The sequence below is a fragment of the Ptychodera flava genome, chromosome 17 (assembly GCF_041260155.1).
Source record: "Ptychodera flava strain L36383 chromosome 17, AS_Pfla_20210202, whole genome shotgun sequence".
Taxonomy (NCBI): Eukaryota; Metazoa; Hemichordata; class Enteropneusta; family Ptychoderidae; genus Ptychodera; species Ptychodera flava.
In genome coordinates, this window is record NC_091944.1 from 15,760,871 (window position 1) to 15,832,959 (window position 72,089).

The window sequence follows — 72,089 nt, forward strand, 5'->3', positions numbered from 1 at the left end:
TGCCAATCGTTAATATTTTGAAATGAGAATGAAAACATGTCACAGTAACGGAGTTAATATTAAAATTTGAATTGGGACAAAATTTGTCACGTGACCACTTATGTCGGGGCCCCCTCCCCTTGGAAATTTACGATGATGCTGGCTGCCCGTTATCAAGTATTTTTGACTCGATCAACCAAAAATATTTCCCCCTTCGAGTGGGTCGGTTTACATAACGAGTAAGTTTGTATTTTCGAAGAAGGCTTGAAAAAGGAAAATACTCAGCATTGGATGAAATAATTATCGTTGCATATGTCTAGCCCTAACTACGCTATTACCATGCAAAAAGTGAAACGCTACTTTGCTCCACGATGACCAAAGCAAATATTGCATCTGCAGTTGGTTTGCTGAGTGTTATATAACATTTACAAAGTTTGTTGCCCTGCCGGACGATGAACTCGTGATCGTTAGGGGCGTTCAGTTATTACGGCCAAACCTCACTGCGCATCAGTCAAAATAAGTGAACCCCTACCCATTGCACCAAAAATTTGATGACCCCCTTTTAAGATGACAAAAATTTCATGACCCCCCCCCCCCCCCATTGCTTGAGTAAAGCTGCACACACATACACCTCTGGGGGCGATAGAATCCCCCAAAAAGATTCTCAGATTTTTTCAAATGACCGTCCTTACAAACTTACAAGGTGTTAATGTTCAAATTTCCCCTTCTGACTATGTCCATCCATTATACATGGGAGTCTATGAGGAACTATGAATGATTTTTTTCAAATACAAAAATAGGTAAATCTGTGAATTTATGTACTCTCGATTATTAATATTAATGATTTGATTAGACTAGGGAGGTAACAAATGGATATGTTAGCCAGAAATTGGATTTTGGAATTTCACCGAAATGTTGATTCACCATACATGGTAGTCTATGCGGAAACCATGAATAATTTCTTTCCAATACAAAACTAGCCAAATCTGTCACGGTGTATTTATGGACGTTTGATAATTCATTTTAAAGTACTTAGTTAGAGTAGGAAAGGTTGATATATGTGCAAGAAATTGGATTTTGGAATTTCACCAAAATGTTGATTCACTATACATTGGAGTCTATGAGAAAACTATGAATAATTTTTTTACAATGCTACACTAAATTAATTTGTGCTTTTATAGGTGTTTGATAATTGATGCAATGTACTTGATTCAAATAGGGTATTTGAAAGTTCAGATTTCGACAACAATTATGATATTGGAATTTCACCTAAAAGTATAATTTCACTTTTCATGGTACTAGTAGTCTACAGGTAACTGTTAAATAATTTCCCTGACAAAACTTGCTATATCTCTAATATTTAAGTAATAGGAATTGTTCATTTCCCTCAGTGAGCTCAATTTACAATAAGACCAGCCTCAGAGTTGCCAAGGCAAGATGTTCATGTGACAGATAATTATACTTTTGTTCAGATTTTTACAGTTAAATGACTTCAGAGAATGAAATCATGCAGCGAATCATTTTCATCTCTCAGAATATTTCTGAACACTGAAACTGCTTTTTGACGAGATGGATACTTATGAAAATTAAGTGACTCCCCTCTGAGCTGTTTGAAAAATGCATGATCCCCTCCTTTGCAGTTTTCAAATTTAAGGTGACCCCCCTGGATTTTGCCGGCCCACGCCAGCCGTAATAACTGAACGCTTCCTTATCATCTCCAATAATTGGCGAATCTAAATGCCATATCGGATCTAAATCACCGCACGTATTTGAAAAAGGTGACAGCGTTTATCGCAAACACACGGAACTCGCCGGCGGACAGTCGGATTGCAATTCGATTCAAAACATGCCCGTGTCCGGTACATAACTTGAGACGACAAGAATAAATAGTATCTTTCCCAAAATCGATGCTTCGGTTATATTCTGCTTGCCGTTAACAGATACTGAACAGTACCTGACTTCCGTTGTATCTGGCCACAGTCACCTGTGGTCGGTCTATTCCGCTCGGCGTCTATGCCCCCACAGACATGTGTACATAAGCTTATGCCTGAGAAGTAGTAGCCTAGAATCCTATTCGTCCGCTTGCCTCCGTACCTCCGACCCACTCCCGTACGGAGGCAAGCGGACGAATATGATTCTAGGCTAGAGAAGTAGAGCATATGTACACACGTCTATGGGGGCATAGACGCCGAGCGGAATAGACCGACCACAGATGACTGTGATCTCACAGTTCTTTCAGTTACAGTTCCTCCTCTTTGAAGGACGGACTGTTTTAGAACTGTCCTTGAGCGGGCCAGCATACATCTCCAGGTGCCGCCAACTGATAAATTTCATCAATTTCGCAAAATCATCACAAAACATGTTTTGAAGGCTAATATACCAATTTTACGTGTTTTTGACCTTCACCTAAAATTTGGAGGGGAAAGTAGAGCTGTTCCACTGCTTGAAAACGCAACAATACAGATAAATTCACACTAATGAGTTACCTGTATTATAGAATAATACACGTGAATTCACATGAATCCACATGAATACAGGCTTGCTGAATACAAGCAATGGATTATTGACTGTATTCGTCTGTATATGCACTCTTCAGCTAAAATACAGGCAATAATCCATGCAAATACAGTAAGTATTATTGGGTTTTCATGCAGTGTTCGTAACTGCCCTCCCACTGGCATACACGGAAATTGTGCCCTCCCACTGAAGTTTGATGCCCACTGCCCTACAGTATCTACAGTCTGCCCGCTCCCCCACTCCCACAACCATTCAAGCTCCCCACTGCCCTCTCCCCACTACTGAAATTCCCCTTTGCCCTCTAGATACCCACTAGGCAACCCAAATCAACACAAAACCGTGCGAGCAGCTAGCAGTATACCTTGGAACATTGGTCCCTCTTCCTCAACTTCAATCAACTACGGTTTCCCCTCCCTCTACGTATGTTCAGGTACCCACTGTCCAAAATTTTCTCCCCGCCCACAGTAAATATCGATTTTTTCTCCCCGCCCGCTGATTAGTTTTAAAATTTGCCCGCCCGCTGAAAAACTGCGCACGAACACCTTTTGCACGAACAGCTTGGTTGGCGGCACCTGCATCTCCCATCGCCATCAACCACAGTAACAGCCGGGTAGAGCTTTCACTCGCAGTGTTACATATATTTGAGCAGCTTTGTGCTAGCGTTCCATCCCAAACACAATGGGTCCCCACGTAGGAATGAAATGCAATCCTTGCAATTTCTTGGCCTGTGAAAGGTCCATGTGAGATGGAAATGCATCTGAAATTCCTGATTAAACTGAGTCGTCGTAAAAAGGAGTTCAGCATTTTACTTCTAATTTTGGCATAATATGCGAATGATTTTCATAGCTAATTAATTTCAAAAAACATACGTCATGTTTTCAAGGGAAACATGTGTTAACCACTGATTAGGCTGCATTCATAAGCGTCTCTGGAGGGTTAGCTGCGGCGGCAGCGGGAGAATCCCACAAAAGTTCTCTAATGTCTCTCCTAACAAACCCAAAACGCGTTCAAATGCCCTATTCAGACTTCTATGATTTTGCCTGGTTTTGGAATGGACATATTCATCACTCTTTGGGAACAGAACAAGAAACTGCAGTGGATACACAAAACAAAATAATCAATAAATCAGCCAAAAAGTTGCGGCTGTTAATGGAGTTAGGTCACTCTTGGGTCACGTAATGGCTTATTCTCACCCATACTGAAAGCCTATCAGATTGTGACGTATACTGTTCCCCGGTGCCATATGGAAATAGGGTCTTACGTCTCACAGGTTGTTTTCTGTGCGGTTATCAACAGCGTTCCATTTCGCCTTACTGCTTTAAGCTCAAACTTTAGGTTTCCTGTCTCGGCTAGAAAATGCTGCAAAAGTTGTGGATGAGCTGTTTCATAAATCCTGCAATATTGTGTATTGGTACAAGTGTCTGACCGTAATCTCTGCAATGCTCTATGAAACATAAAACAAAGAGAGTGGAGCAGTTCCGTGTGATCTTGGTTGATGCCTTTGGGTGTGAGAAAGTACCTGGACCTGTATGTTTGTGTATGTGTTCCTAACAATAAAACAGAACTGAAAATGTGTTTTTTCCATAGGATTTATTTTTCGTGACTTGTTATTTACGTGACAACTACACACATATTTCATATCAATCAGACACAGTTTCATTTCGAGTGCACCCCTTCATCACCAAAATTTCTTGAAATGCCCCCAATATACCCTTGGTATTTTCAAATCCTCCCATCAATTCCCCTCCCCCAAGTGTTTGTGAATGCTGCCTTAGAGACGGTAAAGCTTCGCATTTGTGGCCTAAAATACTCACGACATCTGCTGGAGTTTGTATCCAGCTTAAATAGCTTGCAAAACATTATTTTGAGTTTGTATCCAGCTTAAATAGCTTGCAAAACATTATTTTGAGCTGGTCACCTTTCGCTTACAATACACCCATGCTTTCGCAGCATTAGTTCAAAACACGGTCCTTTGGAGGACCGTGGACAAAAGCTATCTCAAGCTCACTGAAGCTAGTATGAGCGCAATCCAAGATCGGGTAGCCATAATAGTTTCGCGATTACATAACCAGCTCAACTATTTAGACGTTCTAGCATTCACGTCGTTTACATGCTGTGATGACAGTCGTGCGCATGAGACCCGTATGTGCCACCAGCGACTTCGCTACTTTCGACTAGCTAACCATTCGCTCTTTCTGTTGCGCGAGCGTTCATCAGAGAGCGATGGCGACGACGAAGTCCAGCTTTGTCCGTGTGTACCTGACCGCCGCCGAGAAGGGGGACATCCATTCTCTGGAAACGGCACTCAACAATGCCACAGAATTCGATGACATCAACGTGAGAGACGCCAAGGGAAGAACGGCTCTTGAATTGGCCATAGAAAATGGACGATTAGGTAACGTATGTCTGAGACGACAATCACAAGGGTAGCCGCAGCCGTAGCGCAGCCGTTGATTGTAAGCTCTTTCTCTGCGCAAAGTATTCGTGCAGAGTCATCTAGAAAGGGAATTCGTATGGTTTTCGGGACGATGATTTGTAGAAAGAAAGCGAAAAGTAAGCGAAGGCCACAGAAAGTTGTTAGACAAGTGGTTTTTTTCAGTAGTTGAAAGAAGTCGAAATAAATAGCCTATCACATGATAGTTTATAACATAGTTTATAATTTAAACTTTTTGCAGTATAGGATGTCGTATCTGATGCCATCGATCGTTAAGCTCAGGCCCCACCCCTGCCTCTCCACCTTTGCCCTTCAGACGAAACGTCTTTTTTGCAAAATTGTGGACACTAAAAATTGTACAGTTAAGGCTTGATACCCCTATCCTATCTAACGAATGGATTCAACGTTTCACATGTGTCAGCTTCAATGACTGAAGATCTGGTACATCAATACCCTGGACAGCTAACTTCACAAACTGTTTTAACTGCATGCTACAGGAATTTGGATTCTCTCCGTTTTGTGTTTGAATGTGGGGAGAGGTATTACATCAGTTTTAGGTGTCGAATAATATCCTATTGTTAATTTAACTGTTGCTTTTATATTGAGAGAAAAAAGTGACATTATAGATCAACAAACAGAAACATGGCGGTTAGGTAATCGAGCAAACACAATCGGAAGCTTCGCTCCGAAGGAGTTTAAAGAATGTATACTCTGTCGACATATCTATCTTCAATGGTTGTCGGCTATACCACAAACGTTGTGGAGGGACCGTGTTTGTGGAGGGACCCGGGCCGTGCATCACATAAATATTACACAGAACCAGGTCGACACATTGCAGAGACCATAGACATGAGCACCAGTTGCCTGTAACACGTCCCTTTAAAGTCCTGTTCTCAGAGGTGTTTTTGCATCGAAGTTGTGAAGTAACGCTCATCTCCCGAAAAAGGAAAATTTCTAAAATATTATGACCAGGAAAAGGCATTTAAAATAAGATACTGACATGTTTGGTCCCAATAATTAGTACAAAGTACGATATATGTGATAAATTTGCTGCAGTCACCGAGCAATGAGAGAGGTAATTTTGGCTTCCAAGCCAGGGTATACCGTCAGAAATGCGTATCTCCATGATTATCTGTGTGACAAGTTTCAACTTGGGAAAACAGTCATTTTGATAGTGCCGTCACCGTTGATCGGTCAAGAGTAATTCAAATATTCTCTCATTGGAAAACAAATCATTTATATAATTTTCTCTCATTGGGCATCAAATATATGAAATTTACATTATCTGCATCTATTAAACAATGATTAAATAAAAGTGCCATTCTTCTTGTGCTTATATAACCCTAATCATTTCAAGGTCCCTCTGACTTGGACATTAGGTGTCAATGACGGGAACGCAATCAACGTCCCTGGCAACGAAGTTTACTCAAGGGGAAGGAAGATTCGTATCGTTCAATGACCTTTCTGCAGACTTTGGAATCACAAAATAATACTCAAGGCAAGGGGAAATTTTAGTCAGTAACAACGCGTATGATGCCTTAGCGTGTTCTCCGTGTTAATTATTTTTCAGACGTCATTCAGGTGCTCCTACAACATGGAGTTGAACTTGGGGATTCAATGTTGCAGGCCGTCGACACCAAATTCTTCAAGGCGGTGCAGATTCTCCTTGAGTTACCTCAGGTGCGTTCCTACTCATATCTTTGCCAAAGCAAGACCTGCAGTAATACCTGAGGCGCAAGCGTCACCATGGGTCTTGAAACTTTGTGCAAATTTTGTACATTTAGTATTCGGATCTTTCCGACTTTAACAGTTGTACCTTTGATATGTTGGAATACCAGCGAGAACGTTCACAGAAGTTCAATAGCCTGAACTTCTTATAAGATCCGATAGTGACCGAAAGCTCAGAGCAGGGCGTTACATTTTAATCGTGCGGGTGACAGAAACTTTACAAATTAAACTTTCATCTATATTTAGATCTTAAAAATTGCATTTGAAATTATGTGATCAAAACTCAGTTTGATTCTCCGTATCACAAGTGACAAGTGCTTTTACCATGGGCCATAGACAGAAAGGGGGGGGGGCTCTACTATCTGTGCTTGGGCGAATGAACGATGAAGCAGCCCAGCAATTACCTAATACCTCTACAGCACAGATAGTGGCAGATCAACTTTGGTTAGGGGAGAACCATCTTATTTGTGGGGAGAATGGATGAAGTTGGTATGGCAGCAATTCCACATCATTGATAGCCGAGACTCTAGACCTCGCTTGCATCCGGAGGCACGGAGGCAAGCGAGGTCTAGGGTCGAGGCAACATCATCGAAATCAAACGGTCAAAGCCAGTCCACAGACAAACAGTAATCGATGAATAGGCACACTGAATCACAACTCATTTCTTTTCGAAAGTGATACTCCCCTAAAGCTTCAGACAAATAATGTATGTCTCGAGGTTGTCTTTGTTTGGCTTTGAGAGACCGTTAGAATTTGCAAGTTACTGCATGGTTGAAGCGAGTCCCCTTCGGCAATTGTGCTGAAATGCATTCCAATTTTTGCTTGTAAGTAAGAAACGCAGAAAGATGATCTTCAAAAAAAGACTGAACTCCAGTCTCATCATGACTTCTGAAATAGTGTATTCTGATAGCAAGAAAATCAAGAACAACAGCCCTGATAAGTTTTAGTCGATAGTCTACCTCAATCACAGTCCCTCCACGTGTGTGTGGAGGGGCTGTGCCTCAATCATGAATGCTCGTACACGTGCCTCTTTTGCTTCACGTCTACTTACGGATTTTCACGCATCGACAATCAATCCGGGGCCGTGAAGTTGACCGTATTCTTTATCCCGTTCATTCAAGAATTAAGTGGGTCGCAGTTTTTCGAATTGTCATTTTATTTTCAACACGTTTATTAATGGGAATTTTCTGACCATACATGAAAATCACAGGGCTGAGACGACGAAACAGCGTACAAGCCCTGAGGCAGTAGACGACTGGTTTCAGACTGGCATTAGTGATATGCAAATTTGTTAAGTAGTCTCTGCTTGGTCTGTTTGTGCGAAAATAAGCCTTGCAATCAGAAGGAGTCTGTTTATGGTGTTATTTGTCCTGGCGGAATGCTCTACATGTAATGAAGACCAATTCACATAACACCGGGACAATAGACGGTTGCAATACCGCTCAACCATCGCTCAAGGACATCGTCTCTGACCAAGGTACTCTCGGGCGGTAATTGTTTAACAGTCCTAGCCACCTTTTTGTGAAGGGCGTCCACCAGTGCCAAAATTAGTCGCCGATATAAAAATAAACGCTCTGCGACTTCTTTGAAGTTGATAAAGTAACACATGCTGACACGAACTGAATAATGACAATAATGAGCTTGATTTTCTGGCGAGCAAAAGAACAATAGATGATTGAAATGTGCAAATGTTGAAAGTGACACCAGGTTGCTCAGATGGTCATTGATTACTGTGATGGATGGATGGTTGCTGCGCAATTAAATGAGCTTGTCTGCTATTACCACAATTACTGAGCAACTCTTTTTTCTCTCTACATCATCTGCGCAGCTCTATGTATTTTTGTATTTCCATATTTAATTATTAATTTATCTATGATTTACATCGATAGACAGTAAATAATTTTGTGTCATAGTTATAGACTATTAGAGGTTCTAATCATGATAATTTCCTCAAGCGTCTATACAATACCTCAAGAATACATCTGTAGACAAACTAAATCGTGTTCGAAATGAAAGCACCCTGTAAATTATGACTCTAAGAATCCCCTGCGTACTGTAAGCAGCGAATCCACGCTTATACATATAATGGCATAATCAATGTGAACAAAGTACTTTTTGTCAATTTTTTACTCCATAACACAAAACAAAAGGATCTTAGCGAGTATCATTGACGCCACAAGAAAACATAGACTATGTCTGTCTGTGTGTCAGTCTCTCTGTATGTATGTATGTATGTATGTATGTATGTATGTATGTATGTATGTATGTATGTATGTATGTATGTATGTATGTATGTATGTATGTATGTATGTTTGTGTATGAGCATACTCTGTATTGTGTATACACAATGAAATGAATCACAAGTACACTTATATATATCGTTCTACGTGTTCCTATGTAGTAAGTCAACATGCATTCATTTGTCATGTTTCCTTTCATCTGAATCGAAGGCTGATGACCTGGTGAACTCCCATGCATCCGAAAACAACGATGATTTTCACCCGGACATCACTCCAATCATATTGGCAGCCCATCAGAATGACTATGACACCATAAAGGTTAGCAAAGTTGTACTTGAACTTTTCAATTAAAAGTAATCCTACAAATTGAGCTTATTTGAGCTTGTCAGACCGAAACATGACAAGAGCCAACAAGAAATGCGGCAGAATTTCTTATCGCAATCCCATCTAAGTTATTATAAAAAAAGTTCATGAAACAGACCCTGTTTGCAGGGACAATGTCAGCTTCAAGAAACGATATAGTATTTGTTTACTTATTCAAGAGGCCTCGATTCGATTATAGCTATAAACCACAAAATAATACATACTTTGGAAAAAGGCCCTCTCATATCGCGGAAGGATGTACCCATATGTTGTTATACTTCGCCAAGTAAGAAGTGACAGATTTCTAACACCAATTGTACTCAGTGCCAATGAACGACCGAACAAATAATTTGACACGGGTTACAATGTAAACAATACTACACCGTGTAGCATCGATTTATTTATCTTATGTTTAACGTATTACATATTAAGCATGTGGTTGTTGACTCGGATGTACACTTGGTTCAAGCCTGCGATTGAAGTCGTCGGTCCTCGACTAAGTTCTATTCTGAAAATCTCTGGGTTGGGCACACAGAGAAGTTATCCTCCAATCCGGGAAAAAAACAAGCTTGCAATTGACTACGCCACTGCCCAGAATCTGCTGGAATCGTTCTCAATGAACTTGTAGTAATTTTGCACTCAAAAAAGTCTGATAATCTACTCAAAAATGAAGAGGTCAGAGATTTTATCCTTATTTTTACAAATTTAAGATTATGAAAGAAAATCAAATGTGTGGTGTTCAACAATGCATAGCCATCATGCACTGTATAACAAAATACATGGATTGCATGTGCATTGGAATTTTGACAAGGCAAGTCTGATCCTTTACTTTCTTTGAGTTGTGCACACTTTCATGCAACAAGGACAGACGAAAGCGGATTATCGTTCATCCACCAATTTAGACTAAATCAATAGTCCGTATTATGATTCATCCAGACTCATACAGATGACAGCATTTCCTCACATTTACCCCTACACGTTCAAATGACTAATTGTACTTCAAGTTCATCGTTTCTCATTAAACTTTTACGTCGACAGCTACTGATGGAGAAAGGTGCCCCAGAAATCAAATTATCGGATTTCCATACTGAGAAACACACGGTTCAGCGTTCGGTTGGTACCCTGAATATCTACAAGGCGCTAGCCAGTGAGGCGTACATCTCCTATTCTGAACTTGAGAAGAGGCAACGTCCTGATCCGTTTGGAAGAGCATTTGAGGTGAGGCGTTTATCTACTTAGGTATCCGATAAATATTCCTTGCAATTTTTCACACAAGCATTTTTAAGGTTCATGAAATTTCACGCATGCCTTTAGGTCACCTATTTGCGCCTCTATTAGAAGCCAAGATATGGCCGATATAGTGCTTCGTCCATAAATATAAAATCATAATACATGGGAGTCTACTGGGCAAACGTTAAACATTTTCTCCTTCAAAACAAGGTATAAATGTACTTTAACATATGTTTGATAATTGACATAAATGTACTTAACTAGAATAGGGTGGTTTAGTACAAATGTGTACAAGAAATTTGATTTTGGAATTTCACCAAAATGTGGATCCACTGTTATATTTTTTCCAATGTAAAACAAGTAATAGCTGTGCATTTATAGACGGTGGATAATGGACATAAATGTACTTAATTAGAATAGGGTGGTTACAAGTGCTTATGTGTAAAGTTTGATTTCAGAATTTCACCAAAAATGTGGATGCACTGTACATAGGAGTCTTTGAGAAAACCATGAACATTTTTCCCAATGTAAAACTTCCAATATCTGTGTACTTATAGACATTGGATACATGACACAAAAGTACTTGATTGGAATAGAGTGGTTACAAGTGCATTAATATTTACTAGTCTACAAGAAATTTGACTTTGGAATTTCACCCGTACAAATTTCACTCTCCATTGGAGTCTATGAGAAAACTACAAATATCATTTACTACTCTAAACTAACTAAATCTGTGCTTTTGTGAATGTTGGGCAAGTGAGGCGAATTTACTTGGTCAGGATAGGGTGTTTAAAAGTGCGGATGTGAACAACAAGTATGATATGGGAATTTCACCCAAAATATCAATTCACCTCATGGTAGTCTAGGGATAAACTCTAGAACGTTTTCCCCGATAAAACTTGCAATATATTGCAATGTTGTTCTATAGTGACTTAATGGCTGTAATAAGTTTCTTGACAAACAATAATAGCGCTCTCTGTACAGTTACAAGCCAAACTATAGATGAAGGTAAACATTACAGCTTTGTCCCTTTTGATTTTGAATAACCAATGGTACTGCAAGTAGTTGATGGCCTTATTTATTATGAAATGTTATCTTTTTTCATCGAATTACTTGAAAAAAAACTTACATAAAAGTGATTATTTGTAAAGGTTGAAAAGTATTAGCTGAAAGTTTAAAGGTCAAATGAGAAAGTATATGTCAATTAAGATATTATTAATAAGGACTATGACACGCAAGGGGGGGTCACTGTGTTTATGCATGAAAATTGGGGAGGGTCACTTGTTTTCTCGCAAACACTTTTGAAGGGTCACCATTTTTCTAGGCGGCCAATTTCAAAAACACCACCCCTCTGTTATTTCTGTCAAGTCCCTTATCATTATTTTTTCTTGGGAAAATCAAGTAGGTCCTCTTCTATTCCCCAAAGTATGATTGGCCTTACAAAGACAATACACCGTTTACAATACATGATGTCATTTTAACAGACGAATTCTAGAACCAACAAACACTGAGTGGGTTGTAACAGAAGACAATGCACACAAAGCCAGCTGTATTTACAGATTGAACTCTTCGCATTTGAACATGATTTTGAGAGTGGTACCACAAAGAAAACATAAATAGTGCGGAATACGTCAAAAGTTACAGCTAATAGAACTTCAAACTGAAGCACGCCTACCACATCCATTTTGAAGTCGCCGCATTTTTCACAGAATTTGAGTAAACGTACGATGCCGCCTTCTACCATGCAACAATAAACATTCATGTATGACACCCCTGTAATAATCTTGATGGCAGTGGCCAAATGTTGTGTCACGATCGATGTTTGCACGATGCAACAATTGGTCTTGGAACAAAATATGAACTATTTGCAGACTCAAGTTGATCCAATAATATTTTTATTTTTTTATTTTTTTATTTTATTTAATCTCGAACCAACAGGTTACCCCAATAACAGGTTTGTTTGAAAATAAAAATATAATACAAAAACGAAAAATATATAACAGTTACAACGTAAACAAACAGACAGGAGAATTCACATTAAAATAAACCAGCAACACAGCGAAAGATACACAGAAATACATCCAGATAAAAGTAATTATTCAGAAGAAAGGATCTTACATAATGTATACATATATAATATCAACGCCAGTGTTTTATTTGTATTTGCCAGCTATTAACATAGTGAATGTAAATAGGAGCCTGCAAAGTATGGGTCCGCCAGGGATGATATAGAGATACCAACCCAAGCTTCTCCATTTTCAATAACTTTTTTGAACTTTTTTTATATTTCTCTGTCTTAAATCTCTTTTACAGCTTTCGGTCGAGCTGAGGGAACTAAGCTCAACTGAGTACGAATTCCGTCAAGCCTACTCCGAACTTGCCGAACAATGTGAACAGTTCGCCGCTGATCTGCTGGGGCAGACTCGCGACGCAGATGAGCTCAGGGCCGTTCTGAACCACAACTCGAATCCAAGTGTTGCTGTCAGTGATAGGTCAAATTTACCAGCCAAAGTTCTCGACGCTGTCAAAAGGAACAGAAACAGGTAATTGTATCCAAACTTTTCAAATTTGCCAGTTTAGTTCAATCCTCTCACTTTTATCTATTCACGTGATTATCCTGCTATACGTTTTTCACTCCCGATCACCAATCGTTACCTTTGCTCATTGTAGATGTGCATGACATGCATGTCTTATTCGATATATTTAATGTATTTATCTACGCATGTTTTCATGTATGTATTTAAAAATAATCTATTTACATGTCGTTAGACATGAGTGTGTGTCCAGTGCATGAAAATAAGTTTCGTACACTCGCCATCATCACTGTTATGAAGTGTTTACGGAAAGTCGGACCACGCATTTTACTTTTCCATTAGGTTCGCAATTAATTATGTAGAATCATAATAATTATGACAAAAGAATCTCATACACACAGAGACACACATATGATGTATTCGTATAACATGTATATAATTATGTATATTTCATGAATATGTGCACACACAGAGAAACGGACACACAGACATATACACAGACAGACCGGCAGACAGAGACAGACAGACAGACAGACAGACAGACAGACAGACAGACAGACAGACAGACACACACATATATATATGCACACACACACACACATATATATATATATATATATATATATATATATATGTGCACTCAAGTAGCCCTACTGGCTGTAAGTACACAAACTGTCTTTTCAGTTTGAACACTTAGGTTACGTGTTATTATTTTGCACAGTTTGTAGCACATCCGTACTGTCAGCAGGAACTCATTGAACGATGGTACAGAGGTTTACCTGATTGGCGAGACCAAGGCTCCATCCGTAATTTCTTGCTTTCGACGCTGATCATGGTCTTCTATCCCATCCTCTGCCTTCTATACATAGTCTTGCCGGTTGGTAAATTTCGTCGATTTATGAGAGTACCGTAAGTATAGATATAATATACCACTTACTTTTCCAATTTGTCACTATTACTGAACAATTTCCAAATTAATTTCTTTTCCAAATTTATTGATACTCATTCCATGAATATACGCATTGTCATCGTTTCTCACGAAGCGTTACGCTACCAATGTTGCTAAAGGGAAAGTTCGAGAAATAGTAGACTGAAAGATCCGTCGCACGAGGACTCTCCCTACGCTAAGAGGGGGAGCGTAGAGAGCGCCCTCGAGCGACGGATCTTCCAGTCCAGACAAAATAGTGCACGTGGAAACGGCCAATGGTATCTCTGTACAGTATTTACATTTGCCTCAGTGAAACTTTCAACCATTCTCTTTCAAAATCAAGAATAAAATCAGGAATCACCATGGAAATGTTTGTACAATGGAAATAATTACCTTAAATTTACCAATAGAAATTCAAGATGGCTGCCATCGATTTAAAAAAAAGCCGAAATATTAAACTCTTGAATTATTAATCATCAGAATAAAATATCACGAGCAAGTCCTTTTGGGGTGAAATATTGAACTTTTTCAGTTTTCCCAATTTCATACCAGCATGTTTCGCTTCAAAGTGATAGACCAAATGGTATTGTAAAAGTTTCTAAGTCCGAATATCTGTCGTCTACGCGCATTCTATACTACCTTAATACGAAAAGTATCTCATAGGATAATACTTGGAATGTGAACATGTAATATTTATTTATTTATTTTATTGACACTTTCAGTAGGTGACTGAGTTACTTTACGACAATTTTAAATTTCATCGAGGTTCACACAGGAAAATGTTAAAAACTACATCTCGTTACAACAAACAAACAGACCTTAAAGAGGCACTCCCTCTTGATAACATTTTTAAAACACATTTTTTAATGCCAACGGTCGATATTTGACGTGGCGACTGCGCGCGGATCGCGAGATATCGATAAAAACATGTCATTTCCCGAGCGTATTTTTCACATTCCGAAGTTTTACGATCGTTTCTGGTTATGACCCGAAATCCCCCGAAAGTGTGTTGTTGTGCTGATTGACGATATTCTAAGGAGTCCAAAAACGTTCGAATGACGCAATTAATTTACCTCCTACTGCGATGACTTAATATACATCATTATCAATGCCCTTACGTCTGGTAATTCTTTTTAAACTTCTCCTTAGTTTTGTCATTTTCATTGTTCTCAATCAGTTGTATTAAATTTTTAAATAATACCACATAGATATCAGTTTTTACGTGTAAAATATTAGTTGCCTCTGATGACTACATTTTGTCGTCTGCCACACAGTTACGCGTGGTTCGATACATAGTGGCCGCCGCGTGGTATGCGCGCATACCACGAGGCGGCCACTATGCACACTATGTATCAACCGCACCTATCTGTGCTAGTCACCTATGCGAATTCTGGTGGAATCAGCAAACTTTGTTTTTCGTTTTTTTGCCGAGTCAGTAGGACTCGGCTTTCTCCCACGGGACATGACCGCTCACCGACGCGAGTGGTACTACTGTGGCGTACAGCAGCGTCAGCGTATGGACTCGTACTCCATAGCTTAGTTGACACTGGCCCCAGTGCCGAACGTTCTATGTTCGGAAGCTGAATTCAGGTGGGCCACCGGAATTCAAACTTTAACTTTTTTGAGGACATGTTTTTATCGATATCTCGCGATCCACGCGCAGTCGCCATGTCAAATATCGACCGTTGGCATTAAAAAAATGTGTTTTAAAAATGTTACCAAGTGGGAGTGCCTCTTTAATGTTACAGAATTTAAATCAATCAATTTTGGACTCATCCTGGTGTTCCACTCTGTTTTACAGCAGTTAGAAAAATATCAGTTTCAAAATTCACATCGAATTTTGCTACATATGCATACACTCAATTAATGGTGCCTGGTCTGTCTACATCTTTCGAAAGGTACGTCAAGTTCCTGTTACATACCTCATCGTACGTGTATTTTATGTTCATATTGATCATGACGACGCAAGATCTCCGTTCGTATGACGAAAATAGCGCGCTAGGCAAGTTGGCTATGCGTCAAGTTCACTATCAACAGAGAGGGCCGCTGCCGAACGCATTTGAATTCCTGCTGATAATATGGGTAGCAGGTAGGTACGCCATCGTCAAAAATGGTATTTTTATCGATTAAATCAATAGTAAGTGCCGATGTTTATAATTTCTTTGTCGGATTCCACACAAGTGTATCATGATGAAAAGCATTGAACATGTTCAAATATTCGGGACTCTCTCTCTCTCTCTCTCTCTCTCTCTCTCTCTCTCTCTCTCTCTCTCTCTCTCTCTCTCTCTCTCTCTCTCTCTCATATGAAAGCATGTATTGCAGAATATTAAAGATGTTGTTTTACGTCGGTAAGAGATAGTTTGGGCAACTCACTTTTTAGGCGTGGCCCTTTATAAAAAAGCAATGATTGGGCACTATATAACCAAATTATTTGACATACCTGAAATAGCCCTTTGCACAGTTTCATCTAAGCTTTTGTTCCCGATGTTTTTAGGCCACTTAAAAGTTTGATGAACATCGACTTGTCTCCATCATGTTTCTTCAATGTATGCACAGTAGTATCTGATGGATCTGTTCGTTCTTGTCGCTTCTGTGTTCGTACCTAATGCCATCAACATCAGCGAATGTAAGCAGTTATCCAATACGTCTTTTGCTTTTCGAAACACTATATGTGATATGTCAAATCAACACCTCCTTTATGTAAATTTCCGCCAAAAATGTACATCTTCTCGCATTGTAAATAGATATATCTGCAGAAATATGATACGCACAATTGGTAACGATTTCTGCAGGAATGGTCTGGAAAGAAATCAAAGAAGTATGGAGCGTGGGTTTCCGTGAATACTTTAGCGACACATGGAATTATTTTGACTTTGTGCAGCTGAGTTTATACCTTTCCTGGATGGGCCTGAGAACAGCCGCATTCGTATTGGTAGGTTGAGCGTATGTGTACATCTTTACTTGAATATCAAAGCCTGTCTTCATGCACTAGCCTACTTGTAAATTTGTCTGGTGTGGAAGTGCGACATTTCATTGAAGGCGTGTGTACTTCAGCTGTTGAGTATATGCGCTTGTAGCGACTCACTTTAGCTTGAAAAGAATAGGTTTTGTCGCCCCCAAACACCTGTCAGAGTTTGGGCTTTGGAAACTAACTTGTCCATTATATGTGAACAATGGCTATTGAAAATTAGATTGAGTTGGGCGTATGAGCTGTGGTCCATGCATCGTTGTGGGAAAAATGATCAACTTTGATGATTTAAACCTGTTAAACATTTTGGGCTTACAGCACAACATAGATCCAGTAGTTATCAGGACCTTTAATTTGCTTCCTTTAACGTAGGTGGACCAAGAACGTGATGATGCCCTCTCCGACGTTTCCCGCACAGACGTGAATCCGACAGCCAGCGCTCTGTTAGACGTAACCGAAGAAAGCATTTCCCGCGCTCTGGAGACTGCTTTTCAAGCAGTTTCTCCGACATCTGAAGCGATCAAGAATTCCACCGAAGCTATCCTTGAACAGATCTCGCCGATGATCCAATCCGACCAGGAAATCTTAGCTAATCTCACAAGGATGCTCACGACATTGACCCAACTTGTCTCAGAACGTCTACCCGCCGAGGAGCCCGAGTCGGTGATAGATTACTCGCAGTATGTCAACCAAAGTCGCTTCGATGATGTTTCTTATTCTGTTCCCCGCAGCGAATGGGCGGGCAATGATCCATCGCTCATAGCGGACTGCGTAATCGCCCTCGCAAATGTCATCAGCATTGTCAGGTTCCTTCGTACCATGGTCATTAACGAGTACGTCGGCCCTCTGCAAATTAGCTTCAGTAAAATGATCAAGGACATCGTACAGTTCCTTTTCATCTTTGTAATCATCTGGATAGCATTCGGTCTGGGCCTTACGCAGCTCTACTGGTTGTACGCAGCCACGGATAAACTGGCTTGTCTACAGGGAGGCGGTTCAAATCACGAATGTAGCCAGCAAGCATTCGGCGAGTAAGTAGAGTCTCTCTCTCTCTCTCTCTCTCTCTCTCTCTCTCTCTCTCTCTCTCTCTCTCTCTCTCTCTCTCTCTCTCTCAACGCAATAGAGATGCAACACAAAATCCTGAGATGTGTCAATATTCTTAATTCCGACACTTTTTTGCGGTTCCAATATTTGACATTCTTGAGGATCTATGATGCATATGCATTACATTTTCTCAGTGTATCACACTTTTTCACTTAGAGTCATACGAATATCTGAAAAAGCAGTAAAAAATCGCACTATTTTAGCAATTTTACTCGACAGATATTTTGGCCATCCCTTCTCATGATAGAATGATAAAGTAACCGATCCCTTATAGGTTGCAATGATCTCTACAGAACAAATGCAAGCTGCAAGATTTCTTACTTGTGTTTCAAAAATTTCCATGTGAATTTTTCGGTACCCTTAACTCGCAAGAACAAACCGCAACGCTATGATATTTATCAAGGCGAAGGACCTGATCTTGACAGATCTTTGATATATGTGGTTGACTGTTTTCTAAATGTTTCTTCTTCAATCGCACCTCTTACTAGCTTCCTTGTTTACTAGGATTTACCAAAAGTGAACCATACTAAAACAGTCTACTTAGGTTTTGGTGGCTGAAACAGGTGAAACTCCATTCCACAAGCTCAGTCCTCAACAACACACTACACGATGAGGTAAACGAAACGCTGACGTAAGATATACAGCGTACAATGATAGAATTGCCCCAGTCGCTTGGCTTGTCTCGTCAGAGAAGTTACTGTCCGGCCAAGGCATTCACCCAACGATTTGAGCACCTGCCTGCCACCTAGCCTGACAGTCTGCTGAAGTTCTTTCCTTCAATTTATTTATTTTTTTTTTTATATATTATATATATATTATATATATATATATATATATTATATAATATATATATATATATATATATAATATATGCCCACAGACTTGGAGCAAGTCTAGCACAATGATAAAATTGAAATGAAATGAAAAGCACATCTATAAAAGTCTGCATTTTACTTTAAAAGGAGCGGATTGACATGGATACTAAGAGTTTTGAAGGTCAAATTGAATTAACAACTTGTCCCAATACCATTTTTCATTGCCTGGTTAAATGCGAGAGTTCAAATGGTAGTCCATAATGCCGTCAGTAATAACTCCATAACAGGGCTATACGATTGGAAAAGATGTTTGCATTGTGTAGGCCCCGAATATTTTGTATACTTAATTGAGTAAATCAGTCGCTCGTTAGAAAGGATGCATACATACATACATACATACATACATACATACATACATACATACATACATACATACATACATACATACATACATACATACATACATACATACATACATACATACATAGTAACTAGACTAACCGACCAACAAACAAACAAACAAACAAACCATTAAAATAAAGTAGACGAAATGTATACAAAATGTTGGTCTGTTTTCCTGTAGTTCCTTTATATTATTAATAGTTATTTACTCACCTTACAGCATAGCATCGTCTTTGGAATCCTTGTTTTGGTCGCTGTATGGCTTGGTCGATCTCGATGTCCTTCAAGTGGAAGCTGACCATGGGTCAACGGAGTTCTTTGGAAAGATATTGTTTGGTGGTTACAACGTCATCGCCGTCATCATCCTTCTCAATCTTCTGATCGCTTTGATGGGAACCACGTACACCAACATATCGGTAGGCAAGGTTACACTGCAAAATGTGTTTCTGCAAAGTATGACACTGAGAAAATGCGGCACTGCAAAATGTGTGATGAAAAATGTGTGATGAAAAATGTCTTATAAATACGTAGAAAGAATCTATTTGTGTTCATGTAATAAAACAAACTACTACTACTACTACATGTAGCAAGGAAACTTACGTATTCATAAGATTTCAGGCAAACAGTATTTGGAACATTTGTTTGAATGCCAGTGCAAATTTTACTGGATAAAAGATAACTTGTTCTGTGAAGGGAGAGTCATCACAAAAATTTCATTGAACATAAGGTTCTCTAAGAGGAATAGGGTCATCTGACCCAGGTTTTCCTTCAACTTGTCTAACGTCTCAATGACTTGCAGAAACAAAGAACCAAACATGTTGTCAGTGAATGTGCCCACCTAGTCAGAGAAAAGTCAAAAAGTTTACTATGCTAGCAAAAGGTAAGGTTCTTTGAAGTGTGGGCTTGTAACGCTTGTCGCCAAATGTCAGAAAAACTGTTACTCAATAGTATTAAAACAATGGATCCTGCTAAAATCCTTTTTAGGCACATTGTGTATTCTACATCCGTGATTCCATACCCTTGGTGTAAGGCGTAGGTCTTTAAATACTTTAAATTCATCGACCTTTTGGAGTTTCTAAAACTGTTCAGTGCCGTACACCGTGTGAGAATATTCTACCAGGAAAACAAATTTAAAGGCCCATGTATAATAACAGGTACAATGTTATGGTTTAAGGTCGTACGCGCCTCGATAGTGAAAGACTAAAACTTTTGCTCCAACTTTCTTAATGAAATCTTTCAATCATTCTCTTACCAAGAATAAAAAATTAAGCATACAGATCGTAGTGCTAGAGAGGCCGCCATCCCAGTGCTGTCTCTATTGGGAAAGAATAATTTTTTTTTTTTTGAGTTCTGCTTTCTTAAAACTAAGAGGTGAAAATGTTTCATGCTCCAAAATCTTTAAAATGGGTCCCACAAGTGGTAGATCAGAAAAGAGTTATAAAAATTTGAGAGTTGGAATCTCTGTCTCCGAGGCACATTTTACCTTAAATACAGTTGTCAAAGGGTAATTGACGGCAATATGTAACTGGTATATAAATGCTTTGTCTACATCTTTTCTAACCTAGGAACACTCAGATATGGAATGGAAGTTCTCTCGAAGCGAGATGTGGATGGATTATTTTCGGCATGGCGCTACCATGCCGCCTCCATTCAACATTGTACCGACACCAAAATCTCTCGTGAGAGTTACTCAGCATCTAATCAATCATGTGTTCTGCAGGAAATGTTCCAAGAAAGTGAAATGGGTGGTAGGTAACTTATAAGCTGATTATACTTGTCAGGAGGGCTTTAACTTACGTTTATCAATTATATATATATATATATAAATATATATATATATATATATATATATATATATATATATATATATATATATATATCTGTGTGTGTCTGTGTTATATGTACTTGAAGTAATTTGTGTTATATATACACACACACACACACATATATATATATATATATATATATATATATATATATATATATATATGTATATATATATATATACGCTGACTCTTGCTTTTACAATTAAGTTTCTTTTGCACCTTAGCCATCGAAATCTTAATGTCAATGAATTTAATTAGATTAAATTAATTGCGATTTGATAATTCTTTTTCAGACGTCACGGAAAACAAAGGTCAATGACGACAGCTATAAGGTAGGTCTCTCAATGATTGCTGTACATTGATTATCATTATCATCACCAGTGACCATCATCATCATCACCATGGAAACTGTATATTATATATTATGCAGTGATAAAATTGAAAGGCATCATAGAAATGAGTTTTTTATTCTTTTAGTTTTTCGCCAAACAAAATCAATCCATCTGCGATTATTTTCTGCACACATAGATAGATATTTATTATAATGACTAGTGAAATTACACCAAGCCTCAACGGGCTTTTCAGTCACTTTTAAAAGGTGTTACATTTTCATTTGAAGGACTGTGCGCAAATACATGAGAAAAGAAAACATTACAGAAACTTCTTGTCTTATATTATTACAGTAGAAAAAAGGTCAATATTAAACACAGGTTAATTCTCGTTGTTTTTCGTATAATATGGATTGTCTTTTCCCATAAGCCCTGGCGATAAATTCCGCCGTACTTCGATTAATGTTTTTAAGTAAGTGTTCCTATTTCTGTGTGTCAGTAAGATCTTGAAAACCATGGATATGTTTTCCAGCAAATATCATATAAATTCTCACGATATTCATTGTATAAAGAACAACGTATGAGAAAATGAATTTCGTTTCGTCTTCGACAACATTTGACATATTGATCAACTTTCAACCATTTTTAACTTTTACCTTTTATATTATGAACCATACAATCGCGCAAACCTTAGCTAACCTCCAGAACTACTTTGATCGTTGCTTTATAGGAAGTGTGCAAACAGCTGGTGATGAGGTATTTTGCTGAGAAAGCCAGCGTGGCTCGCGACTCAGGCGAAGGCGGTGCAGCCAAGGAAGATCTTATCGCAATCAAGCAAGATTTATCTGCCATTAGGTAAGACCTTGACAGTGGATTTTGAAAACTAGATGCATGATTCTTTGATCCTCTTAGTTATTATCAAACGCAACTTTTCTAATTTAAGAAGAAAACTGTCCGCAAGTTCGTGGGACTATCACGATGGAATTAAATTGACATCACAATATTGCAGTGATGGAATGCGCCGCAACACTGTATGGCGAACTGTTGTATGTATAGAGCGTATAATTTTTTCCTTATCTGTCTGCTCACCAGTTCCACCCCTTCTCTCCCCCTTTCTCTGTCTGTCTGTCTGTCTGTCTGTCTGTCTGTCTGTCTCTGTCTTTGTCTCTGTCTATGTCTGTCTGTCTGTCTGTCTGTCTGTCTCTCTCTCTCTCTCTCTCTCTCTCTCTCTCTCTCTCTCTCTCTCTCTCTCTCTCTCTCTCTCTCTCTCTCTCTCTTCTCTCTCTCTCTCTCTCTCTCTCTCTCTCTTACATTTTACTAAATGATTTTCGACTTGACAAAAATACGGCTAATGTCTTGCACACTTATCTTTTCAATGGTAGGTATGAATTGTATGGGCTAGAGCAACAAGTGAAGAAGGAAGCTGTCAACTCCAACAAAAGAAGTGATGTCCTATCCGATGGAATAAAAGGCGTCGTCACAGAAATAGGTAGAAACAAACTGCAAGACAACGAGTTGTTGAAAGAGAGCCGAAACGAGCTGATGGGATCTTCTGAAAAGGGAAACACCATGCTGCAACTCCTTGAAAAGAGCCTGACTCGCATGGAAGATGAACAGAGGGAGTGGGAAGAGAAGCGGTTGAAGACGATGACAGACTGGTTCACCAACTTGCAGTCGGACGTGCTGACAAGCAAGGAGGAGGAGACTGGACTGATGCGGGAAATGCAAGGTGACCTGACGGTAAAGGATGAGCAGAAGAAGAACATGCTGACCAGCTTGAACGACCAAATGGTCGTCGTTCAGAGACTGATAGCGGAGCAGGAGCGAAACAGACTGGAAATGGTCGACAACATGCAAGCACTAACTAAGGCGGTCAAGAACCTAAGCGGTGCAGATGAACCCGGGGAAGACAAGCCAGAGTCGCTGGAAGCGTGGAAAGCTTGAGACCAAACTGAATCCATGAGACGATAAACGCGACAGTTGCTGTAAGTCGTAAACGTCAATGGTCAAAATTAAGTTCATGTTTAAAACGGCTGCATTTCATGGTTGCTTTACTTTGAAAATTTTGCGATGTAATTGCAACAGCTTCATATTATGCAGCTGATACCTTTTATATGAGCGTGTTGATTGTTTCTTATATGATTTCTTATTTTTCGATATTATTTTGAATCAATACATGCCGCCCACATCTCTAAATTTATTGTATAAACGTAAAACACACTAGTTAGGAAAAAAGATTGTGCTAAACCCGAATATTTTTGTACAAAGTATACACCAATGTCTTGTTAGAATATGTCGTCAAATTTATTTTAGGAATCTACAGGGCCCATATAAAAAGGTTACCCAACATTAGCGAAACAACTCGGCCACCTGGATACGATTGCATACATCATGTGAAAAGATGTTGACCTTAGGGAAGCGATAAGAATTAGCATAATTTTTTTTGTTGGTTAAATTTTTGTGGTTGTTTGTTTGTTTTTTTGAGGGGTCAGAAAATACCACAGAAGCACTTACTACTTACTTTCACATTTCAATTTTCTTCTTATTGTTTTATTATGAAGTGAATACATTTGTACATGATATTTTTATATGTACACATTACACTATGATGTGTACATTCAAAGAGTACACGTCAAGCAAAACTGGCGAAGTTACTGTTAAGCAGGAAAAATTGGTCACCACGTTGTTTTCTTACCCAGAAAATCCGATAAATAAAATATTTTTCTCTAGCCTTACTTGTTTTTGAGGACAAACTACCTTGAACTATTCAATGAAATGATGTCTATAATTTGCGATTCCTGCGAATATTTCGGGTTCCGTACTCATTTGTCTGTTTTCGATCACGTACCCTTTGAGATCATCTGCGCCTCGAAAGCGAACGATTTAAACTTTTGCTCAAACTTTCCTCAAGGAAACTTTGAATCATTGTCTTTCAAATTCAAGCATAATATCAAGGGTCATTGGCCAAATTTTGTAACCAGAGAACCTTGAAATCACCTATATTTGAAATTCAAAATGGCCCTCATTCCAGCGTTAACTCTGAGTTAAAAAATGAAATTCTCGATTTTCACAAAAAATAAGAAAACGAAAGTTTTGCTTACTCCAAAAGCTTTAAAATGGTCTCTCACAAGTGGTAGATCAGAAAAGTATGCATGAAAAATCTGAAAGTCTGAATATCTGTCCACGAGGGGCATTCTACCTTAAACAAGTAACAAACTGATTTTTTTGATGAAGGAATCACTAACGAAGAGGCATATATTGAAAATTTAACATAACGTTCTAATGGAGAATATGTGATTTTAACTTTTTTAGCTTGTGACTTTTAATACCAGAATTAATGAGTACGATAATTGAATGTTTTGAAATCTCGTTCGCATAATATTCCTTAAATAAAGAGATGCATATCTCGGTAAATTTGCCACTCAGCCATGTTTTACAACTTCCGTTCTGGTTTAGACGTGTATAATCGTTTATTAGTAACAAGGCTTATCTTAATATTTGTCTGGATATCATATGACTGGCACATCAACACAATGACTAGAATTATCAAAAGTTTTCGATGTCATTTTGTTATCTTAAAATAAAACACTTTGAGTTATTACGGAAACGACAGTTCAGTATGTTTACTGGAACCAAGCACGTAAATATAGTGTGGTCATTCTTATAAAAGATGTGTTCAGAAAGTTAATCAGTGGAATGCTAGTCCAAGTTATAATATTGATAACATTTTTACAACAATATGGGACGAAATCAAGCATGCAACACAATATTGCTGTAATTAAACATTCACTTATTGGCATTTTTGAAACGGACAGACAGATGTTATATTATTTCAAAAATGATGTCTTACATCAAAAGTAGTACCGATGAACAATGCGGTGGGCGTCAGAAATGTTTGTCCTGTATTATCGTTCCTGCAGCTGTTTATTTTGATAATTCGCCAGCTCACTATATTTACATGTACATGTATATAGTTTTCATATTCTGTCGTAGCTTCATGTCATCCTTTACGTCATCACTTCTGTGAGTTTGGAAAAATAGCTACAGGCACGCTTTTTTGATCATCCCAGCCTTGGACATCCTGACCGTTGAACTAACATCTATATACAATATGACATAAAAATAATGTAAAGCATTTTCAAAATGCTGGTATTTCATTGTCGTGTTTGAGACTGCATTACAACAAACTTTGATGTGAACATTAATCGCCAACATTTTACTTTCACCGACATGTAGCATAGGGCCAGTCGTTCCCACTCTTTTCGTCTTTTTTATGTCAATTTCTGTGTTAATCAACATTGTGACAAACATAGCGTGAAGACACAAGAATGGGTTTTATGTTTAGCAAACTCATGGTCATTTCGTGGTGTGATAACTGATCACGATGCTTCAGCAAATTTGATAAACAGGTATTTATTCACTCTGAATAACCGACCGTGCTTATCGATGAAAGAGAGCATTTACGTGTTTAATGCAAGGAACCACATATCAATTTGAAGTCTATCTTATGTCAACCTAGTATTAGAGAAACTTACTGAGACAAGTGACACTGACATGATTTGCAACGAGCTCCTAGGGACGTACCATTCGATCGTGGGAGGAGATGCAAATATACTATGCAAATTTAACATTTTAGATTTTGAAATATTTTACATCTTTCAACAAGGCATTTACACCTTCCCAGGAGTCTTACAATTTGCTCAGCTTCAGTCAGTGTGAGAATTCTTCATGGGAGAAGCATAGCTAAGCTAAACCACAGGAAGTGTGTTTACTTTGCGTATCGCTTTGCAAGACCTTTTGATTCATTTGTCGCCTGGAAAGTCATCATTTTATTTACCAATAAAACGTAACTAACATTCGGAACAGGAGTGGTCTCTTTTATTATTGAATGCAGTATGCGCCTCGCAAACTTTTAAGCTCTGTCTTTTAAAATCAGGAATAAAAAAATGGCGGTTACCGTGCAAAGTTTTGTACCAGAGAATCAAATTATCGAATACTTGCCGATGTTTGAAATTCAAAATGGCTGCAATTTCTGTGTTATCTCACGGTCCCTCGGGACCCCGGTTATCTCTAAATAAAATTCCCAATTTTCACAAAATCAAGCCCATGAAAATTTTATTTACTCCAATAGCTTTAAAATGAGCACCTACAAGTGGTAGGCCCAAATAATTCCGTAAAAGTTTGAGAGTCTGAATATCTGTCCGCGAAGGTCATTCTACCTTAACCTTTATGAAATGAAATGAATGCCATGGGCTAAAGGTCTGCCATCAATAAAAATAACACTGTACAGGCAGGCATACGGGTTGTGTCGACAAGTTGAATACCGCAAATTTCGGGCGTAGAACAGTATCATCTTCGGGGAGTAGAACAATACAAGAATATGGCGAAAAGGTAATGAAAAGTTCATCAAAGGTCACGGATTATAGAGCTTAAGAAAATGGCAACAGCACCAAGACATTAAATGTATTCATCGTGTTTTTATTCTCATTAGTCAAATATGTTTTAATGTGGTGGACTACTGGCTGCTAGTTATTATGTCAGTTTAACAGCAAACTGCCACCGCCAACGATGATATCAATCATGCATGCCGTGTGTATGTTTCAAATTTCTGCTATATAAATTGTTTGATAGAAAATTCGCAGTTTGCATTTGACCAGTGTTGTATACTGAAATACCAAAAATGTGAAAAGTACTAGGATGTGAAGTTATACATGGGTCTTACAAGTACAAAAACGTATGATGATGCATTCTGTAAGATATAAAATGAGTATGCAATTGTAGAAATCCTCTTAAATGTACATTTCTTTTCCGCGAAAGCAGAATTCTGATCTCGTCTAACTATATATACAGTGTAGGTATAGAATGGTAAGGTAGCTGTGATAGTGTTCAACTTGAAGTGACATTATTTTTTTGGTCGGAATGTTTCTCGGTCTGAAAGCAACTTTCTCAGCCAGCTTGGTTTTCACTTTCAAAACCCGCGTACAATTCCCTGACATGTCTACATTCTTCATCATGACGCTGTACGCTTAGTTTGAAGATAGATTATAATCCAACAAAATTATGAAAAATTCTAATGCAGTTAGCATGGAAAGACTTATATGAAAGTGGACAAAGAGTCAAAACAGAAAAGTAAGCATCACTTTGAAACCATGCAGCAGGACTGTGTAATCAGTTAGGCAGAAAGACCTGCGTCACACCACTATCATAGCCTTACAGTGTTCGCTGACACAAACAACGAGTATCACAGCGTTGATGTTTTAGACCGTGTAAAGTCAGTTTTCGTGCACTGTGCGGTATTCGCGCGCTCTGCTCAACGCGGCGTGAGCCTTGTCGTTATGTCATCCGCGCCTGATATTGAAAATTAGTTTTTGCGTGTTGATTGATGATTTACGACGTCCGTCATCAAATGTTAAACTATAAGCTCTTTGCAAGGAGAAACTGCGTATAAGAACGTCAAATGATGACGTCCTCACTCTGTAAGCTTTCACCAGGTCAATATTTGCCAGCTTTACCTTGGATTCCCAGCATCAAAGGTGAATTGTCCTTGTATCTGTCTACAGCCCGCTGCCCTCGTCTCTGACTTACATAGGGAGTGTCCTGAGGCCATTGACCTCGATTTTTCGCGGTTGTGCTCCTCCCGAACTTCTTACCGCCTTTGGAAGCCGCGGCAGACCTTACGTCGGACTCTCTGTACATGCGGTAGGCTTTGTCCGGTTCTTGGATCTTGAACGAAGTGCCAATGCCTTGAGGTAGCTGTTTGATCGGTATCACTGTATCCTGGTTTGAGGTCGCTGGTTTCTTTCGTTCATGGTATGGCGGGATTTCTTTTTCTCGTCGTGCGGACGGGACCACTTCTTGTTCCGGTAGCTCTTTAGGCAAAAACAATGATGAGAGATTTCAACGGAGAGGAGGATATTTTGCGAGTTTTCATAAAGAGGCTGAGAAACTGTAATCATATTTAAAAGGCACTTCGTTTAAAAGGGAAAAAATCAATTACCTCTTCTACATCCGGGTGATTTCAACAAGTTTATATAAATTTCTTCTGTCTCACTCAGACGAATCAACGGGCCATCCAAGTCCATCGTATTCTAATTCATGTCATATTTGATATTATCATAACAACAATCTACCATCTAGGATTTATCTTAGGAGAGTGAAATGGAAAAAGCGTCTTTTACACTTTTATAACTAAAAGTTTACGTTACTCCTTCAAGCATTTAACATACCTGAAATATCTCTCTGCAGAGATTCTGCAAGATTCCTTTTACCAAGGTTCTGTAGAGTATGTAACAGTGACTCAATCGAAGCCGTCTCTCCCTGTCTCTCCTTCCATGTCGACAGAATCTGATGAATTTGTTCATTCTTCTTCTGAGGGTTCGAGTACACGATACCATCTATTTCTGAATCCGTCAAACTCAACTTTCGCGCCAATGGCCTGATGTCGTCTGAAAGTAGTCCATTTTCTAATTTCTCGAAAGCTGTGTTAAAATGCCAGTGGTTGTACTGTTGTACCGCCTTCAGAGCAGATAGAAAAAGGAAGGTCGAAAGAATGTATCATGAATGAAAAGTCCAAACGTCGTATACCTGAAATGCATGCAGCGTGGCTATCAGAGAATCAAGGTCGCATTGTTCATATCTGTTTTTGTCTGCGTTGGCCTCACTTTGAGACCTGGGATTCTACGTATGGTCAATGCATCGTTTTCAAATATAGACAGCAATTGTCCACGACTGAACCGACAAAGGCATCGCAAAGCTTGTGATTGCATCCTGGGCAAAGTTTTAACACCATTTCTTTGTTTGCAAAAATTGCCAATCGACGGGTCAGAGCTGAATTAGAATTGAACTTGAAGGAAGGGTGCAATTCCACCTGCGTCTCGTCTCGTCACTGATGATACGTTGCCCTGTGCCGTCGCAATGAGCGTTATATGGAATTCAAGATCTTACTAACAGACAAAACTTGACACTGATTTTCATATGACTTTTCCTCATTTTGACATTTTTATTTTTGAACGATTTATGACAAGAAAATTAATAGACTGAGGAAAAAACTAAACAGAACGGGGAAGCCACAAAATACGGTCAGGCATCTATGTACAAGTCTCGCTTGTACCTCCATGGGTTAAGCAACCATACTATGCAAGTATCGTGAACTCAACAAAATTCTCACCTTTTTCACTACTGGAATTTCAAACTGCAGCGTGCTGTACACCACACCATCTTCGTCACCTGTCTTTGTCTTTGCGAACTTAACATAACCTTCAAAGCTCTCACTTCCATCGCCGGTGTAGCTTGGATCTAAAACCACTGATAATTGGACGAAACTATCCCGCTTGGCGTAGAACGTCAAGTACTCTTCACAATGCTTTCTCACCCTCACTTCCTCTCCCCCAACTCGCAGGTAAACTTTCTCCCCCTCCGGTAGGTCGATATCACGCGAATACGGAAGGGATGATCGTTTGGAAAATCCATCCGATGTAATCTTTTCCAGACGCTCCTTGTACTTGTCTGCAAGGACGCAGTCCACGTACAAATTCGTTGGTTTGTCTTTATTCTGGAGAAGCAGAAATTTCACGATTTTGCTGTTTCTTCGCGCCATGCCAGTTGCAACCTTGGCTGTTTTTTCTACTTGAATGCCAGCACCAGCATGGGCGACAACAAAGCGGGAACAACCTCTGTTGAAACAAGAGAATAGACATCTTGAACGGAGCACTCCTGTAGCAGTATACATACATACATACATACATACATACATACATACATACATACATACATACATACATACATACATACATACATACATACATACATACACACACACACACACACACATACATACATACATACATACATACATACATACATACATACATACATACATACATACATACATACATACATACATACATACATACATACATACATACATACATACATACATACATACATACATACATACATACATACATACATACATACATACACACATACATACATACATACATACATACATACATACATACATACATACATACATACATACATACATACATACATACATACATACATACATACATACATACATACATACATACATACATACATACATACATCCGCACATACATACATACACACATACATACATACATACATACATACATACATACATACATACATACATACATACATACATACATACATACATACATACATACATACATACATACATACATACATACATACATACATACATACATACATACATACATACATACATACATACATACATACATACATACATATATACATCCACACACATACATACATACATACATACATACATACATACATACATACATACATACATACATACATACATACATACATACATACATACATACATACATACATACATACATACATACATACATATATAGGAGTTACACATCGATGTTGCAAATGATCATAGTAGAATACTTGATCGTATATTGGGTTATATCATATATCCCATGAACCTACCTATCCAAAACAGTTGTAAAAGCCAAACATTCATTTTTATATTGAATGCTTTCGACGTTGTCGGTTACGTCACGCCAATTGTCATCGCCATGGTCTTTTAGGAGTCGCAAACCAGCCATGTTCTTGACGCTCGACCCGGATTCGGAAAGATATCTCCGATCGAAAGAGACTGGTAACAATAGTTCAAACGTTACTGGTTTTGGAATGTCACAGTTTGTCTGTAATTCTAGGACTGTCCCCATAGCGAACATCTCGCCTCCATTTTCTTCAACTAGTTCACGAGCGCGAACGGCGATGTCTTTATCTACTTTCAGTAACTGTAAAAGTTGGAAAGGAACGCAAGTGAACCGTCACGCCTGTTGAAATTTATCAATTAACTATGTCTTTTCTGTCATTCGATCTGAGCCATATTAATTCTATTTGAATACAGTCGAGAAATGCTTTCAAAAATTAGGTTGGACATAAATTTCATATTAACCTTTACGAGTCAATCACAGAAAAAGGACAATCTGACTAAAATCGGATGTAGAGTACGAGTTCTTATACGCGGTATTCTCTCGTCGAATGTGACAGGCGACAACAAGAGAATACCGCGTACGCATAAGAAGACGTCGCCGTGCTCTACATCTGATTTTAATCAGATTGAGAAAAAGGATAAAAGTGAACTGATTATACTGATTTAGCAATTCAAAATATAAAACATTGAGCTTGTAAATTAAGTGCAAACACGGAGTTGAACTTAAGCCAGTTTTCGGAATGTTGTCATCAGAGACAAACATTTATGGTTGTGCTGTATTTATCGTTTAGATAAAACAGCTTTAAAACAAATTTGACGACCAACAGTCAACGTTTTAGTAACCATTCTTTAGTTAATTTTACACGCCTACTGCAAACGTCACTCTAGCACGAGTAGGTTAAGATTAGACGTTCGTCTCCGTAAAAGAAAAGTTACCTGTGTCGTAATTTTGGTGCGTTTGCTGTCAGCATCGTTCTCTCTTGTATCGACCCAAACGTCGCCATTTTTGCACGAAACGATTAGGCCGTCTTCGTTTGTCAGCTGGAAGGAATACTGCTTTGGTTTGGACACCAGCGCCACCACCGATGAACTGAACATCTCCGCTTTAAGGACGTTACCCTCCTGGATAAAGACAATGCAAGAACTTTATTCATCAATATTTTGATATTGCTGGTTGAAGTTGATGAGAGTTCCTACGCAAAATCACTTCTTGATTTACAAGGACGGGTCAGGGTCATGACCGTTATGTTACTACATGCAAAATTCTTTTCCACACTTTCATATTGAAGCGTTTTTTGATTTCAAACTTTTCTGAATTTCTGCCATAAACTTCTACTACCATAGACCAGCCGGATTTGTTGATTTATACCAGTACGCACCTTCCAACTTTCCAAATTCACATTCTTTTCATGGTTGTCAACTTGAACGGATCTTATCACTTTGTCACGTGTCTTATCATGATCGTCAGACCCTTGTTCCATTTCAAGAGCAACCAAGGGTGGTTTCACGAACGACGACTCATCGATCTCGACTTTGTACAGCTCGGATTCCAAAACTTCGCCTTCGGATAAATTTAAGGTTTCCGGTATGTGCTCTAGCTTCTCTGTTGTGACTTCAGTACGCTGTATCACCGACCTCGGCCTTACTTCGCAACGCATCTCTGGAGAAACTTCGATCACTTGTTTCTAATATTTTATATTTCAGGAAACAAGAAAAATGAAAAACTCAATGACATTCGTTTTCTTGAACAAAGATAATAAAATTGAAGCTCTTGTTCATGTGATGGGTCGGAAATGATAGCACCTCGGGGACAGATTATCGCACTTTAAGTGGGTTTTTGGTCCACAATTTGTGTGGAGAAATTTTGAGATATGTAGATAAGATTGAGTTTTCTCGTCTTTCTATTGTGTTAAAATCATTTTTCCCTAGTTAATACTTAGAATGAAAACTGTTTTTAATTTAAAATATCGATATAAATGTGTGGTTATTTGCTTCCTCAATCGAAAAAAGTGTGATTACCCTCAGCATCTTATTTCTGATTATTGGGAGTCGGTTAAAGTTTCTTTCGGCTTAGTATGAGCGAATATTCCAAAAGTTCTCTTTCAAATGCCTAATTGATGTAAACCTGTAAACCTGGATGAAAACAAACTCGAAGAGTGGTGCGGTAATAGTGGACGATCAAAGTGTGCATAAGCAGCAGTTTGTTTGTCATATTCAGTTCAGTAATTTGTGAAAAGAGTTTCTCGAATTGATAACTGTGTCTTCTGCCAAAGGATGGCAGTGTATCACAGAAAATTATCAATGGTTAGACAGAAACAAGTACAATGTCAGTATCGTCATGGTTGTTGTTGTTGTTGTTGTTGATGTTGTTGTTGTTGTTGTTGTTGATGATGATGATGATGATGATGATGATGATGATGATGCTGATGCTGATTATGATGATGATGACGATGATGATGAACATAAATTCACTAGTTTTGTCCCTCCCAAGTTCATACTATCCAATCATCGTGTTCTGATTTTAATGCTATTGGATAAATGTTCAAATTTCGTTCATTCGGTTAACATCATTTGCACTATATCGGATGATGTGACAAGCGACTTGCACTCAAACATGCGTAAACTTTACATACTTTTCAAAAGATGCACGACAGACAAAATGACCTATGACCTCGAAGGCTACGACATTCTTTATCAAACTCTGAACGCCCGATATTTACCTTGTCGTCAGGTTTTATTTCCGTTGTACTTTTCTCACCCCTTTTAAGATCCTTCTTTCCACTTTCCTCCCTCCTCTTTGCCGCAAATTTCCCATGATTCCCAGTCGCCGACACTTTGTTACGCTGACTCTTGGCTTTGTCGGATCCTCCCGTGTTTGCCGTGTCTGTCAAAGGTGAACAACGGTTGTCACCATTTGGTTACTTCGGCATGAAGAATTACAAGTTTACGAGCTTTTATCAGGTGTGCCTTTGACGACTTTGCTATATTGGGCGATATAATACCGTAATCTTTTTTCAGGACTACTCTATAATCTTTTCCTGGTTCGATTCTATTCAGACTGGTCTATTCTGCGACAGCTGTATCGAGGGCAGGTTCACCGTTCTCAACCTAGAGGTTAAAGCCCCAATAGCTGAAATGTGTTACAGTAATAAAGCGATCTCAAAATATCCTCAGTTTTCCGAGAGTTTTCTTTGCATAAGAACCATTAAAGACTGAAAAAAGTGTATAACACTGTCATAAGTGTCGAAAGTGGCATGTAAATTCAAAAGTTGCTATATAATTTTAAATTCCCCGCCACTTTCAAAAAGTAATACCTGACAGAGAAAATAAAGATTACTACAACAAAACGTCGGCCATCTTGTGTTTTGCATTCAAGTAAATGGCATCACGTTTGTTTCTTGTATGATCACGTTGTGTATGTGCACGAAATACCGCATTTTTGTACTTTTCAGTGTGGGCGGAATTTTTTTCGAGTGCAGCACCCGGCAGTCTGTTAAAACGTGTAGGCACGGTTCAAATCAGCGAGCAGTGATACCTACACGTACTTCAGTTAGCACATTTACATTAACCAACTTTGGTTTGGAATTTAAAATAATTAAAATAATGCATAAAATTCGCAGCTGTTGGGGCTTTAATGAGGTCGTCTTGAAGAGTTGCAGAATGTTTTACCGGAAAAGACTAAGAAATTGCCATAAAAAACCAATATGACAATATTGAATAAACATAACTCATTACCATGACAATACTTTAAATTGCTGTTGAAAATTGTTCCTTTTGTCTAGGTTTGTTTGATGATCGATGACCAAACATACCGATCTACGATCACGAGTTGACCGTAAAGCGACTCATGATATATGTTACACATATAGTAAATGTAGAAACAGTGTCAATATAAGGTCATTTCGTTTCCATTCCGTATTTAGAGTCTGAAAATTGACCAAGTTTAGCGGAAAACAGGCTGATAAACTTTTACAATAGTACGCACCTCAAAATTGAAAGAAATGAACTTTTTATCAAACTTTTCTTTACAAAACTTTGAACCCTTCTCTTAAGGTAATATGCACCTCGAAAGTAAAAGACTTAAACTTTTGCTCAAACTTTCCTCGATGAAATTTTCGACCATTCTCTTACCAAAGCAAGAATAAAAATCAGGGGTCACCGTGCAAACTTTGGTACTAGAGAGGCGAATTACTCGCGATTTCTCGAAATTTGAAATTCAAGATGGCCGCCATCCCTGTGTTAACTCTATGTGGAAAAATAAAATTTTCAATTTTTGAAAACTAAGACGGTGAAAACTTTTCTTTCGTCAAGAGCTTCAAAATGAGTCCCCGCAAGTGGTAGGCCAGTAGAGAATTGATAAAATTTAAAGGCCCGAATTTCTGTCCCCGAGGTGCGTTCTACCTTAATAATGAATAAATAAAAATCAGGAATCTCCGTGCAAATGTTGCTACCAGAGAAACAAAATGCCTATCATTTACAGATACAAATGGCCGCCATCCCTGTGTTAACTCTATGTGGAAAAATAAAATTGTCGATTTTCACAAACTAAGACGGTGAAAAGTTTACTCCACCGAAGAGCTTGAAAATGGTGGTAGACCAAAAAGTAATTGTAAAAGTTTGAGAGTCCACGTGTCTTTCCCCTGCCGAGGCGGAGATAACCTTTGGTGTACTTACCGGTAAATTTGTTTTATTACTAAAATACAGTCGCTCGTTTTACTCCAAAATCATGTAAAATGCCAAGCATTGTTCAACTTATTATGTTTGTAACGTCCAAGATATTGACGACTGAAATTTAGTCCCGACAAGAATTCTTTTGTCAGTGATAACAATGCATAGTTTACATACTTCTTTTTCTTTGTGAGGCTTAAATGTTAATGCTGATATTTTGTATTCCAATATCATTTTGAGAAGGGAACAAAAATACTTGTTTTCAAAACAAACAAAAATACATACATACATACATACATACATACATACATACATACATACATACATACATACATACATACATACATACATACATACATACATACATACATACATACATACATACATACATACATATATACATCCGCACATACATACATACATACATACATACATACATACATACATACATACATACATACATACATACATACATACATACATAGGGACGGACAGACAGACAGAGAGACAGACAAGAACGGACGGACGGGCGGACAGACGTGCACACACGCACAGACATACAGAGACAAACAGGCAGACAAGCAGGCAGGCAGAGGATTACAATTATGATGCGCCGCTGTACTTGTGTACTTACCTTTAGAATATTTACTGACGGAACGTGGATATGAAATTCCACGTTGATCAGATGGGTGTTTTTCATACTGATATTTCTTCACCGCATCAATACCCTTACGGCAAATATCAAGAGGAGGGTCCCTCACTGGATTCCCTTCAAGATCCAAGATTTGTAGATTCGGTAGAGACTCCCCAAGTCTATTTGGTAACCGTTGTATGTTATTGTTGGCTGCCTTGATGAACCTCAAGTAATGTAGCTCGCAGACAACTTCAGGGAGGTTGAAGAAACTGCAGTTTTCGACGTCTAAAACTTCTAACCCCTCCAGAACCGAGATCTTGCCCGGAAGTTGCTGCATCAGTCTGTTTGAAGAGATGTGAATCTCTCGGAGTTCAGACAGAACCGGAGTGCAGAGCTGGAGGGGAAACTCCTCGAATCTGTTCCATCCGAGCCAGATTTTTCTCAGGCATTTCAACTTACAGATGGAATCCGGCAAACTTTTAAGCTTGTTTCCGGCGAGATCCAGATGACGCAGGCTCACCAACTCGCAGATCGCCTCGGGAAACTCAGCGAATTTGTTGTTGCTCAGTTCAAGAATCTGCAATCCTTTCATGCAGGCTATTTCGGCAGGAATTTGGTCAAGGTCGTTTAAGTTCATGCTCAACTTGAAGAGCGTTTCCTTTTTGAGGATGAAAGGCGGTATGTCGAGACAATTTTTGCGGCTATAGTCGAACTCTGGTTTGTCGTCCATGTCTGCCATTATCAGATACCACTAAAGATGGACAAAACAAAGATAGAGTCAATGTTTCTGTTATCGAGCTGAGGCTCGAGTCTCCAACTTGAATAAATTTCCTCTCCTGTGTTTGTCAGCGACGTCAAGACATAACTAAAGCCTAGGCTTCTTTGCTGGCGAACGTAGAACTAGCATGCTGTCCATTGTAACTACAATAATATCGAAATGGGTTATGGACGGAACTTTACAAAACCCTCAATTTTAAAGTAAACCATAGAACAAAAATTCCTAGTGTCACTTGCATCAACCGGCCCAGGGATTATCAAGAACGCGTTTATCAGCGGGTAACCATGGCGATGCTTCTATTTGTACACAGAGTCGGTCAATAACGTAGCAGGGGATTTATGTTTAACCGTGTTTCATTTTGATAGTTTAATACGGCTTACACAGTCAATAGGACACAATAATCTCCGCAGCCTTCCATAAACGTGAAATTCGAAAGATTCCACATGCGTGTGAAAACGGTAGAACGATACCAGTGCATCACTGAACAAAAATGCGTCTACATTGACTGCAAAATGCCAATGAGCATATTATTTAATTTAAGGACGGGGAGTACCCAAATGATAACGCAGTTTCTGCTAATCCATTGGTTAGCAAGAAGGAAAACAAGAAAACATCCTTGTAATATCGCCATTTTCTTAAAACTTTCGAGAAAGATCTGGGATGAGAAGTCATTTTTGAAAGTTATGTTCAAAACGTTATGTCAACGAGCTGCAATTCAAAATAAAATGCCAATATTATTCATTTTTTTTAATAACCTGCAAAAATTGCTGACTCGGCAGTATTTCTCTGCGCTTTTGAGAACTACAACATCATTCACCTCCGTCCATTGCGTGGTCAGCAATGCACATTTTGCTAATGCAGAAAGTCACTCATAAAGGGATGTTTTACAATTCTACACAGCAGGAAATAGCAATACCTCTGTCTAAACCAGCCCTCGACATGTTTTAGGTCGGAATGGAATTTGTTTGAAAGCAATGTTACCTGCATAAAATCAAAAAGTATGGCATATGTTTGTAAGGTTTATCTCACAAAGCACGATTGGGGTAGGGGTCTTCAGGACCCCTTGAGTCAACTCCCCCTCCCCCACACATTCTCTGTTTATTTCTGATGTTATAATAAATCAGAGCACGACATATACAAAAATCAGAATCATGACCACACTTTTCAATTTTGAGTAGACCTCCACCTTGGGTTGAACGTTCTGTGCGAATTTCTCATGTAACAAGTCAGAAGGCAGCACACCGATTGTCAGAACACGTGACCAAAAGATTAAATCAATTCAATTACAGGACTCCTGGATATTTTGATGACGTAATTTTGATCAAACCGGACACTTCTGGACAATTTATGTACCCTGGATTGCCATGTGTTTCACTTCCGTCAACGAATCATAATGAAAGGCGGATTTATTTTGTCTTACAATGATCCTTTCAATAAAAGGGCGACCTCCTTGATCAGAGAACGTGTGAAAACACTCTGTCGTGTACAGATATCCATATTTCGACCATCGGTTGTTTGGTGACAATAACGTTCCGCTCAAAATAAACTCAAAAAGATTATTAGTTCAATTTGGTTTTACGCCGCAACCAAGCTAGCATCCACATGCTTGAATCTTACACTTTATGACAAGGCATGAGCGACAATACACTGGGTTTATCAACAATTTCTTGGTTAATCGTGGGCTTCGGCGGACAAAGGGTGTTATTATGAAGGCGTCAGCAATGTACGGCAGCCGTTTCGAGTAATCCCGCGTTATCTTCTGATCCAAGGACCTGGGACCAATCAAAACGACGAGCTTTTGTTGCTTGACAAGAAAATGCCTGACAGGGGACGCTTAAAACAACATATGGACGCTATTAATGAGCTGAACACTTAAAACCCATTTAGCTACACCTTTCATGTATTTTCACGTAATTTTGTTATGTTTTTGAAATAATGTTTATAATTGTTCTACTTCCTAAATCATGTCTAAATGTCCCGTACTCATTACTTTACCGATACAGCTGATATCATAGTGTGGATATGTACGATGTTACTGTTTGTAACTGAGGCGCTTTAAATAACATTCTTTGTTTGCCGTTTGCGTGCTGGTTTATTTTCAGAGAAAATTAAGAAAACGAACACAATGTTAACGCTAGTACAAATATATATAAATATTATTTTTCCAAATCAAACTAAATAAAAATGAGCTTATGTTAATACATGTGTTTTTTGTCAGTGATTGTTCTTTTCCCTGGCTGGCTGGTAGATTTTTCAAAAATCCCAGGACGGCAAACAAAGAATTTTCTTTAATTGGCCTAAACATAAGTCCGGATAACTATAATTCATTTGTCAATATTAACTTTTCATATCGTACATAGTGTGTTATATTTATAGGGCTAATACTTCATATTCCATCATATGTACTTCACAGAGAAAAATAAACTAGTTATTATTTTCTGGATCAGGTAATAATATCAAAAGTTACACCTGGCTTCCTTTTTACGTATACTAGCTTTTTGTTTATTCGACAATGAAATTTTCCCATGGAACGAAAGAGACTAAGCCAACGAGAAACCCAATTTTTGATATTTTGGGTCTTAGAGCCTGTTTATAGCTACTGAGATGATAAATAGACGTCATGAATACTTTACTGCCGGAAATTTAAAACGGTTTTCATATTGTTAAACCAGACTTTGATGTCTTACCGCGCATAGGTAGGGTGTGATGAAAGTAGAGCTCTCTCTCTCTCTCTCTCTCTCTCTCTCTCTCTCTCTCTCTCTCTCTCTCTCTCTCAAACTTGCCATTTCAATCGAACTGACAAAAAGTTCGGCAACAGCGAAAGCATTAACGTAGCAAATAAGCAACTCACCAATTTCAGATAACCAATTTCAACCTCGATGCTATCGTCACGGTTTGTCCAGCCTTGTCGGTCGGTACTGGCACATATACGCTTACATGTACGTACTAGCGCACACTCTATACAAACGCACACTGCAGCACTCGACAGCCGAATGGAGTACAGGACGCTCACCAACCAAGGAGGAGAGGAATTCCAAGGCGTCACTGTGATAGGGGATATAATTTTAGTTTGCGGTTGGCGATTTTGCCCTAATCCCTGAAGGGGACGAAGGTCAAATTTTATTTCAGGGGTGCAAGGACAATACGTTGAAAACATAGGCGAGATCAATAACTGGTAGTACAATTCCTTCGGGAACTTGCATTATGGATTTTTTTATTGTTGCAAAATAAAGAGAAGATTTTTATATACTCAAAATTTCATAACTTTGAAATATCATACACATATTGTTTGATTATTTTTCTTGCCATTTACAAACAAAAATACCGTTAGGAGTCGCGCGCGACAGTACGATTAAAGTTCGATAAATGAAAAACCATACCTTTGAGTCATTGCAAATCATTACATTTCACGGACAATTTAAAATATTAGTAAGACATGTCAAATTATTTTATTTATGGTACAGTGTCTTATGATGGGTGATGATTACTGTTTCTGAATATCGAGAAAAAAATACAAACATTTTAACGTTAGAAGTTCAAATTTTATCTTTTTTAAATGTATGAATTCTGGAGGGAAAATGTAGTTTTTCAATCACGTGACCATGTGTCAACATTTCTCGCATTATGGTCTGTTATAAGTATCACAAATGCAACAAATCTGACGATACTGATGATATGCTGCAATGTTGTTTAATTCAGGTCCTGGTATGCTGGGTACAGCGACCCATGCCTTGACATTCTTGCGTATCTATTCACAATTTCTACTCTCTGTATGTGCAAGGTAGTTCCTTGCAAAGGGAATTTGTTTCCCAGAAATGACTTCATCGGCGAGACAGGGTACTTTCCGATTATTATTTGGCTAACTCCGTGGATATCACAATCAAACATCACCAGCGCTGTTATTGCAATGTGCAGGATATTACTGTTGAGAGTATTGCTGAAGGAACCAAATTAGATTATTTCTCTACTGCCTTGCACTTTTGAAATGTCTTTAATTCTTGAAAGGAGCAAGGCTGTTTATTGATCCTAGTTGATTAATCACTATAGGAAAAATTGCGAGACTGGAGCTAGAAAGTGACACTTTCTCCCAATCGGTGAGAATCTCTTCTTATTCTCACTGTTGTTAGTGAGACATTTTGAATTCTCACTGGTGAGCAGTGAGAAATGCACTGCTTGGTGAGAATCAAGGATGGTAACAAATTCTCACCGGTGAGACTGGAAATTTTCACCTAGCGTAGTCAGAATGTTAATTTTCTCTGTGAGAATGTATCATACTCATCATTTACTGGTGAGAATCAACCCTCACTGTCCATCGGTGAAAATCGGCTAGACTCATTATTCACTGGTGACAATTCACCAGATTGATTCTCACCAGTGAACAACAAGTCTTGCTGATTCTCACCAATGAACGGCAAGGCTTGTCGATTCTCACCAGTGAATGATGAGTATGATACATTCTCACAGAGAAAATTACCATTCTGTCTAGGCTTGGTGAGAATTTCCAGTCTCACCGGTGAGAATCTGTTATCATACTTGATTCTCACCAAGGAGTGCATTTCTCACCGCTCACCAGTGAGAATTAAAAAATTCTCACTGAGAGCGGTGAGAATAACAACAGATTCTCACCGATTGCGAGAAAGCGTCACTTTCTCACTCCAGTCTTGTGAATGTGAACATCGACAACGGAAAAAGTCGTGTCGCTATCCTTACAGTCTAGATAGTGCTATAACGCTGCTTATCTCTAGCCAAAGGGTGTCGAAACTGATATCAAATATTCTGTCAGTCAATATTGTGGTGAAAAAAAGACCTCCTTCCTTTGGTATGATGCCACTTGTTCCGCAGGTTGAGCATGCGTTACTGCTCAGCGGTACAATATCACTTCATGTGTGAACAATTGTGTGTATGTGTTGCATCCAAATCTTCGCAATAAAGCTATACAAGGTAAAGATTTCACGCACCATCGCTTTATGTTACAGGTCTTTTGCTTTTAATTACACTTTACAAAACGTAACACACTGCCAATGTGACAGGTCGAGAAGATTACAAAAGAAACACGACGGAACGAAGACGGATATTTACTGAGTCCGGCTGTAGTATTTCAACAAGATGGCTTGCAAGAAGTCACATACACTCGGCTCATGAATATTCATGTAATGTAAGTAGCACACAAAACTGGAACTAGCTGGCAAGAGAAAAACAAAAACAAACAAAACAAGACTGTTTGAATTTCCATTCATTCGAGACTCCCTCGATGTATATTTCAAGACAACACCACTTATTATTATTATAATATCTCGACATTGTTTTCGAGCACGCCCTGTTAATTATACTTTACTTTCTCTCTTGCAGTAAAACAGAAATACTTAAAATTTGAATTTTGACATTCCCATCCTCTATAGTTTAATATTTTTCTTCACAAAGATTATTGGATATCCTGTATGTTGGTAGTGCGTGACCGCACTCGAAAGCGTGATCATCGTATACCTTATTACAGAAAATCGTTCATTGCCAAAATACACCAGCGATATGCCTTAAAATAAAGTGAACATAACGAGAATATAGTACTGACAATGGTGAAATCATTCAAAAATTCTCCCTCGTGGAGTCAAAGGTTTCTGATACCATTAAGACGCAGAATAAGCTCGTTGTCGTTTGGTAAACATCGTCAAAAACCTGTGAGTGGAGAGTCTATGCAAAATTCGAACTTTTACTTCACGCTCAAGCTACCTGCAGATGCGTGCACACTGTTTACGAAGATAACCCTGCGCAGATGAAGTGACATGAAGTCGACAGGGTTGTAATACATTTGATATTCCTTAACAATCCACTCTCTGGATCTTGGCTTAACCCTTTGAGTGCTGTAATTTTTCCCACCAAAATTTTAGTGCAACGTTTAATCATTTTTTATGAATTTTCCTGTAATTTTTTGATAATTTTGAAGAAAATGAACATCATATTTCATTGGCTACAGCTTTTTATCAAAAGTTTGGCAAAAATCTGAAAAAAATTGGCTGGGGTATATTTTGTAAAGGTGACAAAAATTGATTTTGGCGCTCGAAGGATTAACTATACTAATCGTCGATTGCCCAAATTGCTGCTTTCTATTACTGCTGATGTTAAGCGGCTCGGAAGGTCCTTACTGATGGGTAGATTTTGATTTTTTGCAGCAAGTTAGGGAGTCTGCTACTTGGCAATCACTCAATAATGACAACGATATTTAGCCAACAAATAAGTTAAAACCTTCCGAGACGCTGCACATTCAGTTTTACTTGTCTTGAAACATAGTGTTCAGAGTTCATCCCATTGTAAGGATAGGGGCGCTAACATGACCACTGGGTTATCAATATATGTTTTTGTGTTCCACAGAAAGTGTTTGTCATTCTTAGAAGAGTCTGGAACATTTTGACAGTATCGAGGTGCTTTTTGTCAAATACAAAATGTATACAGATTCATTCTTACATATATAACGAACCACGGCACGTTAATAAAAACACTGGGGCACTCCGTTAAAATACCGAATGAACTAAAGAAATCAATCCCCTAAGACTTGAATGTTTTTTTAACAAGAATGTTGTGAACTTCTGAAAACATGCGTACAAGTCAGCGAAAGGTTTACTTTCCTTTCCCCTGAATACTGAATGCATTGAGCATGAGCATCTGGTTTTGTGAGTTCTCAGCACTCGACATTGGAAGTCCCCGACCACGTGGCGGGCGTCTGCTACCTTTCACCGACTTTTTTGCACCTTTGAACGCCATCGATGGCTGTACTGTAGTAGGTTGTTGTTGTTGGCGTTGTTGACTATCCTGCTTGATTTCTCGTTGATGGCTCGTGGGGTGGACATTGTTTTGAACTTGGGAATTCATCGGTGCGTTGAACACGGGCTCTGCGGGATCGGTCTGAGTCATCCGAGATTGTTGGTCAGCTGAAGGTGGCAAAATAAAACATAATTATTTTATATTTTGGTGTACACATGCAAAGTACTGTGTTTGATAGAACAGTTTTTCACATTTCATCATATCTGTAAGCAATTATAAAGCATCTTTCTGATGATTGATACCTCCTTTGCCTGGATAAATATGATGAAGCTCTTATCTGTCATGAGATAAAGTGACGAAGACTGAATCGTAAACGGCAATTTTGTTCCATTAAATGGACAGTGTTTTCCACATTGCATGATTTCAATTTCATTAACTTTAAAACATGAAAAACACTTCAGCCACTGAGCAACTCTCTCTCTCTCTCTCTCTCTCTCTCTCTCTCTCTCTCTCTCTCTCTCTCTCTCTCTCTCTCTCTCTCTCTCTCTCTCTCTCATATATGAAAGTTTATGTCGCAGAATATTAAAAAAATTATGGAACGTTGATAAGAGGTAGTTTTGGCCGCCAAATGTTTTTGCTTCGTTATTTATTTAGAAACAATGATTGGATACAATATGATCAAATTATTCGACATACCTGAAATAGACCTTTGGATAGTTTCTGCTAACTGTTTGTTCCCAATGTTTTCTAGGGCACTTAAAAGATCGATGAGTAACGCCTTGTTTCCCTTTTGCTTCTTCCATGTCTGTAGTATCTGATGGATCTGTTCGTTCGTGTTGTCTCTATCTTCATACACGATTCTGTCAACGTCAGTGATTGAGAGCAGTTTACGCCCGAAACGTTTGATGTCGGATGAAAGCAGTTTCTCCTCTATCAGGTCAATGGCGACGTCGAGAGGATGAGGCGACGATGTCGGAACCTGTGTAAACGAATGAAACTCACTGATATGTTACAGTTTCAAATATGTCGTCTACAATTCTTCATTTTCAATAACTGCCTTTAATTACAATTACCTTTAGACATTACTCTATATACATCACCAGTTACAAACGATGCTGTGATCGCTATGAACAATTAGTGAAAATTCGTGCATTCTGGACACCTCATCGGTATTGCCACCTTTCCTGCTTAAGCTTCATGCCATCTTGAGTACTGAATGCAAGAGAGACTTTAAAAAAATGCACCTACCATAACTTTCTCTGCTAAGGTAGAATGTGCCTCGGGGATAGAGATTCAGATTCTCAGACATGTACAATATAAAAACTCCTCATCGGCTCTTTTTTGTGAAAATCGATAATCTTATTTTTCCCACAGAAAAACACAGGGATTGCGGCCATTTTGAATGTCAAATCTCGGTAAACATTTGGTAATTTGTTTCTCTTGCACCAAACTTTGCACAGTGACCCCGTATTTTAATTCTTGATTTTGAAAGAGAATGTGTGATTGCTTGAGGAAAGTTTGAGCCAAAGCTTGTCTTTCATTTCCGAGTCGTGAACTATGCTTTTAGAGAAATTACCTCCTCAATCGGGTAATGATTCAAACGGTTGCGTTGGTAATTCCCGCTTACATACATACCTTGCCCTTCACAGGACACGGTAGTTCGAAGTTTAAAGTACAGTAAACCGATTCATCATCGTCAGTATTCTTAGTCTTCGTAAACTTCACATATCCCTGCACGTGATCATCCCCATCGTTGTCGCCGCTCGGGTCAAAGGACACGGTCAACAGGACGAAACACCGGCGTTTAGCGTAGAACGTCAGATACTCTCGGCTGCCCTTGTCGACCTTGAACTGATCTCCTCCGACATGAAGGTAAACCCTCTCTCCCTCTGGCAGGTCGATATCACAGGAAAACGGAAGAGAAGAATTTCTCCTGTATTCCTCGTTTTTCATCTCTTCGAGACGGTCTTTGCGCATGTCACTCACAACGCAGTCGACGTAAAGGTTTTTCGGGTTCTCCTTGTTCTGCAGAAGAAGAAAGTTCACCATTTTACAGTTTTTTCTCGCCATTCCGGTGGCCTTCCGAGTGGTCTTTTCGACGTCAATTCCAGCATCGGCAAGAGCAACAACGAAGCGAGTACAACCCCTGTTGAAACAAAGAAAATAGGTGGAACACTTTAAGTTGTATATTTCGATTAGTCCACATGTTGGAAAAGAGTCGCTGAATCTTGATGATACAGAGTGAAATCTCGAAGGATAGTTCCCAAGAAAGCCATATGTACATAAAATCTCTCTCGTCTTGGTCCCATTTTCACGTTCATCGTGAATTAGCAAGTACCATTTCCATGAAAGACTTGCAATTAAGACTCTAAATGAATTGCCAAATTGAAATCATAATCGAAAAAGTGAAAGCCCGATCACAAGATCCCGATAATACCCATTATCCTCTGGCATGTACTTCCGCTGCCAGGCAATACCAGGTTCTCAAAAACATTATCTCTATAGATAGTGAATCGGTCATCTGAACTATGTACCAGGCAAGAGACCTGAGCAAAGCAAGTGAGTGATCAGACAACTTGAGTCTTGCAGGGCTTTGACCGAAATCAATAGGTATTATATTATCTCATCAAATGGTGTGATAGCTTAAGGTAGTATTCGCCTCGAAAGTGAAAGACTTAAACTTTTGCTCTAACTTTCCTGAATGAAACTTTAAACCACTCTCTTACAAATCAACAATAAAAATCGGGGGTCACCGTGCAAAGTTTGGTACTAGAGAAACAGATTATCCAACATTTTGCGATATTTGAAACTCAAAATGGCCGCCATTCCTGTGTTAACTCTATGGGGGATTAAATTTTAGATTTTCGAAAAACTAAGCCGTTGAAAGTTTTTCTTTCTCCAAGAGCTTTAAAATGAGCCCCCACAAGTGGTAGATAAGAAAAGAATTGTAGAAATTTGAGAGTCCGATTCTCTGTCCCCGAGGCGCGTTCTACCTTAAACGCTCTAACGCTAACCTTGCTAACTTGGTTGTAAAGGTGAGGCACTTTTCTTTACATTGAATATCAGAAACTTCATCCGTGACGTCATGCCAACGATCATCCCCACCATCTTTTAGGAGTAGTAAGCTTTCTGTCTCGCACAAGTTCGATTGCAGAGGGCCACAGCTTGGCAAAGAGAGTTCAAAGGCCACTGGTTTGGAGATGTCAGCGTCTGACTGTAATTCGAGAACTGTTCCCAAGGCGAACACGTCGCCACCATTTTCTTCGACCAGTTCTCGAGCGCGTACGGAGATGTTCTCGTCGACATTCATAAGCTGAGCGATTGTAGGAAGTTGAAAGTGCGATATGTAAAAGGAGTGAGAAATATAAATTTAGAAAAAGTATCATGAGTTATGAAGTTTGATAGTTTCTGAACAGAAAGATAGGTGACTTCACTGTCGTGGTAACTTAGAAGACGTTTCGTAGGCCGAAGACTTTTATTGCCGACCACACTCGATTTCCAACACCAAGTCCGAATCATCCTGACACTGTCCACATAGAACTGCCAATCCATCATTATGGTCAAGAGAATTCCAACAAATGTCGATTATTATCTTCATTTTATCGACATTAATATTTCTAAGTAGAACTTTAATCTAAAACTCAAATTCTCAATGTTCCAATGGAAAAATTCATACACGGCGTCCTCTTGGAGGTCATAGCTACAGGCTTTACAACGGTGGATATTTTAGCCCCTGTTTTCGGACATAATTTTGCACTTTGAAGTATTACAAATATATTTGATGAAGTGTACTCTTAAATTGTACCACACGATATGCCGTGAACTGATCGTTACCTGAGCTGTAATTTTCGCGCGTTTTCTGTCCTCGTCGTCCATTCCAGCTGTGTCAATCTCGACGTCCCCGTTCTTGCACGAAACGACTAGATCGTCTCCGTTTGTCAGCTGAAAGGAATACTGTTTTGGTTTTGACACGAGCGTTACCACCGACGATTTTGGAATCTCTGCTTTGATGATATTACCCTCCTGCAAAGAGACAAAAGTTGTGATATGTAAAACTAAAATATGACTGTGCAATCTTAATTGGCGTCTTTATGGAAGCAATACAAATGTCTAGAAAATGTGCAACGCCACTTTCGACCATCATGCATTGCCCATCCGTCAATGGTGTTGCATTATGTAAGACAAATATGTTGGTTTAGTGGGCGCCATGCGTCACAATCGACGTCTTAGACATGATAACTTGGTTCTCTGGTTGCTGATAGCTTTTGAATCATGGCGCCATTTTACTCTTCGTTTTTGATAATTCGTAGTTCAGAACTATCCTCCCCTTTGGTTCTGTTTATCATCATTTTATAACGCCTGGAATGAATAATTCAATGTTATAAAAGGGGCATTTATTTAAGTAATGCATCTGTATGCCAAATATGTTGCCTGTTGCGAGACTGTGTTTAAAATCGGGCCATGCAATTTCTTATCTCAATCAAAGTTCCAGGGTGACAGTATGTACACTTCCAAAAATATTCTGGACTTGCTCGCTTTGCACATGTCAATGTTTTCTAATCATTTTAATAACACATTTTGTTTCCGGTTTTGGCCATCGCTCGCAAGGTCTAACGGCTCATCTGCCACTTTCCCTGAATATAACTGGGGACGTTTTCATCTCTTACAACGTAACTATGATTACGTAACAGGTATTGAACCAATAGCGCTCCTTACAAACATGACAGCTTTCGACAAGTTTACTCGTGCGCTACAGACTCTTTTAATCAAATTTTCAATATTACCTTCCAACTTTTCAGCCCTACAGAGTTGCCATTGCTGTCGGTCGACCTAACTACTGTATCGCGCGTCCTGTCATGAGACCTCCGTGACCCTTGACCTGATCTCATGGAAACAACAGGTGGTCGCTCGAAGCACCCCGTTTCGATACCAATTTTGTAGCTCTCAGTCTCAGCACTTTCTCCGTCGGACGGCCGCAGGGATTCTGGAGTATGTTGGAGAATCTCGGTAGAAATTTTACACGGTTTTATGACTGAATTCGGTGCAATTTCGCATTTCATCTCGTCCGATACATCGATCACTTGTTTCTAAAGGATGGGAGACGAGAACATTCAATATTAGGTGAAGATGTAAACTTACTCATCGAAACGCTAGTGAACTTAGAAAATCGGTCATAATCAGAAATGTTATTTTTTGACAATGTGGATTTCTTACTGTTCTTTAAGAAAGATTGCAGTCGCTCTTAACAAACAAAATAAAACTGCCAATTAAGATTGCCTTATGGCTGGCTGCATATTATTGCCTACTGAACCTGTAATGGTATGGCGGTTATAATACCCTTGGCATTGCCTAAATATGCATGTATACATGAAATAACGTTTTATCGCGACATTGAGTTTGTGAGCCTGCAACTGTTTCATGACATAAGTTTTTCCCTGGGGGTTGTTCTCTATATTTAAATCTAACATTTGTAAAAAGGAGAAGAAGGTAATTTAATGATGCGGTACGCAACAAAGCCTTGTATGTCAAGCATCATGCACATGCTTGCCCTCAGTGTCAATCTGGTTAATGTTGGTCTACACTGACACCATAGCCCTGCCTGCACATCTGTATCTTCCTGGCATTGCACGCCCTCCAGCTGGAAATACACTAAAACTTCACGCAGATTTACACTGAAACAAGTATACCGAACAATTTACCCGTTCGTCTGGGTGTATCTGTGTCGTGTGTTTTTCTCCCTTCCTTAAAAACTGCACGTAATGGTGAAAACAGCTTTCACCACGTCGAGAATTGTAAGCCTTTCCACCGTATGGTAAGGACCTATTGCAGGAGTCCTCGGCATCTTCTGTATCCTTTTCCTCACCTGTCGAATATGAATAGAATCATATATTGGTAAACATGTAGAAACCGATCAACGCTGCTAGGCGTTTTCATTGTGACACAGCCATAAATCTGAAATCTGACAAAAAACTAAACAGGTACTGCACAATTAGGGAGATCACCTGGATTACGTCATGCTCCAAAAATTGCACTTTGAGTCATACTTTGCATTAGGGTGTCTCAGCAAGAGACAAGAAAAAACGTGTCCTCTTACGCGAAGTCACTGGATTGACGTCATGGCAACAATGACGCAAAGGTAACACAAATCACAAAAAAGCGATCAATAATCGAGAGCGTTGAAACAGAGTCAAAATGTCGCTAACCTGTATTGTCTGTCAAAAATAGCATTTCTGATTATATCCGATTATCTATATTCATTGGCGTTTCGTGTCAGACAAAACAGTTGTAGGCTCACAAACTCAATGTCGCGATTGTTCTTCCACAATCTATTTGGCGCGCAAATATTTATATGCGCTCTAGTTTTGAAGTGACATTCGCTGGAATAGTTTCATCAAGCATACTCACTCTGTCGTCTGTTGTTGTTATCACGTGACCCAAATAAACTGTGTTGATCTGATGGATAATGTCTGCTTTGATATTTCCTAATAGCGTCAACACCCTCAAGGCAGACGGCGAGGGGAGGGTCTTGCAGAGGGTTACCATCCAGCTTCAAGCTTTGCAGATTTGCTAAGGACTCCGCAAAGGTGTTTGGGAGTCTGCGCAGGCTGTTGTTTCTTGCGTCCAGAAACTTGAGATTTTCTTGTCGACAGATGTCGTCTGGTAAACTAGAAATCTCGTTGTTACTGATATTTAACTCTTTCAGCTCGGACAAAACCGACATGTTGTCTTGGAGTTTCTTCAATTTATTCGAGCACATGTGAATGTGGCACAGTTTTGTAAGTGCTGGATCACAAAGTTGGGGAGGAAATTCTATGAACTCGTTCCACCCGAGATACAATTTTGTGAGTTTTTCAACTTGACGATTGATTTCGGCAATTCCTTCAATTGATTGCCAGTAAGGTCAAGGTAACATAAAGCGGGCAGGTCACAGATTGCCTTCGGAAACACTGTAAATTTGTTGTTGCACAGTTTCAGTGTTTCTAAAACCGTCATGTGGGCTATCTCTGCCGGTATCTGAGTGAGATTGTTCTTGTTCATATTTAAACCACACAGTTTACTTTTACTGAGGACACGTAACGGAATAAATTTATAGCCTTTGTGGCTGTAGTCAAGTTCTGTCTCCTCTTCGTCTCTGCCTGCCATCTTGTTAGCTCAGCCTGAAACACAAACGGCGAAAAAGCTAAAATTGCGAGCACGCAAATAACGTCCATGAAATCTCGATGAAAGCCACGGAAATATTAAAGTCTTCCTTTATTATGTATGGACACGGAAATCTACGTCCTATTCCATCTTTCCATGACAAAAATATGGTTTCCTTTTGACAACCTTGAACACAAACGATGCATTTGTATTTTTAGATTTTGATTTGCTGTCGGAGAAAGTACAGATTTCCTCCGAGGGTTAGAAGCTAATCTTTCAAGATGTCTTCCACTATAAGCATCATTATTCTTTTAAAAGTTACTTAAGAATTAATGTGTAGTATTTCTGGTGATGAAAGTGCGTGCATGAAATAAATTTGTTGAGTTTTACTGTCAAACGTTTCATAAACGTTAAAATCTCTTTATATGTTTACAGATTTTGGTCTATATTATGGCCTGGTTGTGGTAGCTTTATTCTGGTTCACTGTGCACAAGACGGACTTGAGACATGATAGCCGGGGTCTCTGTCTCGATAACATTAGACTTAGTATACCTGGGTTTCGAACGAATTCATTTAGTGTTCGGGGGTTCCAGTGTCAAGCTAGCATGTATGCTAGTTTGGCTCGTACTATATACATTCTTTATTTATTGTATAAGTCAATCAGTATCTGATGGTCAATCACCAGTACAATGCAAAATCCACAGATACGTACAAAATATATATTTACTGGTTCCAGTTCTCGGACTCCCTATTTGCCCTCCCCTAAGACGTACCACATGCGTTTCAGAGGTATGAATGATGTAAGGAAATTTCCCGTATTCTATAAATAGGCATTATATAACTTGAGGTGGAACTATCCCCGGCGGCGGGTCACAACCGCAGTTTAAATTTTAACTATTGAACTTCCTGTGGTATTAAGAGGAGATTTATAAGTTTTATAATAATGTAAGATTGTTTGTAACCTCATGGAGACATGATTATTTACTTTAATTTTTTGCGCAGTCAGTGAACTTGTGCACTATATATTGGACACACAGATGACAGATAAACCTGGAAGTCAGGAAGAGCAAGCCGTGCGCCATTGTCTATAAAAGCATATATCTTACAATTTTTTCTTCCATGTCGCTACCTAAAGCACACAGCGAAATGTTAGACGAATTTTTCTTGTTGCAATTTTCTTCAAAGGCATGACAAAGTGGACCGTATTTGCTCGTTAGCAATTTCTTGACGGACGCAAAGTCAATTTGTTCAAGTATCAGCGGGTTGGAAACAGGCGGGCAGGCAATTTCCCTTATTAGGGGGCGGGAAAATTTCACTCTCTCGCTCAGCGGACAAATTGAAAATGCCCAATGGGCCCACATAAATTTAGATTAGGTTGTTTTTGAGAGTTTGCCGATGTTGCCGATGGAAACAGGGAAACAATGGGAAAGAGAGTGAAGTTGGGAGTTTGCAGTTTGAGGAGCGGGAGCGGGAAAATTTCCTGATAGGGAAGTGGGAAGGGTGAAAACTATAAAGCGGGTGGGGAAATGTTAAAAAATTATGCAGAAGGCAGTTAATTACAGTTATTTTCCCCTCCAAATTTTCATTTAGTTCAAAGTACGTTTGAATAGCACGCACGTTTGGATATACAACACTTCTGATTTTAAAATCGGTTGGTGGGTTTTCCCTGGTTCTAAGTGTACAACAAAGATGGTGTTATGGATTTTCTTTTTCAATAGCCGAAATTATAAGTTAACATCACCGCTAAAATAATGATGAAAAGTTTGTTATGATAACTCTTGTGTTTGAAAAGTTCTGGTAGACACGCTGCACTGCTGTCTGCATCTTAAATGCTGTCCTAAGGCTAGGCCCTATATGAAACCATCACGGGTCTCGGAGCATTGGAATGAAGCGGGTATTGTGCACGTGTTTGACAATTCTTCCCAAAATTTTCTCTTTATACCAAGCAATTCCTTAAAAAAACACAGTGCATTGTTTCATGGAATGTTGCTGTTGTTAAACAAATTCTGGTCCGGACCAAATTCAGTTTTCAAGTGTAGCATTAAACATCACGCGCGCAAACTGTGTTGAGATGATGAACAGTAGCTAGGCATTTTGACACAATTTTGGGAGTATAATACAAAAGAAAATGACAGAAAAAGACATTCAAAGTTTCAAAATTTCGTTTGATTAATAGTTCACAATGTAGATACCACAGAATTACTGCATTGCTATCATCTTGACCGTATTTACCTGCATTGAGAATAATTTTCCGATATTCTCGTTGTTTACTCAAAAGGGAGACATTTTCGAGTGCAGTACGACTGTTTGCATTGAATTCCAGACATTCAAGCTAGCAGTGGGGAACATAGACTATAATAATATCCACTTTGTACATGCATCTGTTGCCCGGTGGTTTTGTTTGAACAGTGTTCAATTACGCATTATATCCCTTGATAGACATACGTGTTTTCAAACCTACATTGTGTTGATAATGCGACAAAAGTTACGCCGGCGCCACAGAAATATTGCAAATAGTTTGCTAAATCTAGGTAACAAATTTACTGACATAAACAAAATGCATGTCGTGCAATTAGGGTACCGAATCTCTCTGAACAACATATTTTGCCTTCGTGTTTGCAAGAAATATGTCAAAACGATGCTTGGTGGCCATTTTTCAATGATATCAAAACGTTTATCAGATATGTGTATCTAGAATTCACTGTTTTGTAACAAACCAAGATGCTAAATCATAACAAGAAACGGAATTGAGAACAGTTAGATAATCTCCAGTCCTGAATCAGTAGTTTGTCTGCATTACCTGTTAAATTATCTGCCAAGTTTCCTGTAGATAGGATCTTCACTCTCTTGGGACAAAGCCTGGTTCGAGTAACAGAACGGCTTGGGTGATACAGCCCTGTCGCGTGCACTGATGTGGTCCGCTGCTGCGTTCCGGCACACTGCTGTCGATAGTCTTATCTGGAATTCTTTTTTTCCGTCTGGTCCAGGTACGTTTTGTCCCTTAGTAAGCAGGGGGCTTTGGGGCGGATGCCCGTTTACATGTAAACAACTAACCAAACCTATTGTTGCAACGTTTCCAGGGATTACACCATTTCTATTTCTGGTGCAATATTGAGAAAATCGAATTGCCTTTGGTTTCAGGTCGCATGCCAACTCAGCTCAAATGATTCCGACACACTTTTTTTTCAAGTAGTATGACTCCGCGTGATAATGTTACAGCATGAAATATGACTCTGTGCGGTACGTAAACGGCCAATCTCCGTATTGTGAACCGTCTTGGAAACCTGGCATTGCATACTCAAACCAAATCATTAGGGGCCCGAAAAAGTTATAATATCGAAATATTTACAGCAATGATGTCAACTTGGGAACTGCCCTTCAAATTTGTGCATGCTTGTTTAAGGTACCTGGCTGGAAAATCTCTATTCGGTCTGCCTTCTCGAATAAACGGTCAACTTACGCTGTTGCCCGAAAAAGTTATAATATCGAAATATTTACAGCAATGATGTCAACTTGGGAACTGCCCTTCAAATTTGTGCATGCTTGTTTAAGGTACCTGGCTGGAAAATCTCTATTCGGTCTGTCTTCTCGATTGAACGGTCAACTTACGCTGTTGATCACGCGGGTTTTTTTTTCAAAGCCGCTTCATTGTTGACTTCAATGTAACAATTACATTCCAAAGTATCAGATGATTTAGCGGGTTCATTAAAACCCGCAAAGATAAATCCTAGATCTTATAGAAAGACCGTCTAGCGTCTATAGCTATCAAGAGCATTATGGAGAATATGAACTTATCTGGTGTCAAGGTCTGTTGGCTCCAAAAAACATCTCCAGTATTAAAAACCAACTTGGAATTTTTTTAGCGTGTATTTCACCGACCTCAGCCTGAATGATTTGAACAGGCCCCTTTGGAAATGTCATTGCCGTAAATTTATAACGGATAATTATGGCAATAAAAGTTTGAGTTGGTGCGGGTGGACTCTGGATAGGCGCTTCTTGAATCGTGTTTGTATGCATTGATACTGCTACCGAAAATCTATAGCAACGCTGAAATGGTACAACCTGACCCGTGTAAGAGAAATTCCTGTGGTAGATAGTATAACTGTCGATGAAAGCCGCACCTGTCCGTGCAAAGCGTTTACAGTAATCAGTGACGAGAGTTAAACTTGTGTTGGCTAAAGAAATCTGAGATGAGTGGGAACTCAGTGACTCGTTGTAAGTGTTTTGCGCCTTGGGCATGCTTGTGGGACCGGTAAACTAGCGGCAATTATGCTTCAGGTAAAACACCGGACGAGAATCCGACACCTTTCACAATTTTCTGGTCCGATTTTTTCCCTCACGGTTGCAATGGAAGATACTATGGGGCGGCAAACTGCCTGCGAAAACTGACTAAACCGTTCTCGTGGCACTTTTGTGCAGGGAAGGATATAGACGAGCTCATGAAACAATGAAAACAGTCGTCCGCATTTGCGAAATTCGCTTCTTTTTGTTTTTATTTCTTTATTAAACTTGTAAAGCAAACTGACGTCTAGGGGAAGGAGTTCCAACAACATTATCACTTAATTACACGGTGCAAGAAATCGCCCACTTCTTGCAAACTTTTATAGTTCAACACAAATCAGTGTCTGGTTACACTTTCGCCCGTTTCTCTCATAACACTGGTCAAATCGGCGTTGAAAATACGTTATTTACTGGAATATGAGTGTCGGCAGAATTTATTGACTATACTGGAATGAGTGGTACTCTGTTGAGACAATGATCTGATTGGAAAGATCAGCTTATATTCTTTGCAACACGGGTTCTTCAATGAAAAATATTTATACGTGTAATTGAGACCCATTTTAAGCAAAGAAAATTTTGAGGAATCCTACATGACTTCATTAATTGTTACATTTGTTTGGCCTAAAAATCTGCAACACGAATGCGCTTTTGTTGCTATACAAGGAAATGCCCGACAAGGGGACGATGACGATGAGACAATATATAATATATGCATGCCATCGATGAGTCGAACAACTAAAACCCCATTTAGCTGCACTATTAATATATTTTCTCTTAATTTTGTTCTGTTCCTGAAGAAAATGTCCTACTCCCCAAATCAAGTCGATTGTCCAGTATTCAACTTGTCGTTACAGCTGATATGTAGGTATGTTCGATGCTATACTGCTTGGATAAAACTGAAGTCTGGAACTAGAATTCATTTGTAATATTAACTTTTCATATTGTACATAGCGTTATGTTTACAGGGCTAATACTTCATAATCCATCATGTATGTACTTCACAGAGAAGAATACACATAATAAACTAGCTTCCTTTTTACACATTCGCCAGCCCTGTACAAGCTTTTGTTTATTCGACAATGAAATTTTCCCATGGAACGAATTCAAAGAAACTAAGCCGACGAGAACAATCTTTGGTAAACTCGATTTTTGATATTTTAGGTCTTAGCATCTGTTTATAGCTAGATGATGAATAGACGTCATGAATACTTTACTGGTAGAAATTTAGAACGGTGTATATTGTTAAACCGTGTGTAGACTTTGATTTCTAACTGTGCGTACACAGATGAAATTAGGGCCCTCTCGCTCTCTCTCTCTCTCTCTCTCTCTCTCTCTCTCTCTCTCTCTCTCTCTCTCTCTCTCTCTCTCTCTCTCCGGGTCAAACTGACCATTTCAATCGAACTGACAAAGACTTCGGTAAAAGCGAAAGCAAGAGTAAGCGTAACAAATAAGCAACTCGCCAATTTTAGATTACCAAGAAGTTGAAATTTATCTTTTTTAATGCATGAATTTTGGCGGGAAAATGTAATTGTTTAGTCACGATACCATATCTGTATACATTTCTCGTTTAATAATTTGTTATAATTTAATGAAAGCAATAAGTTGATCAGAGTTCAATCAAATATGACAGTATCTCCTGAAATGACGCAATGTTGTTTAATTCAGGTATGCTCAGTACTACCGCAACCCAAACCTTAACATACTTGCGTGTCCATTCCAAACCCCCTCCCTGTTTGTACAGGGCAGTTCCTTGCAATAGGAATTTATTTCCGAGAAACCGGGAAGCCAGGGTACTTTCCTGTTGATATATTTCGTTAACTCCGTGGACATCACAAGCAAACATCAACGGCGCTCTTATAGCGTTGTGTATGATGTTACTGTTGAATGTATGGTTGGAGGAACCAAAATTAGATTATTTCTGTGTATATTGCCTTGTACTTTTGAAATGCCTTTTATTCCCTAAAAGAGCAAGCCAGTTTATTGATACTAGTTGATTGATGTGAACATCGACAACGAAAAAAAGTCGTGTCGCTATCTTCACAGTCTAGATAGTGCAAAAACGCTGCTTATCTCAAGCCAAAAAGTGTCAAAACTGGTATCAAATATTCTATTGGTCAAAAATGACTCCCCCGGTATGATGCCACTTGTTCCGCATGCATTACTGCTCAGCGGTACAATATCACTTCATGTGTGAACAATTGTGTGTATGTGTTGCACGCAAATCGTCGTAATCAAACTATGCAATGTAAAGATTTCACACCCATCGCTTAATGTTACAGGTCTTTTGCTACGAATTACATTTTACAGAACGTAACATACTGCACAGGTGACAGGTCGAAAAGATTACATTACGGTGGATCGAAGATGGATTTTCGCTGTGTCTGACTGTAGCTGTATACTATTTCAACTAGACGACTTGCAAGGAGTCACATACACTCGACTCATAATATTCATGTAATGTAAGTAGCACACAAAATTGGAACTATCTGGGCAAAACAAAACAAAACAAAACAAAACAAAACGAGTACTATTTCGTTACTGTCCGTTCCCTCGAGATTCCCTCAATGTACATTTCAAAGACAATACCTCTTATATTTCGACATTGTTTTCGAACACGCCTGTCAATTATACGTTACTTGCAGTAAATCAGAAATACTTGGTATTCGAATTATGATATCTTTAATGTGGGTAATACGTGATCATCGTACATGATTACATTATTACAGAAAATCGTTCATTGCCAAAATACACCAGCGATATGTCGTAAAATAAAGTGAACATAACGAGAATATAGTACTGAGTATGGTGAAATCATTCAAAAATTCTCCCTCGTGGAGTCAAAGGTTTCTGGTACCATCAAGATGCAGAATAAGTTCGTTGTCGTTTGGTAAATATCGTCAAAAACATGTGAGTGGAGTCTATGCAAAATTCGAACATGTACATGTACTTCACGCTCTAGCGTACCTGCAGATATGTGTATACTGTTTATGTAGAACCCCATGTAGATACAGCACGTTAAATGTCTACGGTCGTTATACAGTTGCAATTCACTCTCTGGCTCTTGGCTTAACTGTGTTGTTACCAAAGAAAAGTTCAAGCCGCCAAAGTGCTGCTTTCACATGATGAAGATGTGAAGCGGCTCGGAAGGTCCTATCTAATCGGCAGGTTTTAATCATTTACAGAAACTTAGGGAGTCTGGAACTAAGGCTATTGTGTAGCTGGTCGGTTGTTTGACAATGACTCAATAATGACAACGATAACTAGCCAGCCAATAAGATAAAATCTTCCGAGACGCTGCACTGGTCTTGCAAAAAATAATTACTTGTTCGACAGTGTTAAGAGTTCGTCCCACTATAAGAAAGGGAGCGCTAACATGACCACTGGGTTATCAATATATTCATTTGTTTTCCAAAGGAAATGTTAGTCATTCTTAAGAGAATCTGCAACAATTTGATAGTTTCGGGGTGCTTTTTGTCAAATACAAAATGTATACTGATTCTTACATATATATGGCCAACCACGACGCGTTCATAAAAAACATCGGGTGACAGTTATTGGGACTCTCAAATTTCTACAATTTTCTTCTGATCTATACCTCTTGTGGGCCCATTTTAAAGCTCTTGGAGAAAAAACGTTTAACGTCTTAGTTTTTTCGAAAATCAAAAATATCATTTTCTCCCATAGAGTTAACACAGGGATGGCGACCATTTTGAATTTCAAATATCGCAAAATGTTGGGTATTTTGTTTCGCTAGTTCCAAACTTTCCACGGTGACCCCGATTTTTATTGTTGATTTGGGAAGAGAATGGTTGAAAATTTCATTTAGGAAAGTTTAAGCAAAAGTTTAAGGATTTCATTTTCGAGGCGCATACTACTTAAAGTCCCGAATAGACTCAATGAATTACTCCCCCCGAAAACTATCATGTATTTGTTCTGAAAACATGCGTACAAGTCAGCGAAAGGTTTACTTTCCTTTCCCCTGAATACTGAATGCATTGAGCATGAAACCATAAGCTGGTTTTGTGAGTTCTCAGCACTCGACATTGGAAGTCCCCGACCACGTGGCGGGCGTCTGACAGCTTTCATCGGTTTTTTTGCACCTTTGAACGCCATCGATGGCTGTACTGTAGGTTGTTGTTGTTTTTGTTGTTGTTGTTGTTGTTTTTGTTGTTGTTGATAATCCTGCTTGATTTCTCGTTGATGGCTCGTAGGGTGGGCGTTGTTTTGAACTTGGGAACTCATCGGTGCGTTGAACAGGGGCTCTGCGTGATCGGGTTGAGTCATCCGAGATTGTTGGGCAGCTGAAGGTGGCAAAGTAAAACGTATTTTCTATTTTTGTATACACAGTACTTTGTTTGCAAGGACAGGTGTTTGTATTACATCATATCTGTAAGTAGACTTCTGATGATTGATGTCTCCTTTGCCAGGATAAATATGATGAAGCTCTGTCATGAGACGAAGTGACGCCAACTGAATCGTCAACACACAGTTTTGCCCTATTAAATGGAAAGTGCTTTGCACATTCCATGCTTTTTCATAAATCTAGTTGTAACATGGAAAAAAAAAACACTTCAACCAAGGAGCATCTCTCTCTCTCTCTCTCTCTCTCTCTCTCTCTCTCTCTCTCTCTCTCTCTCTCTCTCTCTCTCTCCATGAAAGTTTGGATACTTTATGGCCAAATTATTTGACGTACCTGAAATGGCCCTTTGGATAGTTTCTGCTAACTGTTTGTTCCCAATGTTTTCTAGGGCACTTAAAAGATCGACGAGCAACGCCTTGTTTCCCTTTTGCTTCTTCCATGTCTGTAGTATCTGATGGATCTGTTCGTTCGTGTTGTGTCTATCTTCATAGACGATTTTTTCAACGTCAGTGTCTGAGAGCAGTTTACGCCCGAAACTTTTGATGTCGGATGGAAGCAGTTTCTGCTCTATCAGGTCAAAGCTGATGTCGAGAGGATGAGGCGACGATGTCGGAATCTGTATATGGAAACGAATGAAACTCACTGATGTGTTACCGTTCTAAATATGTCGTCTACAATTCAAGTGCAAATATATTTAGACATACAATTACTCTATATGCATTGCCAGGAAACTAAATGGATGCTATAGGTGAAATTCGTGCAGCCAGGACACCTCTTCAGTATTGCCACCTTTCATTTAAAGGCATGATTTCCAATCACACACAATACAATTTGCATATAATTTACATTAAGTATGCACCTCGAAAGTGAAAGACTTAAACTTTTGCTCTAACTTTCCTCAAGGAATCTTTCAATCATTCTCTTTCAAAATCAAGAATAAAATTAGGGGGTCATCGCGCAAACTTTGGTACTAGAGAAACAAATCACCCGGCAAGATTTACCGATATTAGAAATTCAAAATGGCCGCCATCCCTGTGTTAACTCTATAAAGAAAAATAAAAATTTTCGAATTTCGAAAAACTAAGCCGGTGAAAAGTTTTCTTTCACCAAGAGCTTCAAAATGAACCCCCACATGTGGTATATCAGAAGAGAATTGTAAAAATTTGAGAGTACGAATGTCTGTCCCCGAGGTGCGTTCTACCTTAAAACGACAGGAAATAAGAGTATCCTATACATCATGCCATTTTCAATATAGACTTTAAAATGAGTACCTCATACCAGTGTGATGCTCCTCGGGGATAGAGATTACAATATTCTTTTGGTCTATCACTCATGGGGCCCATTTTGAAACTCATGAAGTAAAAGTTTCCACGGGCTTAGCTTTGCGAAAATGAATAATTTTATTTTTCTCTCATAGAAATACCACATGGATGGTAGCCATTATGAATTTCAAATCTACCTAAAAATTGGTTAATTTGTTTCTCCAGTGCCAAACTTTACACGGTGACCCCGGATTTTCATTATTGAGTTAGAAAGAAAACGGGTGATTTGCTTGAGGAAACTTTGTGCAAAAATGTGTCTTTAAATTTCGAGCCGCGAAACCTTAAGTTGCTTTATGCTTTTGTGGAAATGATTGGGTAATGATTCAAACAGTTGCAGGTAATTTCCCCTTACATGCATACCTTGCCCTTCACAGGACACGGCAGTTCGAACTTTAATTTACAGTAAACAGATTCATCGTCGTCACTATTCCTAGTCCTCGTAAAGATCACATATCCTTGCACGCGGTCATCGCCATAGTTGTCGCCGCTCGGGTCAAAGGACACGGTCAACTCGGCCCAACACCGGCGTTCCGCGTAGAACGTTAGATACTCTTCGCTGCCCTTGTCGATCTTGAACTGATCTCCACCAACATGAAGGTAAACCCTCTCTCCCTCTGGCAGGTCGATATCACGGGAAGATGGAAGAGAAGAATTTTTCCTCCAGTCCTCTTTTTTCATCTCTTCAAGACGTTCTTTGCACATGTCACTCACAACGCAGTCGACGTAAAGGTTTTTGGGGTTCTCCTTGTGGCGCAGAAGAATAAAGTTTACAACTTTACAGTTTTTTCGCGCCATTCCAGTGGCCTTTCGAGCAGTCTTTTCCACTTCAATCCCAGCATCGGCAAGAGCAACAACGAAGCGAGTACAACCCCTGTTGAAATAAAGAAAAACGGTGGAATGGTGTCAAATAAACGTGAAAAGTTTAAAGCCCCATTAGCTGCATCTTTTAGAATTATATTTTATAATTTTACTTTTAAGCTAAATTAAGTTTGTAAGAATATACTAAGGTGTGTGTATACACTCATTATTAATTAACTGCCCGTTGGGACTGCACATGCAATTCTGAACACGATAAAGATTACACTGCGATTAAATATTTGCCTAAACATTAAATTGCAGCCACATGTGGAAAAGTAAAAACCGTGGATACTGTGCATATCTGCACTGAAATCTGCACATAAACTGCACAGAGTAGCCTAATGTAATGCATAGGGTTGAATGTTTTCAATTGTGGCATTGTATGTTCTGTTTCCCTTTCAGAGAAAACCGGGGAGAATATGAAGATATTTCAAGAGTGGGGCTAGTTGGGCTTTAAAATGCAGATTTAATTAGTCCACGTGTTGGAAGAGAGTATAGCTGCATCTTGATGATGCAGAGTGAAAACTCATACTTCCCAAGAAATTCATATGAATGTATTACGGTGGCTTACTGAGGCCACATTACTCCTATGGCCTCATTAAGCCACCGTATATATGAAACCTCTCCCGTCTTGGTCCCATTTTTACGTACATCGGCGCACATTATGCGAAGTGGCAAATTAAAAGTTTAGTGAGTCTTGGGCTTTATCAAAGTTTCCGTACATCCAAACGATAGAAAATCACTACGAAATCCCTTAAGAAGCAAGTATCATATTCATGGAAGACTTTCACTGAAGACTCGAAGTGAATTGCTATAGTATCTGGGCCACAATTTTTTCGAATTTTCATTCCATGCATCGTCAAAAATGCGATAGCCCAATCACAATATCACAATACTGCCCGTTATCCCCTGGTATGGGTGTCCGCTGCCCGGCAATACTCGGGTCTCAAACACAACTTCACATTACCCTGACAGCAAATCGGTACTCTGAGCTCTGTACCATGCACGAAATACTGAGCCTTGAGAAAAAGAAAGTAAGTTTACGTGATTCAGACAACTTGAGTCCTGCAGAGTTTTGACATTATATCGAACGGTGTAATAGCTTAAAATATGCTCTAATGCTAACCTTGCTAACTTGGTTGTAAAGCTGAGGCACCTTTCTGTACATTGAATACCAGCAACTTCCTCCGTGACGTCATGCCAACGATCATTGCCACCATCTTTAAGGAGTGTCAAGCTCTTTGTCTCGCTCGAGTTCGATTGGAGAGGGCCGCAGCTTGGCAAAGAGAGTTCAAAGGCAACTGGTTTGGAGATGTCAGCGTCTGACTGTAATTCGAGAACTGTTCCCAAAGCGAACACATTGCCAGCATTTTCTTCAACCAGTTCTCGAGCGCGAACGGCGATTTTTTCGTCGACATTCATGAGCTGCGCGATAACAGAAAGTTGAAATTGCAAGAGATGTAAAACGAAAAGAGTAAGAAATTTAACTTTAGAAAGAGTGTTATGACTGTATCTGAAAAAAAGATATTTCCGCGACAGACAATAATGACAACTGTCGTGGTGAATGACAGACAATACGTTTCGTACACCGAAGATCTTTTTATCGACCACACTCGTACTCGACTTGCAGCGCCGAGTATGAATCACTCTGTAATCACTGTACATATACAACGGCCTGCCTATCCATTATTATGATCAATATAATTCCTACAAATGTAGTTATATATTCATTTTATCGACATTAATATGTCTATAAGTAGAACTTTAATCTAAATTCAACTTCTCAATGTTTGAAAGAAAAATTTCATATACGGCGACCGCTTGGACGTCATGACAATTAATAGCTACTCTGCTAGCCAAAGGCAAAATGATTTTACCGAGATGGATATTTTAGCCCCTGTTTTGGAACATGATTTTGCAATTGGAGTATTGCAAATATATTTGATGAATTGTACTCTTAAATTGTAAGTCACCATATGCCGTAAGCTGATCGATACCTGAGCTGTAATTTTCGCGCGTTTTCTGTCCTTGTCGTCCGTTCCAGTTGTGTCAATCTCGACGTCCCCGTTCTTGCACGAAACGACTAGATCGTCCCCGTTTGTCAGCTGAAAGGAATACTGTTTTGGTTTTGACACTAGCGTTACCACCGACGATTTTGGAATCTCTGCTTTGATGATATTAACCTCCTGCAAAGAGAAAAAAGTTGTGATATGTAAAACTAAAATATGACTGTGCAATCTTAATTGGCGTCTTTATGGAAGCAATACAAATGTCTACAAAATGCACTTTCTTGTCCCCATTTAAGTTCCAGGAACACGATTGGAACCAATGGGAGGACTGGATCTTCATATGTTTCAAATTTCTCAAAAGCGTTTTTTACCAAATCGCTGAATGTTGCAAAATAATAAATTACTCTTAAAAAGAAAAGAAGATGAGCTTACATTTGCAGGTTAAAATGACTTTACTTCACCATCCAATTATCCAAAATTAGTTCCAATCGTGTTCAGGGTGATAGCATGTACATTTCCAAAAAAATTCTAGACTTGGTCACATTACACGTGATATCAGTATTTGTAATCATTTTCATGACATATATTATTCCCGTTTTTGCAACGCTCGCTAGGTCTAACGACTCATCTGCCACTTTCCCCGAATTCAATTGGAGACGTTTCCACCTCTTACAACGTAACTATGACGCTATTACGTCACAAGTATTGAACCAATAGCGCTCCTTACACACATGGCAGCTTTCAAAAAATTTACTTGTGCGCTAGAGACGCTTTAATCCAATTTTCAATATTTTCAATATTACCTTCCAACTTTTCAAACCTACAGAGTTGCCATCGCTGTCGATCGACCTAACCACTGTATCGCGTGTCCTGTCATTAGGCCTCCGTGACCCTTGACCTGATCTCATGGCAACAACAGGTGGTCGATCGAAACACCCCTTTTCGATGCCAATGTTGTAGACCTCAGTCTCAACACGTTCTCCATCGGACGGCTGCAAGGATTCTGGCGGATGTTGGAGAATCTCGGTGGAAATTTTACACGGTTTTCTGACTGAATTCGGTGCAATTTCGTATTTCATCTGGTCTGATACGTCGATCACTTGTTTCTAAAGGATGGAAGACGAGAACATTCAATATTAGGTGAAGATGTCAACTTACTCATCGAAACGCCAATGAACAAATCGATCATAATCAAAAATGATATTTTTGGACGATTTGGATTTCTCACTGTTCTTGAAGAAAGATTGCAGTTGCTCTTAACAAAATAAAACTGCAAATTAATTAAGACTGCCTTATGTAGTATGTAGTATTTATTTATTAAAGTGACATGTGACATCACTAAAATCATATACATCACTTGAAAAAAAAATACAATATCTATAGAGTGAGTGGTCACCCAGCCCAACGGGCTTATAAGTCACTATAGTATTGGAACCATTGAAATACATTTGGCACTCAAATAAAAGTACAACAAAAATCTATTTAATATCATTTCTGAAATAAAGTGCTACGTCGCCTATGAAATGCCTTGACTATATACTTCGCTGTAATTCTAGTATTATTTTCCATTAGGAATACAAGTTTTCGAGTGTCGTCATATAAAACAAAATCTTGGTTTGAAAGTCTTAATGTACTATATAAGTGGTCACGAAGGTCATTGTACAAGGAACAGTGAAACATAAAATGTATTTCATCTTCAATTTCATTTGAAGAACACAACTGACAGGTACGTCTTTCTACACATTCGCCTCTATATCGGCCAGTTTCGATACGGAGTGGAAGAATACCGAACCGTAATTGAGCAAGTAAAGATCTTTCGGCTCTTGATAAATCTAATAATAAATATTTTTCTGTTCCAAAATTAAACTTAAATTTGGCATATGTACGCAATTTTGGCTTGTTTTTTACAAAGTCAGACCAATTTTTAGTACAGTCTGTTTGTTTTTTTAATTCTATATTGTGAATGTTGCAAGGGAAAATATGATCTATGTCCAAGAACTCAAATATATTGTACATTTCAGATGACCAGTTATTAATATTCAATGAGTGGTCCCACAAAAAAATTTTCTTTGTCAATCTACTTTCATCTAAGCAGCACAGACGATTCCATAACCGGGCTTTGTTTACCCAGTGCCTTGTGATACATGTATTCCAACCTGTGTCGCCATTTACTGCTAATATTGGTGCAAATTTATTAACCCCAGGAAAAATCTCAAAGCCCTGTTCTGCACCGTTTCACACACTTTATACGTATTGTAACCCCAAGCTCCTGAGCAATAGTCTAAGATCGGCACCACACAGACATTATATATTTTTGTGTACGTCTTAAATCCCATATTACTTAAAAAACTTAATTTCGACATAACTGCACCAAGGGCCCTATTTGCCGATTCGGCAAGAGCTGCTGCTGTTACAGAGAAATCAAGGTGCTCATTAAGTAAAACTCCAAGATATTTATACTGTGTAACAAAATCTAAATTGACATTTCCAATGTGAAATTGAAACTCGCTACGACTGCTATTTTTTCTTCGAAAGTGAACAACTTTAGATTTAAGTGCGTTCGCTGTCAAGCGCCAATTTTTACACCAGACATTAACTGGTCAAGCATCTTTTGCAAGTTCATTTCTGAATCTGAAAACAAAACAATATCATCAGCAAAGAGTAGCATACAGTAATTTGATCCACCAATCTTTATCCCACAATCTAAGGTTTGAAATCACTAACCATATCATTAATAAACAAAGAAAATAGAGTTGGTGATAAATTATCTCCTTGTCTAACACCTGTAGTTGTGTGAAATGTAGCTGATTGAGATTTAAAACTGCATTTGTATCGCTATAAATTGCTTTTATGGAGGAATACATTTTACCATCTATACCATTCATCAATAACTTGTAAAGTAAACAATCTCTATCTACAAAATCAAAAGCCTTACGTAGATCAAGAAATGAAGCAAACGTTGGTAGATTCTCATTCATTCTATTGCGAATGATGGTAGTCAGAGCATAAATATGGTCTTGACAAGACCTATCCTTTCTAAATCCATTCTGTTCCTCTGCTAAAATTTCATTACATTCTAAATAATTTAAAAGTCTACAATTCAAAAACGAGCTGTACAATTTCGAGATAGTACTTTGCAGACTGATGCCTCGTCTACGTGGGTCAGATGATGTATCTTTAGGTATGGGAATAATAACAGCCGTTTTCCAAGGTGATGGCATGATACCAGTGTCAAAACATAATTGAAACAAATGTACCAGGACCTCTATTGTGTGTTTATTTTTCAAAACCTCATACGGGATACCATCTATGCCAGAACTTTTACCACTTTTTGCTCTCTTTACAACCTTGTCTATTTCGTCGTAAATAATATTTCTGTTGAGTTCTTGATTTGGCAGATAAGTTGGACCCGACATATTTTGTTCCATCAATATCTTATGTGTTTTTATGGCTGGCTATGATTGCCTATTGAAGTCTGTACTGGTATAGCGGCATTGCCTACAATCATGTACATATACGTGAACTACTGTTTTATCGCGACATTGAATTTGTAAGCTTGTAATGTCCCATTTACAATTGTTTCATGACATAAGTTTTGCCCTAAGGGTAGTTCTCTAACTTTAAATCAAACATTTGTAAGAGCAAGAGAGGGTCAATGGTGCGATACAAAACCTTGCATATCAAGCCTCATGCATATGCTACCCGCCAATGGTTAATTGTAAACTACACTGACACCATAGCCCTGCCTTCACATCTATGTCTTCCTGGCATTGCACGCCCTCTAGCTGGAAATACACAAAACTTTACGTAGACCCACACTGTAACAAGTATACTGAACAATTACCCGTTCGTCTGGGTGTATCTGTGTCGTGTGCTTTTCTCCCTTCTTTAAAGACTGTACGTGATGGTGAACGCCGTCTCTTTCACCGTTTCGAGAATTGTGAGTAGCCGACCCTCGCCATTTTCTGTATTCTTTTCCTCACCTGCCGAATATATGAATAGAATGATATCTTGGTATGTAAAAATCAATTAAAGCTGCTACGCGTTTTCTGTGTGACAAAACCATAAATCTGACCAAATACGTGTTCTATTATTAGAGTGACCACCTGGATTATGTCATACTGAGTCTCAAAAAATTGGTCATTTATGTCACAGTTTGCATCAGGGTGTCTCAGCAGGAGACCTAAGCGAACGTGTCCTCGGATACGAAATCACTATTACTATACTGATGTCATGGCAACAATGACGCAAAGGTAACACAAATCACAAAAAAGCGATCGATAATTGAGGGCGTTGAAACAGACTCAAACAAAATGTCGTCGACATGTATTGTCTGACACGTAAGCTGACCTGTCTTGTACAAAGATTTACACGCGCTCTAGTTTTTGAAGTAACATGAAGATAAAATCACCAAGCATACTCACTCTGTCGTCTGTTGTTTTATCACGTGGACCAATAAACTGCGTTGATCTGATGGATAATGCTTGTTTTGATATTTCCTAATAGCGTCAACACCCTCAAGGCAGACGGCGAGGGGAGGGTCTTGCAGAGGGTTGCCATCCAGCTTCAAGCTTTGCAGATTTGCTAAGGACTCCCCAAAGGTGTTTGGGAGTCTGCGCAGGTTGTTGTTTCTTGCGTCCAGAAACTTGAGATTTCCTTGCAGACATATATCCTCAGGTAAACTAGAAATCTCGTTGTTACTGATATTTAACTCTTTAAGCTCGGACAAAACCGACATGTTGTCTTGAAGTTTCTTCAATTTATTCGAGCAAATGTGAATGTGGCAAAGTTTTGTAAGAGCTGGGTCACAAAGTTGGGCAGGAAATTCTACAAACTCGTTCCAACCAAGATACAAATTTGTGAGATTTTTCAAGTTGACGATTGATTTCGGCAATTCCTTCAATTTATTGCCAGTAAGATCAAGGTAAGATAAAGCGGGAAGGTCACAGATTGCCTTTGGGAACACTGTAAACCTGTTGTTGCACAGTTTCAGAGTTTTTAAAACCGCCATTTGGACTATCTCTGCTGGTATCTCAGTGAGTTTGTTATTGTTCATGTTTAAACCGCACAGTTCACTCTTTCTAAGGACACTTGACGGAATAAATTTATAGCCTTTGTGGCTGTAGTCGAGTTCTGTCTCCTTCTCGTCTCTGCCTGCCATATTGGTAGCTCAGTCTGAAACAGATATGGTAAAAAGATGAAGCCAATAAGCAGACAAATAAAACTCATAAAATCTCGATGAATATTCATGGAAACATTAAAGTCTTCCTTCACTATGTATGGACACAGAAATCTACTATTACGTCGTATGCTCTCTCTCCATGGCAACAAATGTGGTTTCTTTTTGACAACCTTATACACAAACGATACGTTTGTATTTTTAGAATTTGATTTCTGTCAGAGAAAGTATACATTTCCTCCGAGGGTTAGAAGCTAAGCGTTGTCTCGCACTGTGTGCATCATTATTCTTATAAAGCTATTTAGGCTTCATATGTGAAATTATTTCTGGTGAATAGATGAAATTGCTTGCATGAAGTAAATTGCTGATTTTTATTGTCAAAAGTTTCACGAACATAAAGGTCTCTTTATATAGCAGATTCACTCTAGTTCTCTATGTATAAGTTAGACTTCTGGGTCTCAGTCTCGCTTACATATAGACTACATGCATCGGGGCTTCGAACGAATCCATTTACAGATACGTGCAAAATATATATTTGGTGGTTCTAGATCTCCGGCTCCCAATTGCCCTCCCCCCTAAAAAGTACCACATATATTTCAAATGTGTGAATGACGTCAGAAAGTTTCCCGGTTTCCATAAATAGACATGACATTATTTAACACAACTTAATGTAGAACAATCCACCGCGATTCATGACGGCAGTTTAATCTTTAACTATTGAAAACCCTGTTGGTATTTAAGAAGAGATTTGTAAGTTTGAAGACATAATGTAAGATTTTTTGTAACCTCATGGAGACATGATCACTCATTTTTAATTATTTAGCAGTCAACGTACCGGTGGTGGCGTGTGCATCTATGTTCGTAACGATATTGCGTTTAAATCTCGCCATGACTTGGACAAGAGCAGCTTAGAATCAATTTGGGTAGACGTATTATTACCTAAGTCTCGCCCAATACTCATCGGTGTATGTTATAGACCACCAAAGCAAATTGATTTTACGATCTTATGGGTGAAGCGTGCGATGAGGGTAATGCTTTTCTCGATCGTGAAGCAATTATTCTCGGGGACTTTAATACAAACATATTGAAAAAAACAGCCAGCACTTGTAACACTTCTGCTAAATGCTTTAACGTACTTTACATCAGTATGTGGTTTGAAGCAATTGATCAAAGTCCCTACTAGAGTTACAACGTCAAGTACTTCTATTTTAGATTTGATCATGGTTACTAATCAAGAAAATATAGTTCAATCTGGTGTTTTAGAAATCGGTGTCAGTGATCATTTGCCTATATTCTGCACACGTAAAATTTTCAGATCTCGAAATAATAAGCATAGTTCTGTACGTATTCGATCTTTAAAGCAGTACAGTGAGGAAGAATTTGTTAAGAAACTTGAGGATGTAAATTGGTCGGATGTAACAACTTGTTCTGATGTAGACCAGTCATGGTCAAATTTTAAATCTAAATTCATGTCTGTCATCGACTCTGTAGCACCTATCAAAGAAATCCGTATTAAACAAAGAACACAACCATGGATGACAAGTGAGATACTCAGTCTGATCAGGAGTAGGGATAAATTTCTGTCAGCGTTTAGGAAATCACAAAGTCAAAATGATTATGAAAAGTATCTTGAGTATCGTAATAAAGTTAATTACCAAAAGAAAAAGGCCAAATCTGACCACTATATAAATGTGGTAAATAATAACAAACATAAACCAAAAAAGTTGTGGGAGGCTTTAAAAAGTCTCGGCTCGTCATCAAAATGCAAGACAAAATCTTCCAACATAGGTCTTACGATTGAAAACACTCTTTGCTTTGATAAAACAAAACTAGCAAATCACTTTAACGTATTCTTTACAACCATTGCCTCAAAGCTCGTAGAAAAATTACCTGTTGGTACGGGCAGGTTTGGTGTGGGGTTTATATCTGACTTCTATCAAAAAATGAATGTGTCTACCGATTCTTTCGGCTTAAAAATGTGTCTCATGATAAAGTGTATAAAACTCTGGCTAGTATAAGTGTGAATAAGGCTACAGGATTAGATAATCTCCCTGCCAAATTTTTAAAAGATGGTGCCAGTGTCATTGCAAGTCCAATTTGTCATATTGTTAACTTATCTTTATCTAAGGGTAGTTTTCCCCATGACCTTAAAGTGGCTAGAGTAGTTCCTCTGTTTAAGAAAAATTGTAAAACTGAAGTTGGTAATTATAGACCAGTATCTGTACTTAACATTATGTCTAAAGTCATGGAACGGCTTGTTTTTGATCAGTTAAATGATTACCTTGTTGAACACAATTTGCTGTATGAGCTGCAGTCTGGATTTCGTCCCAATTATTCAACTGACACCTGTTTGATTCATCTCTATGATGTTATCAAGCGTGAGTGTGATCAAGGCAATTATACAGGTATGGTTATGCTTGACCTACAGAAAGCATTTGATACTGTAAATCATGACGTTTTATTACATAAACTCAGAGCAGTGGGTCTTGACAGTGTCACAGTAAGTTGGTTTAAGTCCTATTTAACTGATCGCAAGCAAGTGGTTGACGTAAATGGAATCATCTCATCTGAAAAGTGTATTTCATGTGGTGTGCCACAAGGGTCAATACTGGGACCGCTTTTATTTTAATTTATGTAAATGATATGCCAGCAGCTGTTAAGTGTAAGATTCTATTGTACGCCGATGATTCGGCTTTGTTTGTATCTGGCAAAGACATAAATGAAATACAGGAGGCGTTGAGTAGTGAAATGGAGACAATTCAGGAATGGTTAGTTGACAACAAGTTGTCTTTGCATCTCGGTAAAACCGAGTCAATTCTATTTGGAACAAAAAGAAAGTTAAAAAATTCAAACGAACTACAGGTCAAGTGTTGTGGAACTGACATTGAGTCAAAGCGGCAAGTTGCATATTTAGGAGTAAAATTAGATCAGTCGCTGTCGGGTGATTCCATCGTAAATGATATTGTCAGTAAATGTTCTAAAAAAGTGAAATTTCTTTACAGAAATGCAAGGGATTTTAAACTTGATATAAAGAAGCTCCTTGTCTCGGCGCTGATTCAATGTCACTTCGATTATGCTTGTTCTGCATGGTACTCTGGGCTTACAAAACGATCTAAATCACGGCTACAAGTGGCTCAAAATAAAGTTATCAGATTTCTGTTGAATGTCCCGCCTA

General features: G+C 38.8%; 4 protein-coding genes across 4 annotated transcripts; 1 reads left to right on the forward strand and 3 right to left on the reverse strand.

Moving 5' to 3' along the window:
- Positions 1-4,719: 4,719 nt before the first annotated feature.
- LOC139116627 (short transient receptor potential channel 4-like) lies at positions 4,720-26,260 on the forward strand. The gene is made up of 15 exons (XM_070679224.1): positions 4,720-4,891; positions 6,501-6,610; positions 9,109-9,216; positions 10,300-10,479; positions 12,805-12,972; positions 13,023-13,034; positions 13,747-13,934; positions 15,852-16,042; positions 16,746-16,885; positions 17,294-17,952; positions 19,463-19,658; positions 20,808-20,990; positions 21,362-21,400; positions 22,128-22,252; positions 22,780-26,260. The coding sequence occupies exons 1-15, from the start codon at positions 4,720-4,722 to the stop codon at positions 23,339-23,341; spliced, it is 3,033 nt and encodes a 1,010-aa protein (XP_070535325.1). The 3' UTR covers positions 23,342-26,260.
- Positions 26,261-26,860: 600 nt separating this feature from the next.
- On the reverse strand, positions 26,861-40,099 carry LOC139115594 (uncharacterized). The gene is made up of 9 exons (XM_070677838.1): positions 39,861-40,099; positions 36,232-36,982; positions 33,650-33,813; positions 32,309-32,614; positions 31,866-32,051; positions 30,914-31,230; positions 29,565-30,069; positions 28,624-28,912; positions 26,861-28,266 (listed from the first exon to the last, which is right to left on the reverse strand). The coding sequence occupies exons 2-9, from the start codon at positions 36,968-36,970 to the stop codon at positions 27,890-27,892; spliced, it is 2,883 nt and encodes a 960-aa protein (XP_070533939.1). The 5' UTR covers positions 36,971-36,982; positions 39,861-40,099; the 3' UTR covers positions 26,861-27,889.
- Positions 40,100-43,081: 2,982 nt separating this feature from the next.
- On the reverse strand, positions 43,082-50,922 carry LOC139115595 (uncharacterized). The gene is made up of 8 exons (XM_070677839.1): positions 50,171-50,922; positions 49,465-49,628; positions 48,550-48,852; positions 47,600-47,788; positions 46,780-47,078; positions 45,401-45,911; positions 44,462-44,744; positions 43,082-43,932 (listed from the first exon to the last, which is right to left on the reverse strand). Exons 1-8 carry the CDS (start codon positions 50,520-50,522, stop codon positions 43,622-43,624), a joined length of 2,412 nt encoding a protein of 803 aa, XP_070533940.1. The 5' UTR covers positions 50,523-50,922; the 3' UTR covers positions 43,082-43,621.
- Positions 50,923-58,606: 7,684 nt separating this feature from the next.
- LOC139116628 (ankyrin-1-like) lies at positions 58,607-67,713 on the reverse strand. Its single transcript, XM_070679225.1, has 8 exons — positions 67,580-67,713; positions 64,539-64,841; positions 63,724-63,912; positions 62,853-63,151; positions 61,229-61,739; positions 59,880-60,162; positions 59,155-59,487; positions 58,607-58,626 (listed from the first exon to the last, which is right to left on the reverse strand). Exons 2-8 carry the CDS (start codon positions 64,812-64,814, stop codon positions 58,607-58,609), a joined length of 1,911 nt encoding a protein of 636 aa, XP_070535326.1. The 5' UTR covers positions 64,815-64,841; positions 67,580-67,713.
- Positions 67,714-72,089: the final 4,376 nt, after the last annotated feature.

Excerpts from the sequence above, each read along its gene's own strand:
- LOC139116627 (XM_070679224.1), top strand. The coding sequence starts at position 4,720 with ATGGCGACGACGAAGTCCAGCTTTGTCCGTGTGTACCTGACCGCCGCC. Across the intron at positions 9,217-10,299 it reads ATGACTATGACACCATAAAG|CTACTGATGGAGAAAGGTGC; the intron begins GTTAGCAAAGTT and ends TTACGTCGACAG. Across the intron at positions 22,253-22,779 it reads CAAGATTTATCTGCCATTAG|GTATGAATTGTATGGGCTAG; the intron begins GTAAGACCTTGA and ends TTTCAATGGTAG.
- LOC139115594 (XM_070677838.1), bottom strand. The coding sequence starts at position 36,970 with ATGGCAGACATGGACGACAAACCAGAGTTCGACTATAGCCGCAAAAAT. Across the intron at positions 32,052-32,308 it reads TGAATTTGGAAAGTTGGAAG|GAGGGTAACGTCCTTAAAGC; the intron begins GTGCGTACTGGT and ends GTCTTTATCCAG. Across the intron at positions 28,267-28,623 it reads TCTGCAGAGAGATATTTCAG|AGCTACCGGAACAAGAAGTG; the intron begins GTATGTTAAATG and ends TTTTGCCTAAAG.
- LOC139115595 (XM_070677839.1), bottom strand. The coding sequence starts at position 50,522 with ATGTGCTCGAATAAATTGAAGAAACTCCAAGACAACATGTCGGTTTTG. Across the intron at positions 47,789-48,549 it reads TAGGGCTGAAAAGTTGGAAG|GAGGGTAATATCATCAAAGC; the intron begins GTAATATTGAAA and ends GTCTCTTTGCAG. Across the intron at positions 44,745-45,400 it reads CGTGTCCTGTGAAGGGCAAG|GTTCCGACATCGTCGCCTCA; the intron begins GTATGTATGTAA and ends TCGTTTACACAG.
- LOC139116628 (XM_070679225.1), bottom strand. The coding sequence starts at position 64,814 with ATGAAATACGAAATTGCACCGAATTCAGTCAGAAAACCGTGTAAAATT. Across the intron at positions 63,913-64,538 it reads TAGGTTTGAAAAGTTGGAAG|GAGGTTAATATCATCAAAGC; the intron begins GTAATATTGAAA and ends TTCTCTTTGCAG. Across the intron at positions 59,488-59,879 it reads TATCCAAAGGGCCATTTCAG|CTGCCCAACAATCTCGGATG; the intron begins GTACGTCAAATA and ends TGCCACCTTCAG.